This window comes from Bombina bombina, chromosome 3 (assembly GCF_027579735.1).
Source record: "Bombina bombina isolate aBomBom1 chromosome 3, aBomBom1.pri, whole genome shotgun sequence".
NCBI lineage: Eukaryota > Metazoa > Chordata > Amphibia > Anura > Bombinatoridae > Bombina > Bombina bombina.
Genome location: NC_069501.1, coordinates 1275751174 through 1275823262, shown reverse-complemented (window position 1 = coordinate 1275823262; position 72089 = coordinate 1275751174).

Below are 72089 nucleotides of genomic sequence, written 5' to 3'. Positions count from 1 at the left end.
CTCGCTCCAAACCTGTTACGGCGAGCTGAAGAGGGACCTGGCCGCCATGGCAGACAAGCTCACAGCAATGCTACCCCGCCGGCCTCTAATTCGAGAGACATCGGAGCTGGTAACATATCCTCCTCTGCGAAGCACTATGGGGGCTACACCAAATCTTGCTGACGGGTTCACTTCCGACCCTGACTTGGAAATACCGCATAGTGGTTTACAGACGGTCTTGTCAGATCTGAGTCATCAGAAGCAACTCACGGAGACCGCATCCAGCCAGATCGACATGGGGCTTCAGCTTAGCCTCACGGAGCACTGTGTACAGCTAAACAGCACCGCAGAGGCTCTGTACACCCAGTCATCTACCGGGAGATCCTGTGACTCTGTGCAGGTAAACAAAGGCTACCGGTCTACACAATTTGCCCAAGGGAGGTTATTTGTCATCTGTAGTAGGAAGGACACAACTTTTGTCGGCATCTGTGAGGCGCTTTCTCGGAGCGCTATCAACACCACCGGTTTCCCATTAGGAGCTCCGAGCAGATATTTGAGATGGTTGTGGGACCCAGGACAGTCTGTCTTAGCAAACCCTCTAAGTCTGTGGTACCGCTTTGGTGCGGGTTAACCCACGGGTACTCCCTAAGGATACAGATGAATCTCCTACATTGCTGGGGCTATATTTGCCCCCACATTCGCCCGTCATTATTTCTACTATCTACCCACCCAAACCTATACTGCCAGCGCCCCAAAATATAATTTATACCTGCAACAGTGACCTGTTACCTATTTATTTGGGACAACTGCTTAGTGGTGGCGTGGATTATTCTAAAACCCTCCCTCGCTATTCATGTGAAGACACCCAAATACTTCCCGGTTCTCTTGCCTGCAGGATTTTCTGTGACTGATGTATAATGTGTTCATGGTTACATTTAATATGCTATAGTTAAGTACTGTTATGTATTGCATGCCAGACTCTTCTCACATTCCTCCCGCACTATTGGATATAATCAGGACTATCAAAGCTTCCATAAGTGTGTTTTACAATCTGAGTCATAATGTGGTAACACTTCACATGTTGGCAGCTTGTCTCTATCCTATTTATGTTGCTCTTCTAACTCTATTATATTGGAGAGCTTTATAAACACGTATGGTTGCATCATCCTGTTTGTTAATTAAAGTGACACCACGGATACATGAGGGTAATATGTACACGTATGTTAACTTGGAGTGGAACCCTTCTATAGCCTAGGAATTATTTTTGGATGTTTTCCCTATACTAATATAATGCCCTAGTATCCACCTTTACTGCTGGGTAGTGTAGAACAACTACTTTGATATTCCATCTTTGTATGACCTCTGGAACTTAGACTTGTTAACAGCAGCAAATAAATAATACTAAATGAATCCCCAGTAAAGCATCCTCTATATATCCTTATTTCACTTACTGCCTATTCATAATATTTTCGCTGAGACCATATATGTTTAAATGCTATGTGTTCTTCTATTTAGCAAATTTTTTCTGAGTTTATAACCAACTGGCACATCCAACAAGAAGCCTGTAAGTCTGAGTTAAGTTTCCATGATATAGCTTAATGCTACATACACTGTCACTGTAGGAACTTATATAGTATATATAGTTTGTTTACACCTATATCTTTCACTAATCTAATTTCAAACCAGTCCTACCTGTACTGCCCTGACTATAGGGCTCTAGAGCAGGGTTTGGCTATCTCTATATTGCTTAGTAGTAATTCTTCTGAATTAAACTAACCCATTTATAGTCTACTTCCCATCCAGTCTCACTTAGTCTCCCCCTCTCCTTCCAGACAGACTTTAAGGGTCCAGTAGCTGTCTTATCCATCCCACGTCCCACCCTAGAATATATAATTCCACCTCTCAGTTGCTATAGATACTGTCGGGCTGTGCTAACTGGGAAGGCATGGCTTGGCATAACTTATCTATTTAACAGAAGAGGAAACCAACCCATACTTAATTATATTATAAGCTCCACCGCATTGATTAGAAGGCTCCGCCCCTCCATTCCCCCCTCTTCTATCTGAGCGGCTTTTTGCCCGCTGATATCCCCTTCCCCCCTATATATGTCGGCCCAAGAGTGGCCAACACACATACTAACTCTCCACAGACTGAAGCTCTGACTCAGATATGCCATGAAGCGTCTTCCATTGTGTTGTGGAGATCACTTGCCAATAAAATAATATAAAATGAAGTTCTATTTCATTTCACCTGCACTTTTGTCTAGCACCATGTTTAACTATGAATATACGTAACTCTCTTATTATATGTCAATACTGTTTTGTCACCAAACTTAGATTATAGACAATGTAAGACCCTCTTTGATGTAATACTGTTCTAAAGGTGAATCTTGTTTGTTAATACTTATTTCAACTTCAATAAAAAATTTATTTGCAAAAAAAAATAGGATAAAATAACCCATGGGGGGTCAATACAAACAGTCAGCACATGGTACTTCAAGCTAATATGTTTCGGCGTAATGCTGTAATCATAGCTGATTGTATGCACCTGTGCTGTTCTATTTAAAAAGCAGAAAACATTTTCATTGGTTAATTGGAATTTTTTCCAATGTGTGAGTTGGTAAACATAAAACTTTAACCATTTTCATACCGGGCAAAATATATATATACACATACACAGTTGCAAAGTATTAAACTAAAGTGGATAAGATAACCTTACTCTTTTTATAGGCAAACATATACTATATGCTATTGTACCAAAATAATCTGAGCCTTCTTACTAACATCAAGAGTTGGTTGCCTTCAATATCCTACAACTTGTAAATAATATAAGGGAAATGAAGAGAACAAGGAATGTAACAACTGTATTTAGAAATAATAAAAGCCATAAACACTTGTCTCTATACATATTAAGCTAGAAAACGAAATGTCCCTATAGTATTAACTTAGATGCTATAGCCTGGAAGCATACATATATAATTACTGTCCAGCATCATGGTCTATGTAAAAATTAGTGTGTTAGAGCATTATCAGTTATAAGTGAAATCACAGAGGCAAAAGGGTACAATCAGAAAAAATAACAAAAAATAAGAAAAAATAATAGAGAATATGTAGTTTGAAAATTGAAAGTTAGAAACTGAAAATAAGAATAAAAACTTAGGATTTAAATGGGAAAAAGAGATAAGACTACAGATGGAGTGAGCACTTTTAAGTTATGGAATAATATAAAGCCATTAGTATAAGTATATACAGCTATGGCCTCAATAAGTGCCCTTTATACCAATAATCAGATATTCCATCATAGGTGACATATATATAAGCATTTAATATTATCCACATCTATCTGATCAACCTCTTACTTCCAATAATTGATTAGGTCGTATTCAGAATTAAGACCCTTGGGGACTCGAGTCTGTAACTTGAATATTCAAAACATCTCTCGTTTGCTTAAAATCTGACCTCTATCACCTCCACGTAAGGGAGTTTTAACCCATTCAAGGCTTGCCACCTCAAGGTGGCGCTACTATTGTTATGAACAAATTTGAAGTTTTTTACAAGGGGAGTTGTTGCTTCTCTGATTTTAATAGTAGACAGGTGGTTGCATATTCTGGCATTCATTTCAGTACTAGTGAGTCCCACATATTGTAAATGGCACTCAATGCTCTTAAAGGGACACTGAACCAAAAATTTTTCTTTTGTAATTCAGAAAGAGCATACAATTTTAAGCAACTTTCTAATTTACTCCTATTATCAATTTTTCTTTGTTCTCTTGCTATCATTATTTGAAAAAGAAGGCATCTAAGTGTTTTTTTGGTTTCAGTACTCTGGACAACACTTTTTTATTGGTGGATGAATTTATCCACCAATCAGCAAGGACAACCCAGGTTGTTCACCAAAAATGGGCCGGCATCTAAACTTGCATTCTTGCATTTCAAATAAAGATACTAAGAGAATGAAGAAAATTTGATAATAGGAGTAAATTAGAAAGTTGCTTAAAATTTCATGCTCAATCTGAATCACAAAAGAAAAATTTTGGGTACAGTGTCCCTTTAAGCAAATAAATGACATAGGAGGATGTACAGTTGAGGCAGGCAGAGATTTTAAACATCTCACCCGTGACCTCGGAGTGAAATTCCTCTGAAGTAATGCTAAACTCACATGGTTTGCATCTTGATTTGCCGCACTTGTACATCCCCCTATGTCTGAGCCAGGACCCTTGTTCATTTACTGAACTGCGAGGTAGTTCAGATGGAGATAGAATATTTCCTAAAGTTCTGCTTTTTCTAAAGGAACAACGTAAACCTTGGTCTACACAAATCACCAGCCTGTCATCAGCTGATAACAGTCTAAAGCGTTTACTCACAATATTACAGATGTCTTTATACTCCGTACTGTAATCTGTGACAAAGGTTACCCTATCAAGAGACAAGATGTCCTGTTGTTTTGCAGTGGATTTAGGGCCTCTGAGTAGCGTTTTTCTATCTATTCTGTCTACAGACACAAGGAAAATGAATATTGTACTCCTGTTGGTCACCACTTCACCCAGACTGGTCACTCCATCCTTAACCTCAGGATTAAAATTCTTAAAGGGAATTTCAAAGACTCTCATGAACGAAAGATGTTTGAGATGAAAATGATCACACATTTCAATACCAGAAATGAAGGACTTAATGTAGACTCTGGCTTTCTCACACACTACCATAACTTTCTATAATCTCTCATCTTATTGTCCTATATTGGTTTCTTTTTCCTTTTGTTTTTCCTCTCATCTTGCCTATTTACTCTCCTCTATTTATTCTTTCTGGTTATTCTCAGCTATTTTCTCCTTCAGACACATTCTCTGCTTTTATGACACCCTTCTCACCCCCTCTCACTCCCTTCCATCTGTTGTATGTGATGTGTATCTATATCAGAATGATTAGTATTGCTTTAGACCTGAGGAAGAGAGGAAAACTCTCGAAAGCTTGTCTTTGAAATATTATGTTAGTCCAATAAAAAAGGTATCACTGCATACTGCAATATTTTGTTTTTTGAGCATCTTATCTACTGGACTAACACGGCTACTCCAATATTCGCTATTTATATATGTATATATATATATATATATATATATAAAAATAAATAAATAAGTAAATATATATATATATATATATATCATATTCACACACATATATATATATATACACACATGTGTGTGTGTGTATATATATATATATATATATATATATATATATATATATATATATATATACACACACATTTATTTTTTATAATTTATTTATTTTACACATCTTAGTTTATTTCATCTGTTTTTTTAAACTTGATAAGGAAGCAACCTTCAATAATTAGGAATGTGACAATAGTCAAGTCAAGAATACTTTATTAGCATGCCATTATTACATGTGTTGCCAAAGTAATATGTTACAGTAAAACAGATCAATAACAATTTATAAAGTATGAGTATAGTGGGTAAATATGGTAACAGTTCATTTAATCTGATTGGGGGTTCTGGTCATGTGACAGTCTGCTACATATTTTGCTTCTATCCTTATAGCTTTGTTTTTTTCTCCTAAGAGTATACATAGGCATCTACTTATCAAGCTGTCAACTTACTTGCATTCGACGGCACTAATACGCTCGCCTAACTTCGCCTAACATCGCTGCCGCGGACCTGAATACGTTCTCCAAAATTATCAAAAAAGCTGTCAAAAAGCTGTGCACCAAGTACGGTGCGATGAGCAGCGGACTGTTGTTAAATAACAGTCATCGATCTCGCTGCTCTTTGGCTTTTTCCCAGCTTTATTGGTACCCTGTCACTAAACACCCACACTATACTATACTGTTTACCCCCTATCCCGCCGCTCCCGGAGCCCACCGCAACTCTAATAAATGTATTAATCCCTAAACCGCCGCTCACGGACCCTGCCGCAATTAAATTAAGTGTTTAACCCCTAAACCGCCGCTCCCGGAGACCACCGCCACTCTAATAAACGTATTAACCCCTATACTGCCGCTCCTGGAGCCCACCGCCACCTACATTATACTTATTAACCCCTAATCTGCTGCCCCTACACCGCCGCCACCTACATTATACTTATTAACCCCTAATCTGCCCTCCCTACACCGTCGCCACCTACATAACACTTATTAACCCCTAATCTGCCGTCCCCAACGTCGCCGCCACTATATTAAATTTATTAACCCCTAAACCTAAGTCTAAAATTTACTAGCACTAAGTCAATTCAGGCCCGGACTGAGCGTTGGGCAAACCCAAAGTTCCAAAAATAAATGTCAGAGAAAATACTAGAATTTGGATACACCCTTAATTGATGCTTGTCTCTAATTGGTTATTTGGAAACATCTTTCTGAACAACCAAATACCTTGGCTGAAATACCAGTTTTATTCCATATGGGGGCAGCAGACATAGAAAAACGGTTTCATTATCAAATACTGCTACAGAAAATACAGATATTCTTATATATTTTTAAATGTATATTTAATATACTCACTATTTCCTGCATCAGCAAACAAATATGTCCAATATGTATGGGACCAGTTAATACTTTTTAATCTGAGTATTTTCATACTAAACATGCTATACTACTTAAAATATTTAAAAAAAAATTATAATTTCAAAGTTACATTTTTATGAGTGGACTAGTAGTATAACCAATAAAATATATATGTATATCTGACTTTATTTGTATATCAGATGTCTGAAAAACAAAAGAATGTTATTTATTTTGAAATAAGTTAGACATTTATAAATACCAAGGCAGTTATTTATTTTTAATTAATTATATCCAACACAGTATGTAACATGTGATGTATCTCTTAGACCATTATATATATTATTCAGGCAGTTTGCGGTACACATTAATTTATCTAAAAAAGGTCATATATATATATATGTGTGTGTGTGTGTGTGTGTGTGTGTGTGTGTGTTATTTGAGTATTTTAAATAGATTTTAAATTATAACAATTTATTTCAAATGTCTCTTTTAAAGTTTCAACATTATACTTTCAACCATACATATGTTTCAAATTAGATTTCTTTGCTATTCCATGGAGACGTAACATCTGGAATTGTGTGTATTTAGTTGGCTCAGAGAAGCTCTTAATTAATCATTTGGTAAATAACATGCCTGTGCTAATTACCACATCCTCACAATTCTGCTTGCTTATCTAACTCCAGTGCAGAATTGTGTATCTGTCACCACAGGGGGCATCCTGAACTAGGTCAGTATCAGGGCAATTGTTTTAATTGAGTTTTTTTAGAAATACATCAAAGCGTATTCTGCATAGTGAGTGGGGAGAGGGGTCTGAGCTGAATTCTGATGTGTAATCATCAGTTGGTAGTTTATTCTAGATTAGGTTTTTTTATTTTGGAGTGTTTTTTTTTAAATGGGTATTAGAATAGGAATAATTTTTATTATTTTTGATAATTTGTTTGTTATTTCTGTAATGTATTTTTTTCATTTTGGCGTGGGTTTTTATTTTTAGATTAGGGCTTGGGCATTTCACAATAGAGCTGAATGCCCTTTTAATGGCAAAGCAATAGAGCTAAATGCCCTTTTAAGGGCAATGCCCATACAAATGCCCTTTTCAAGGCAATGGTAGCTTAAGTTTTAATTTATTTTTATTTTGTGGGTTTGGGGGGTGGGGATTTGAATACTGTTAGAGGGTGTTTGTTTGTTTTTTAAGCAAAAGAGCTAGTTTATGCTAGATTAGGCTTTTTTTAAAAAGGGTATTAGAATAGGAATAATTTTTATTATTTTTAATAATTTTGTTTGTTATTTTTTGTAATGGTAGGTTTTTTTTATTTTTTAGTAATTTTAGTGTTTTTTATTTTTTGTAATGTTACGTTTTAGTGTAAGTTTGTATTTATTTTAACTAGGTAGTTAATAAATAGTTAATAACTATTTACTAACTAGTCTACCTAGTTAAAATAAATACAAACCTGTGAAATAAAAATAAAACCTAAGCTAGCTACAATATAACTATTAGTTATATTGTAGTTAGCGTAGGTTTTATTTTACAGGAAAGTATGTATTTAGTTTTAAAAAGGAATTATTTAGTTAATTAGGCTTTTTTATTTTTGGTTGTTTTTTTAAAGGGTATTAGAAAAGGAATAATTGTTATTATTTTTGATAATTTTGTTTGTTATTTTTTGTAATGGTAGGTTTTTTTATTTTTAGTAATTTTAGTGTTTAGTGTTTTAGTTGGTTTAATTTTGCTGTATTTTAATTATGTTAAAGTAAGTTTAATTTAGCTGTATTTTAATTATGTTAAAGTTAGGGGATGTTAGGTTAAGGGTTAGGGTTATGCTTAGGGTTATGTTAGGGTTAGGGTTAGGTTTAGGGGTTAATATAGTTTAATTGAGCTTGTTGCAATGTGGGGGGCTGGCGGTTTAGGGTTTAATAGATTGATTTAGTGGTAGTGATGTGGGAGGCCAGAGGTTTAGGGGTTAATAACTTTATTTAGTTGCGGAGATGTCGGGGAGCAGCGGAATAGGGGTTAAAAATTTAGTATAGTGGCAGCAACATCGGGAGTGGCAGATTAGGGGTTAATAACATTATGTAGGTGGCGTTGATGTCGGGGGCAGCAGATTAGGGTTGTTTAGACGTGGGGCTTATGTTAGGGTTTTAGGTTTTAACATTACTTTTATTTTCCCCATCAATGGGGCTGTGTTACGGAGCTTTTCATTCCGTGATCGCAGGTGTTAGGTTTTAATTTTGCATGCTTTCTCCATTGATGTCTATGGGGAAATTGTGCATGAGCACGTCAAAGCAGCGCTTGTTTTCGGTGCGGTATGGAGCTCAACGCATCCATATCACCCGCACAAGCCGGATTTTTAAAAACTTGTAATAGCAGCGCTATAGGGGGTGAAATAACGCCGCTTTTGTTGCGGTCGTTAAAAAATCCCTATATCGCTCAAAAAATCAAGCAGTTGGTTTAGACCACTAGTTTACAGACCCATCCTCAGACCTCCACAACAGGCCACGTTTTGAGGACATCTGAACTGGAGCACAGATGAAATAATCATCTTATTAGTAAACGGTTATTTTACTGGCCCGCATCCGAGGTGATCCTGAAAACCTGCCTGTTGTGGAAGCTTGAGGACAGGTGTTAAAACAAATGATTTAGACAATCAGAAGCATTGTGACAAGGTTACAGGTGTCTCTGGTCTCTCTAGGGAGCGTGGCACAAAGGTTAGATGTGTATAATGTCCCTTTTAGTGGTGCCTGTCAAACCCAACAAAATAATATCTTTTAGCAGCAGAAATAAACAGCATTGCTGGCTCATTCAGGGTGCAGGAGACCACACACAGCTGATAAAGCACTTACCTGCACCGTCTTATTAACCATCTGTCTCTTATACACAGAGAGATCTTACAGCAGTATTTGTAGCAGTCAGTAGCACAGGGGCATATTCCCTATGTGTCACTAAAAAGCCATTAACCCCCAGTGCTAGCTCATTCAGCAGGCAGGAGACCACACACAGCTGATAAAGCACTTACCTGCACCGTCTTATTAACCTTCTGTCTCTTATACACAGAGAGATCTTACAGCAGTATTTGTAGCAGTCAGTAGCACAGGGGCATATTCCCTATGTGTCACTAACAAACAATTAACCCCCAGTGCTAGCTCATTAGCACATTTACATAAAGCTGTTTTTTAATCTCTGTCTGAGCATCTGCAGGGGCGGGGGGCTGCAAATCTTCACTTATTTCCAGGGATCTCGTGTATTTGCAAAACTTTTTTACAGTTTCCTAGGTGTTTAGGTCATTTTCCCTTTTTTTTATATCATGTAAAATCTTCATTTTAAGCATATTGTGCTAGATTACAAGTGGAGCGCTAATTTAATGTGTGTCTGTGAACAGGCAAGTTTATCCGTTTATGAGCGCACGTTAAATAACCAGCCATTACAAGTGGCTGGCTAATGCCACCACAAGCTCACGGAAGCACTTTGTGCTCAAGTTCATTAACCAGAGATCAGATTAATGGTTAATGAAAAAAAATGTCCCCCTCAAAATAAAGTGTACGGTTCCTTTTTAAAACAAAAAAAAATAAACAAAGCAGTTATACAAGGTTAAAGTGAGCAGATGTGGGTTAGAAAAAAAAAAACAGCACTGAAAAGTGCCTTTACATTGCGGTCTACAGAGACTTTCACTGTTAATATATATGTATTAGTGTGACCACATATCCAAACTGCCATTCAGGGACGCACCCCCCAGGCCCCCCCCTGGGCCGCGCCCCCTGCCCCCCCCCAAAAAAAAAGTAATGAAATAAACATATTCAATATTTTATTAAATGCCCAACACATTTAACCTAAAACAGAAAAGAAGTCATCTTCCCATGTCAAAAGAAACTGTGTTAAAATATTGTCCTATATGAAAATGCAAGTAAAAGCTTAAGGAAATATACAGGATTATGGAACTGTAGCAATAAGAGTTGAATGAATTCCAAAACACCTTTGCAATTTGCAGCAACAATAAACGTGCAGAGGCCAAGGGGGAAGGTCTTTGATTCTACTGCTATGAAATTCTAGTCACTTGTTTATTATACTGTCACAAATGATGGGGTGTCTCCCTCAGAGGTTTATCCATGGACTTTTGCATATGGCAGATTTTGCTTTTTCAGCATTCCTGTCAACCAGGGAGCAGCTACAAATGATAACCCATTATAATATGGTGAGCTCATCAAGGAATTCTTAGTCTCACTTCTACTAATGCGTTAATAATGTTGACAAATCATGTTCAGGGGGAAACAGACAGACTAATACAGTAACTGTTAAGGATTGAAAAATCCCCTTGTAGCATCAATTTAAACAGGGAAATAAAGCATTGTCAGACCATCGCATACAGACAGCCACAGGGGAGGGAGCATGTGTTCCTCCTACAGCTTATCAAACGGTTCTCTCCAACCGAGTGCAGCAAAGCTGTAAATTCTGCCCTATGATCATGTCGTTACTTACCTAATGCTTGTCCAATGAAGTTGTCAGGCACAGCAACAGCACAGCATTCACTCTCTCCAGTCCACCGGTCTCAACTCCAACTCCACTAACGTCCTCCACGGGCCATGTCCAGTTAGTAGTCCACGCAGCCAGCGACATATCATATTGCATTATATAGAGGCTAGAGCTAGACTAGACTAGACGGTAACCAGAGGGGGTGGCGGGTGTGGGCCGGCCCAGCCGGGGGAATCTTGACTTGCATATATTAAAATAAATTCATATCCGGCGCCTCTGGTCTGGTCTGCAGTCTGGCCCCCTGCCCCCTGGGATGATGTTGTCTAGAGACTGGAGTCTAGGAGGAGTCTCAACACTCTCACTATCTATCTGCACTGCGGGAAGCCGGCAACAAGCCGCCCTAGAGACTAGTCTTAGTCAGGGAAAGTGAGTCAATCAATCCGCGTGACCTGTCAATGCTGTCAGTTAGTTTCAGTCAGTCCGGGACAATGAATGGAGGTACCCGGGACAGACCTTTAAAATGCGGGACTGTCCTGGACAATACGGGACACGTGGTCACCTTAATATGTATATGCTTATATCAATATAATTTTATGTGTTAATATGTTTGGTTCTGGGCCATGTCTATCAGCCTCAGAAGGAGACTTCTATTGGGGCCTATAGACACACACTCTTGAATGCACAAAGCTTCCATGCGCTAGCGAAAGCACAATTTAGCGCTCCACTCGTAATCTAGGCCATAGGGTCAGATTAAAAAGTGGAGCGGTATTTAATGCTAGAAGTAAGCTTTAAGTGAGCGTTGGGTAGCGCTTGTATTACAAGTTAAAAGTAATCTGTTTTACACTCACGCATAACCTGATGCGCGTAAAGAGCCGCGGTTAGAATATTGCGCGTGCGATAACGTATTTCCCCATAGAAGCCAATGGAGCAAAAGTAGTGGGAAAAAAACAACTTGTGCGCAAACTTGATCACATATTCTCAAGTGCGCTAACCCGATATGAAAATATGAATATTTCCCATTCCAATGTTCTTCACTTAACAGAATATGTTCTATGTATTTATAAATACATATTTCTACATATATCTGATGGTATTTTGGTACAATAAATATCTATACATACATATATATATATATACTGTATATATATATATATATATATATATATATATATATATATATATATATATATATATATATATATATATATATATATATATATATATATATATGAGAGAGATGATTATATATAGGTATAGATATATATATATAGGTATGTATAGGAATATCTAATTACAAATACATACAACATATTCTAGTAATGTATAAGTTAACACTAAGCGCCTAATGCTATGGGACCCTTTGCTTTAATAAATTGACCCCTAGCGGTCAAACAAATGGATAATCAGATAAGAAGTAATTAAAGCGCCAAAGAACAAATGGCCGGGTCCAAGATTTATAAAAATAATATGTCAATTTATTCAAACAATATCATATAAAAAATTAACATTCCATTAAACCAATAAAATAATAATCAAGGATCCAAGATTTTACAATAAGTTAAAACCAATTATCAGATAAAAACAATTCTTTACTTAAACAGTCTTTCCATATAACAGTGAAGGTTCAATCGTGTGGAATATCTGGCTGTGTGAATTGTTTAGTAAAGGTATTTATGCTTGAGAGACAATTATTGTGTAGTGATCTGTCTGCTGTTGAATGAATGTATTTCACAACATATGGTAAATGGATTTGTGCAATATGAATGTGTTTATGTTGGCAGTTTGTGTCTTCAAATAAACTATATGTGAGTAAAAAAGTGCCAGAAGGTACCAAAAAGTAGTTGTGTCTTCAAATGAAGTGTTAAAAAATTCTTGGAAAAATTGTTAAAAAACAAACCTTTCAAACGATAATCAAAGAACAGTGTGAACAACCTCAATACAACAATTGTAAATTAACGATCTTCAAATTTTGTGCAATAATCATCAAAGGATATAACAATCAATAGTGAAAAAATAAAACTTGCAAGTTAAAAGAAAAAGGAAAAAATAGTCCTGAATGAGTGTGAGCAATCATACAACCATAAGAGATGTCAGATTGAGATATAAGTGTATACTTGTTTTTCCTCCCAAATGAAGTGCAGTGATTTTCTCCCAGTGTTTCTCTCGCCAGTGTAAAGTGCAATCTATCTCCTAAGTGGTGACCCAAACGGTCAATTCAATTTTCTGCAGTTTTTTGTCCTTTCTGCCAAAAACAAAAACAATAATAGTGCAGATGTTTTAAACCAAATAATCCTACCAGAGTGTCACTTACCAGTCGACGCGTTTCGGTCATACACTGACCTTTATCAAGACTGGTTTTACCTTATGTTTGGGGTCTTTATATACCCTGTTTGGTTAATGTTTTTTCGTATTTTCTTAGTACCGGAAGTGGGTTTCACTGCTTCCGGTTTTGCGTAGCGCTAATGTTTCTTTTTTTGTTTCATTATGACATTTCTGTTGACATTTCATTTCATCTGGTGAAGTCTTGTGCTATTTATCCTTAGTTTTATATAATTTGGGGCTATTATTTTGTATTTGCTTTTGGTTCGAACTTCCGTTTTTCTTATTGACCAATAAGAAAATAAGAAAAACGGAAGTTCGAACCAAAAGCAAATACAAAATAATAGCCCCAAATTATATAAAACTAAGGATAAATACCACAAGACTTCACCAGATGAAATGAAATGTCAACAGAAATGTCATAATGAAACAAAAAAAGAAACATTAGCGCTACGCAAAACCGGAAGTAGTGAAACCCACTTCCGGTACTAAGAAAATACGAAAAAACATTAACCAAACAGGGTATATAAAGACCCCAAATATAAGGTAAAACCAGTCTTGATAAAGGTCAGTGTATGACCGAAACGCATCGACTGGTAAGTGACACTCTGGTAGGATTATTTGGTTTAAAACATCTGCACTATTATTGTTTTTGTTTTTGGCAGAAAGGACAAAAAACTGCAGAAAATTGAATTGACCGTTTGGGTCACCACTTAGGAGATAGATTGCACTTTACACTGGCGAGAGAAACACTGGGAGAAAATCACTGCACTTCATTTGGGAGGAAAAACAAATATACACTTATATCTCAATCTGACATCTCTTATGGTTGTGTGATTGCTCACACTCATTCAGGACTATTTTTTCCTTTTTCTTTTAACTTGCAAGTTTTATTTTTTCACTATTCATTGTTATATCCTTTGATGATTATTGCACAAAATTTGAAGATCGTTAATTTACAATTGTTGTATTGAGGTTGTTCACACTGTTCTTTGATTATCGTTTGAAAGGTTTGTTTTTTAACAATTTTTCCAAGAATTTTTTAACACTTCATTTGAAGACACAACTACTTTTTGGTACCTTCTGGCACTTTTTTACTCACATATAGTTTATTTGAAGACACAAACTGCCAACATAAACACATTCATATTGCACAAATCCATTTACCATATGTTGTGAAATACATTCATTCAACAGCAGACAGATCACTACACAATAATTGTCTCTCAAGCATAAATACCTTTACTAAACAATTCACACAGCCAGATATTCCACACGATTGAACCTTCACTGTTATATGGAAAGACTGTTTAAGTAAAGAATTGTTTTTATCTGATAATTGGTTTTAACTTATTGTAAAATCTTGGATCCTTGATTATTATTTTATTGGTTTAATGGAATGTTAATTTTTTATATGATATTGTTTGAATAAATTGACATATTATTTTTATAAATCTTGGACCCGGCCATTTGTTCTTTGGCGCTTTAATTACTTCTTATCTGATCATACAACATATTCTGCTATGTGCAGAATATTAGAATGCAAAATATTTACAGTAAATACATAGTTAAAAACTTTATTAAATATAAATATTGCATAAATATGTTTTTGCATGGTTTTATCTAGGCTAAAGGGCTCTGCGCTTTGTATTTATATGTTAATATGTGTATATATATATATGTCTATCAATACATATATACACATATAAATAGATATGTACACACATACACTTACGTATATATATTTAGACGTGTATATATGTATGTATCTCTATGTTAAAGGTTATTGGCTGCCTCATATCTTTGAGCCCTTATAACTTTTTGTGCAATATTTTTTTAAAAAACATTTTTATGAGATGTGTTTTTCTGAGTGTAACTAAACTTTGTAATTTATTTCTGATGTGTTTTTCTGACAATTTTTTGTCTCACAAAACAGTTAACCACAGCTCTGAAGACGCGGTAATCATTCTAGCGTAAATCGTGTCTGTGCTCAAGCGATTGTGTTTACTTTCAACTAGTAAAATGAGTGATAAACCCACGTGCACAAACACCCACGATAAACCCCTATTCGCTCGCGCGTAACTGTTAACGTGCCACATATTTTGACATATCTGACCGTTTAATCTATTTGCAGAAAGTTGTTGACATGAAACCAGAAATTTTTCTTTCATGATTCATAAAGAGAGTACTATTTTAAACACCTTTCGCATTTACTTCTTGTAGCTAATGTGCTTCATTCTCTTGGGATCCTTTGTTAAAAAACATAGCTAGGTGAGCTCAGGAACTGGGCACTAGCTGCTGATTGGTGGCTGCATATATAGGCCTATTGTGATTGGCTTACCAGTACTAAGCCCACTCCTAGTAGTGTATTGCTGCTCCTTCAAGAAAGGATAACAAGAGAATGAATCTGAACTGATAATAGAAGTAAATTAAAACATTGTTTACGCTGTTCTTTCTGAATTACGAAAGGAACCGTTTGGGTTTCATGTCCCTTTAATATAGACTGTTTGAATGAATATGACTTGTATGCAGAATTTTGTTGTGCCAAACTGTATCAAATTGTACAATTAAAGGCCTAGATTTAGAGTTGGGCGGTAGCCGTCAATGACTGACTCCAAATACCAGAGGGCGTTAAAAACCAGCGTTAGGAGCCTCTAACGCTGGTTTTTAACGCCCTCTGGTATTTGGAGTCAGTCATTAAAGGGTCTAACGCTCACTTTCCAGCCGCGACTTTTCCATACCGCAGATCCCCTTACGTCAATTGCGTATCCTATCTTTTCAATGGGATCTTTCTAACTCCGGTATTTAGAGTCGTGTCTGAAGTGAGCGTTAGAAATCTAACGACAAAACTCCAGCCGCAGAAAAAAGTCAGTAGTTAAGAGCTTTCTGGGCTAACGCCGGTTTATAAAGCTCTTAACTACTGTGCTCTAAAGTACACTAACACCCATAAACTACCTATGTACCCCTAAACCGAGGTCCCCCCACATCGCTGCCACTCTATTAACATTAACCCCTAATCTGCCGACCGCCACCTACGTTATCCTTATGTACCCCTAATCTGCTGCCCCTAACACTGCCGACCCCTATATTATATTTATTAACCCCTAATCTGCCCCCCTCAACGTCGCCTCCACCTGCCTACACTTATTAACCCCTAATCTGCCGAGCGGACCGCAGCGCTACTATAATAAAGTTATTAACCCCTAATCCGCCTCACTCCCGCCTCAATAACCCTATAATAAATAGTATTAACTCCTAATCTGCTCTCCCTAACATTGCCGACACCTAACTTCAAACATTAACCCCTTATCTGCCGACCGGACCTCACCGCTATTCTAATAAATTTTTTAACCCCTAAAGCTAATTCTAACCCTAACCCTAACACCCCCCTAAGTTAAATATAATTTTATTCTAACAAAATAAATTAACTCTTATTAAATAAATTATTCCTATTTAAAGCTAAATACTTACCTGTAAAATAAATCCTAATATAGCTACAATATAAATTATAATTACATTGTAGCTATTTTAGGATTAATATTTATTTTACAGGCAACTTTGTATTTATTTTAACCAGATACAATAGCTATTAAATAGTTAATAACTATTTAATAGTTACCTAGTTAAAATAATCACAAAATCACCTGTAAAATAAATCCTAACCTAAGTTACAATTAAACCTAACACTACACTATCAATAAATTAATTAAATAAAATACCTAAAATTATCTACAATTAAACCTAACACTACACTATCAATAAATTAATTAAATACAATATCTACAAATAAATACAATGAAATAAACTAACTAAAGTACAAAAAATAAAAAAGAACTAAGTTACAAAAAATAAAAAAATATTTACAAACATTAGAAAAATATTACAACAATTTTAAACTAATTACACCTACTCTAAGCCCCCTAATAAAATAACAAAGACCCCCAAAATAAAAAAAATGCCCTACCCTATTCTAAATTACAAAAGTTCAAAGCTCTTTTACCTTACCAGCCCTGAACAGGGCCCTTTGCGGGGCATGCCCCAAAGAATTCAGCTCTTTTGCCTGTAAAAAAAAACATACAATACCCCCCCCAACATTACAACCCACCACCCACATACTCCTAATCTAACCCAAACCCCCCTTAAATAAACCTAACACTAAGCCCCTGAAGATCTTCCTACCTTGTCTTCACCATGCCAGGTTCACCGATCGGTCCAGAGTCTTGATCCAAGCCCAAGCGGGGGGCTGAAGAGTGACGTCCATCCTCGGGCTGAAGTCTGGATCCAAGCGGCGGCTGAAGAAATCCATCATCGGGTTGAAGTCGGAAGTCCATCATCGCGATGAAGTCTTCTATCAAGCCGCATCTTCAATCTTCTTTCTTCTGGAGCGGAGCGGAGCGGAGCCATCTTCTTTCCAACCGACGCGGATCCAACCTCTTCAACCGACGCCTACTCGCCGAATGAAGGTTCCTTTAAGGGACGTCATCCAAGATGGCGTCCCTCGAATTCCGATTGGCTGATAGGATTCTATCAGCCAATCGGAATTAAGGTAGGAAAATTCTGATTGGCTGATGGAATCAGCCAATCAGAATCAAGTTCAATCCGATTGGCTGATCCGATTAGAGTAGGTGTAATTAGTTTAAACTTGTTGTAATTTTTTTCTAATGTTTGTAAATATTTTTTTTATTTTTTGTAACTTAGTTCTTTTTTATTTTTTGTAACTTAGTTCTTTTTTATTTTTTGTACTTTAGTTAGTTTATTTAATTGTATTTATTTGTAGGAATTGTATTTAATTTATTTATTGATAGTGTAGTGTTAGGTTTAATTGTAGATAATTGTAGGTATTTTATTTAATTAATTTATTTATAGTGTAGTGTTAGGTTTAATTGTAACTTAGGTTAGGATTTATTTTACAGGTAATTTTTTTATTATTTTAACTAGGTAACTATTAAATAGTTATTAACTATTTAATAGCTATTGTACCTGGTTAAAATAATTACAAAATTGCCTGTAAAATAAATATTAATCCTAAAATAGCTACAATGTAATTATAATTTATATTGTAGCTATATTAGGGTTTATTTTACAGGTAAGTATTTAGCTTTAAATAGGAATAATTTATTTAATATGAGTTAATTTATTTCGTTAGAATAAAATTATATTTAATTTAGGGGGGTGTTAGGGTTAGGGTTAGAATTAGCTTTAGGGGTTAAAAAATGTATTAGAGTAGCGGTGAGCTCCGATCGGCAGATTAGGGGTTAATACTTGAAGTTAGGTGTCGGCAATGTTAGGGAGGGCAGATTAGGGGTTAATACTATTTCTTATAGGGTTATTGAGGCGGGAGTGAGGCGGATTAGGGGTTAATACATTTATTATAGTAGCGCTCAGGTCCGGTCGGCAGATTAGGGGTTAATAAATGTAGTTAGGTGGAGGCGACGTTGGGGGCGGCAGATTAGGGGTTAATAAATATAATATAGGGGTCGGCGGTGTTAGGGGCAGCAGATTAGGGGTACATAGGGATAATGTAAGTAGCGGCTGTTTACGGAGCGGCAGATTAGGGGTTAAAAAAAATATGCAGGTGTCAGCGATAGCGGGGGCGGCAGATTAGAGGTTAATAAGTGTAAGGTTAGGGGTGTTTAGACTCGGGGTACATGTTAGAGTGTTAGGTGCAGACGTAGGAAGTGTTTCCCCATAGGAAACAATGGGGCTGCGTTAGGAGCTGAACGCAGCTTTTTTGCAGGTGTTAGGTTTTTTTTCAGCTCAAACTGCCCCATTGTTTCCTATGGGGGAATCGTGCACGAGCACGTTTTTGAGGCTGGCCGCGTCCGTAAGCACCGCTGGTATCTAGAGTTGCAGTGGCGTTAAATTATGCTCTATGCTCCCTTTTTGGAGCCTAACACACTGAAAACCCTGCCATTCTGTGAACTCTAAATACCAGCGGTATTTAAAAGGTGCGGCCAGAAAAAAGCATGCGTAGCTAACGCACCCCCTTGGCCGCAAAACTCCAAATCTAGGCGAAAGTGTTTTCCCCCAGTAACTACTGTATATTATGTTGATATCCTACATGAAATGTATTGATTTCTTAGTCTCCCTTAATTTTATCAGACAAGATTGTTAACCCTAGGGGGGGGGTTAAAATATCCTGAACATAAACAATACAGAGAGTAGCTTGTTGTGCACAGTTTATAAATAGTGGAATATGATTACTGTAAAAAAATACAAATGTGTTTGATTCTTTATCATTGTACATAAATTGTGACAAACAAATACAAATCTAAATTAACAAATATACATTTTGTTTTTGGAATTACATTTCCAGCATGTTAAAAACAACACTGCAAAAGAGAAATGCTAGTTCCCATTATGCTAGAGGACTTTTGATGTCACAGCAGTCATTTTAAATGTGGAGAAATGACTGACACTATCAATATTGCTTAGTACATTGTTGTAAAAAAACAAGGCAGAATAGGCACTTTAGGCAGTCTACAGCATGCTGTACGGTAAATGACAACATAAAAAACATATTATGGGGGGCGTGTCCAAGCCACAGCCATGTTCAGATGTGTTTCTTAACTGCTCCGTTGTTAATCTGAACAATCTAATAGTTATCCTCAACTTTCAAAACTATAACTCCAATATCTGCGCTACACATCTACTGAAGAAGAGGGTTGATCTCACATGATGCTATTTTTTTTTATATATCTACAAACTAGAGGATCCTAATCGGCTGAGACTTCAATCTGCGGCCTATGTCACCATTGTACCATCCCCCCGGTCCCATACTTAGCCAGGTAGAGCGGTTTCATTAAGAAATTAACATAAACTCAGGAAGGGTGGAAAATAATATGCCACAAAATATAGGAAAATACAAGAGTATATTAACCTACGATGGAGGTTGAGATTAATGTCTTACTACAATTACTTGCTCATAAGATGGAACAACATCACACCTCCCTCTTGGTGGTGCTAATATATGAGAGAGATTGGCTCAGAGTTGAGCCCAACTGCTGTGCCAAAGAAGTCAGTAGCAGTCTACAACAGTGATTATCTTTGTAACCCAGATGTGACTGATCACATGGAAAGTCCACCTAGAGACGTTGAAAAGACTGCGACCTGCTCTACGCAACCAAACACCATGCTAGATTCACGCTTACCCTATAGCGTTTCACCCAGCAGTGTCGACCTGATACCGGACCCCCTGGAGATGCGGCCGGTCGAGAGGAGGTTCTGGTTAGGCCTCAGCCTGAAACATACTGAAATTCTCTTGCTGAGTACTGCTGAGGTCCTGTCAGTGAGCGGGTTGCCAAAGTTCCTAGATGTTCCATCATTAGAATACTGTCAATGGAACTTTCAACGCCTTGGAAGTGAGTCTCTGAGGATCAAATATTCATACCCCTACCACCACAAAGCGATTGGCATCGGATGAAACAGCACAGTAATCTATGGTAGCCTAGACCAATACTAATAGATATACAGGGTCTGACCTATACCAAAACTCCTGCTATAGACCTTAATCTACCTTACTACTGTATCACAGTTATTGATGATAACCTTGTGGTTTGATATGTTCGTCTGTGATGTGATGTATATTATGTTTTATAGCAGCTCAAGGTCTGGTGAGATCACTACATCTTATATTATATATATTATATAAATCAAGGGATCTCTTTGTTGTAAACACTTTTCTTAAGTAACTTTTCTTAAGTAACTTGTAAGTAACTATAACTTTATTTCATTCCCAGATATACTACGCTCCTTTTAGCAACTCACTTTGCATATGAGTATCATTTAGGATATTTAATTTGCCAAATATTAGAATGTCTTTATCTCATCTAAAGTTTAACCAGATTTTAGATAACCCAGTGGTATATAAAATAATATGCAGAAACAATCCAAAGTGAGACCAGCAACCCCAGAACCATATCCGGCTAGGTGCTTGTAGAAAAAAGCTGGCGAGTTCCATCCACACAATAATCTAAAAGAATGATCCTCAGCACCTTTCAATGAATAAAATGTCCTTTATTGAATACACATAAACGGATAGTTATGCGACGTTTCGGGAACGCAGTCCCTTAATCATGCATACTGAACAGTGCACCTGTACCTTAACTTAAAGGTGTGTCTAACCAATCACAAGTTTGTATTTTAAACACTCCCTGTATCTAGACATTTTATGCTGTGGCAATGGACATACTGCCCTTTAATGTTTACAATGGGAATGAATATTAGGATATCACAATCTACCTATACATCGATACATGAAGCACCTAGCCTGGTGAAAATGAACACTCAATGGCATAATTATATGTTTAAAAAATGACAATAAAATACATTCTTTTATATAAAATAATTTTGTTACCGAAAACATAAAACACTCGGTGCATGCGCTAAAGGTCATGTGAATCTGACATCTACTCACTGTCTATGGCACATATTGTTAGATTTGTATGAGCTTGAGAACATGAACCTTAGAACACATGGATTGTATAAACCTTGATATGTTCATAGCAGAATGCTGCTACCTGTCTGTATTAGACAATTATCTTTTGTTCTTAAATGATACTATAATTTACTTCTCTACTCTCATACCTGGGACCCATGTAGCAGGTATTAACATTCTCTATTTGACACTTAATATCGTACCTATCTGATAGTTCACTTTAGAACAGGGACACTGAGCTGCTTATACCTTGCTTAAGTAACCTTGAAATATTAGTTAGGTCAAGCAATTAGCTTCATTTTTCTAACTCGTACGTAGTCTTACAACCACATCGTGCTATAGTATAGGTTACACTCACAATGCTACATGCACCTTTAGATCTGCATTTACAAATGTATCCAAGCTTTCTATTTCTATGTATATGCAAAGCTAGAGATAATACTATATTATACCTGGCTTTATTTAGTTATCTCACATTTCTAACATCTCTTATTTAGTTTATCATACTCACTGTTAAGAAAATAACACACTTTCTGGTTGCAATATAATGTTAGACGCAAAGGTACCCTTATAAGGGAACGGATTAGGCCTTACCATATAAATCTGATCATAATGTCTTATCCTAGAGAAAGTCCTTGCTATAATGCCCAAATATGTTAGAATGTATTGCGCTGACCATATTTAACCTTTTTTTTCTTGTCTTATTGGGATGTCATATGTGTCATATTATTATCTATTTCTCCTTACCTTTTATTATATAGCTCAACTAACATCAGGGATCCCTTTAGACTCTCCATACAATACAGTATCCATCCTTATTCTTTAATGGCTTCCTTTCTTCTATATCCCTTTGCCCCCCAACCTTCACATAGGTAACCCATTTCAGATACTCCTACCTTTCTGTAAACCTTTATCTACAACCCCTACTCTCAATTAAATAATGTTAATAGGCTAGAATCTCCTTTACACCAATACCCCTCCCCCTTTAGAGCGGCTCTTGTTCGCTGATTCCCTTAACCAGAGGTTATAATAACTTCCATCCACTCACTCTCGTAGGTATATTGGTCACTTAATATCCCTTACATCTCTCTTACTATGAGTAGCCATTATAACCTTGCCGTGGTCAAAACCTATGAGTACCCAGTATCTTATATATAAAAAAAGAGGCCTCATAATACAGTCACATGAAACATGGTCCAAGTCCTGGAACCCTATTTTACTCTCCTAATATGTAACTCTTCTCCACAGACAAGCTATTATGCCTTGGGCATTTCAACATGTGCATGGGTCTTATTTTATCTTTATTTTTCTTATAATTTAAGACATCAGAGGTATTTTGTGTATAAGTTGTGATTGTAACTTCTCTTTCCGTTTGTATACCTAACCAGGGATAGGCACAGACAAAGGCTGTGGCGGACATTTTCCAAAGTACAGACCTCCTCTCCTTTAAATCCTTCACGGACTCACAAACCTGTGCTTAGTATTTTGCTGCACTGCTAGGAAGCAGTTGTCTCCTTTACCTAAGCTCCTCTCGGATTACAAACTCTTGGTATCAAATATAACAAAGATTTTTTGTTCTCTCCTTTCCAGATTACCTCTCAAGGTCTCTTTCTGCAAATGTATCTATTCCTGTTATAAGTAGCAACTTTGAAAAGTAACTGTGTTAGAAGCTCACGCTGCACCTCTCTGCCTTACCGAATCTCCTCTGGGATATCCTGCACCAACTCAGCTCCTCATTTTAAGGTACAATAACATTGCATTTCTACTGAACTGTATATTATATCTTTTTGCTTACACAACAAGGAAAATATTACTTTTGTTTCAAGCCGCTCGGAACTCTGTGACGTCACACGCCACCAGGAGTAACTGATCAGCTGCAAGGAAAACTCCTCCCAGTTTGTACTTTATGTTGTGTATTGCGGTTAGCTACTCAGTACAATATTATTCCTCAACTCTGCACCTAAAGTCGAACTTATGCTACTCTGAATTTGCAAGTTAAAACTTATATCCTGTTTTATTGCTAAAAGTTTTGCATTAAGGAATTTATACTGATTCCTAACTAACTTCATTCTCCTGAATTGCACCTGTCTAACATTGTACAGAGTGGTTGCATAAACTCCTTCTGTGACAAAACTTATAATATATGTTATATATATTCACTACCTTCTTTGATAACACTTTCCCACTTACAGTGTTTATTTGGTCTGATAGTGATACATTCTATACTATTACAATAGGCTGCAGTTGAGATCCACATAACCACACCTAGTACACAATTTGTTGTGTTACTGACATAATACTAAGCCCCTAATGGATCCAGCAGAATTACCCCAAATAGTATACAACCTCTAACAGAAGGTGGATCAGATGGGACAGGCTATCAGGGATCTTCAAATTGAAAATCAGGCCTTGAGAGACATCATTAAAGTTTCACTGTCAGCCAAAGTCACTCAACCAGAAAGCACCCCTGAACCCCAGGTTTTTTTGCCTGAGACTTTCACCAGAAACAGACATACGTACAGGCAATTTAAGAATGCTTGCCTATTATTATTCTCTTTAAAGCCTAAAACATATCCCACTGAAAGAGTGAAAGTACTCACGACCATCTCATTCCTCGGTCTGAACCTAGAATATGGGCTGATCGTTTCTGTGAGTCTGATGACCCGATTCTAGGATCACTAGATGATTTTCTTTCCACTATGGATGAACTCTATATGGATAGTGATATACAACTTTCTGCTGAATCAAAAATGAGAAGTTTAAGACAGGGAAAGAGGCCTGTAGAGGAGTATATAACTTAATTTAAGTTATATGCTTCTGACACCTCATAGAGTTCCGTTTCCCTACAAAACCAGTTTCGCCTAGGTTTGGCAGAGGGTGTAAAGGATGAATTGCTCAGATTGAACTACCAAGAAGCCTTGGGGCCTTAATGAAAGTGTCCACCCAAATTGACCGGAGATTAAGGGAAAGGAGGGCAGAACGATACCGATCAGACACCCAGAACAAGGAACCAACCACATATGCCACACAGTCCTCATCCAAAACAGAACAGGCAGTGCCTATGGAGATTGGTATTTTGAGGGGTCCACTTACTCCTGAGGAGAAGTCCCGCAGAAAGTATAAGAATCTGTGCATGTACTGTGCCAACCCTGCCCTTGCAGTAACGTAATGCCCCATACTACAAAGGGACAAGAAGAGTAAGTCCATATACATTCATTCCTCTCAACCTAATAATAGCAATGCATCTTACTGTAGACTATCTCTCTTTTTGCAGTGGGACCATAAAAGACTCAAAACCAATGATATAATCGACTCAGGTGCATTTGGGAACTTCATTGATTCCACAACTGTACAAAATAATAAAATTCCTTTGGTGTTAAAAAAGGTTCCTGTGTCTATTCGTGTAATTGACGGCTCCACTACTCGTAATGGGCCAATCACACATCACACCATACCCATACTTGTAACTTCAGAGAAGAAACACACTGAATATCTTACTTTCAACGTACTACCATCTCCTCACTTCTCTGTTGTCCTAGGCATAAATTGGTTACACTTACACAACCCAACTATTGATTGGTCAATAGCTCAAGTAAGTTTCAAATCTACTTATTGTAAGAATACTTGTTATCCTCAACATTTACTTCTCCATTCTTCCATTAACAAGGAGTTTTACCTACTCCATATAAAGATTTCACAGATGTCTTCAGCAAAACAGAGGCCGAAAGTTTACCTCCCCACTGTGCCTATGATTGTCCCATTGAGCTGCTTCCGGGGGCAACCATACCTGTTGGACATATATACCCTTTAAGCCAGCCCGAGCTCGAACACTTGAAAACTTATCTCCAGGATAACTTACGGAAAGGCTTCATCAGAGCTTCAACTTCCCCCGCAGGGGCAGGAATGTTCTTTGTCATGAACAAAGATTCAACTTTGCGTCCAATAATAGATTTTAGGGAGTTAAATAAACGAACAGTAAAGAACCGATACCCATTACCTCTAATACCAGAATTAATTGAAAGGTTATCAGAAGCATCTATCTTAAGGGGTGCATACAATCTCATCCGCATAAAAGAGGGTGACGAATGGCTAACAGCTTTCAGAACCCGATACGGTCTTTTTGAATATCTAGTGATGCCATTTGGTTTATGCAACGCCCCAGCCACGTTTCAACATTTTATCAATGACATCTTCAGGGATCTGCTCGATGTCTGCATGGTTGTGTACCTCAATGATATCCTTATATACTCCCAGACTGTAGAAGAACACATAAAACACTTTTGCTGGGTGTTGTCAAGACTAAGGGTACACAAATTATATGCCAAACCTGAAAAATGTCTTTTTCACAGCACTAATATCTCTTTCCTTGGTTATTCAATTTCACCTGCAGGTATCCAGATGCAAAATGAAAAGGTTGAGATGTTAAGGGACTGGCCAACACCAAAGAATAAAAAGGATCTTCAGCGGTTTTTAGGTTTTGCGAATTATTACCGCAAATTCATCAGAATCTTCTCCAGGATTTCAAAACCACTCACATAGATAACAAGTGTTACCAAATCGTTCATTTGGTCTTCTGAAGCTGAAAACGCTTTTAACCACCTAACAATCTGCTTTACAACTGCTCCTATATTAAAACATCCAGATGCCAGTCTGCAATACGTACTAGAAGTTGACTCATCAGATCAAGCAATAGGGGCTTTTTTATCACAAAGGAAGACTTTGTCTGACCTTATTTCTCCAAAATCATGACTTCAGCTGAAATGAATTACGGTATTGGTGACAAGGAACTTCTGGCTATACGGAGATTGTTGGAATTCTGAAGACACCTGCTGGAAGGCGCAAACCACCCGATCATCATCTATACGGACCACAAAAATCTACAATACCTACAAAACAATAAAACCTTATCCTCTAGACAAGTCCGCTGGAGCATGTATTTTGCCAGATTCGACTTCCTAATTATATATCGTCCAGCCAATAAAAATGGTAAAGCTGATGCTCTATCCCATCAGATGCCTACTACAATGGTATCATCTACCAATACTTCTATCATTCCTACAGAAAGGTTTATTGGCATAACATCTGACCTACTCCTAGACATAAAAAATTCTTTACAACAGACTAATCAACTACCATCTTCACACTTAACCAATCATGAGGGTATATATTACTACAACAACAGGATCTTCATACCAGATAACCTCGGAGCCAAGATATTGGAACTTCATCACGACTCTCCTATGGCAGGACACCCCGAAGTAAAGAGAACCCTAGACCTTCTCTCTAGATCCTATTGGTGGCCCAACATGAGAAGGACCATTGAGGAATACGTACATTCTTGTATTACTTGCCAAACCTCAAAGACTGAAAAAAAACCTCCTTACGGACTTCTTATGTCATTACCTATTGCAGGCAGACCTTGGCAACAACTAGGTTTAGATTTCATCGTGGATTTGCCCACCTCCAAGGGTCACAATACCATCTTAGTTTTCATAGACACATTTATTAAAATGGCACCTTTTATACCCTACCATAAATTGCCGACCTCATCAGAAACTGCCAATTTGTTCTTTGACAGCATCGTCAAATTACATGGTGTACCCCCAGTTATCATCACCAATAGGGGTACGCAATTTACCTCTCGTTTTTGGAAGAGGCTCTGTGAATTCCTCAAAATCAATCATCGTTACAGTACATCTTTTCACCCACAGACAAACGGACAATCCGAAAGATTGAATTAGTGGTTAGATGAATACCTCAGATGCTTCTGCTCTTACCAACAGGACAACTGGCTGAAAGTCTTACCAATGGCGGAATACGCCTACAACAGTCTAACCAATTTATCTACTAAAATATCACCGTTTTTTGCGAATTATGGATACCATCCATCCTTTACCTCAATTTCTATATCCCCATCTAATTCCCCCTTGGTTGACGAATTGAACAACTCATTGTTGGATATTTTCAGGTTCCTCAAGGAAAACATTCAGAAAGCTCAAGCATCTCAAAAACAATTTTTTGATTTGAGAAGAAAAAAAGCTCCCATTTATCTTGTAGGTGACATGGTTTGGTTGTCGACGAGGAACTTAAAATTGCATGTTCCAAGTAGAAAACTTGCATGCAGATTCATCGGACCTTTTCGAATATCACGAGTTGTCAATGAAAATGCAGTCACCTTGGCTTTGCCTGCCTCTTTGACTATTCATCCGACTTTTCATGTCTCCCTAGTGAAACCATGCAATTCTACTAGATCAACTCAATCAGTTATACCACCTCCTATTCCCATCTCTGATGCCGATGTCTATGAGGTTCAGTCGCTCCTAGACTCCAGATATCTCAAACGTGAGCTACAGTATTTAGTACGTTGGAAAAATTGCACTGCTGAGGAGGATATCTGGGAGCCTGCTGATAGCATCAATGCTATGAGGCTTATTTCTCAGTTTCATAGGCATTATCCAGATCGCCCCAGACCTCAAGCTGTGGATCAGCTTGTTTGAGGAGGGGGTCATGTCAGGATCCCTTTCAAACCTTGTCTCTGTGCCTTTAATTTAGGCCAGCCTCCTCTCCTTTAAATCCTTCATGGACTCACAAACCTGTGCTTAGTATTTTGCTGCACTGCTAGGAAGCAGTTGTCTCCTTTACCTAAGCTCCTCTCGGATTACAAACTCTCGGTATCAAATATAACAAAGATCTTTTGTTCTCTCCTTTCCAGATTACCTCTCAAGGTCTCTTTCTGCAAATGTATCTATTCCTGTTATAAGTAGCAACTTTGAAAAGTAACTGTGTTAAAAGCTCACACTGCACCTCTCTGCCTTACCGAATCTCCTCTGGGATATCCTGCACCAACTCAGCTCCTCATCTTAAGGTACAATAACATTGCATTTCTACTGAACTGTATATTATATCTTTTTGCTTACACAACAAGGAAAATATTACTTTTGTTTCAAGCCGATCGGAACTCTGTGATGTCACACGCCACCAGGAGTAACTGATCAGCTGCAAGGAAAACTCCTCCCAGTTTGTACTTTATGTTGTGTATTGCGGTTAGCTACTCACTACAATATTATTCCTCCACTCTGCACCTAAAGTCGAACTTATGCTACTCTGAATTTGCAAGTTAAAACTTATATCCTGTTTTATTGCTAAAAGTTTTGCATCAAGGAATTTATACTGATTCCTAACTAACTTCATTCTCCTGAATTGCACCTGTCTAACATTGTACAGAGTGGTTGCATAAACTCCTTCTGTGACAAAACTTATAATATATATTATATATATTCACTACCTTCTTTGATAACACTTTCCCACTTATAGGGGACTATCTATCAAGCTCTGAATGGAGCTTGAGGCCCCGTGTTTCTGGCAAGCCTGCAGGCTCACCAGAAACAGCAGTTATGAAGCAGCGGTTCAAGGTTGCTCCATAACGTGTCCGCCTGCTCTGAGCAGGCAGACAAACATCACCAGAATCCAACTCGATCAAGTGCGATCGGGTTGATTGACATCTCCCTGCTGGCGGCCCATTGGCCGTGAATCTGCAGGGGGAGGTGTTACACCAGCAGCTCTTGCGAGCTGCTGGTGCAATGCTGAATATGGAGAGCGTATTGCTCTCCGTATTCAGCGAGATCTGGCGGACCTGATCCACACTGTCGGATCAGGTCCGCCAGACTTTGTTAAATAGAGGCCATAGTGTTTATCTGGTCTGATAGTGATACATTCTATACTATTACAATAGGCTGCAGTTAAGATCCACATAACCACACCTATTACACAATTCGTTGTATTACTGACACACGGACACCTTGCCTATCCATGTACCTAACTGCCTCAATAAAAATGTTAGGTTAAAAAATTAAAAAAAAACATATTATGAAAGAAGACCACATGCTATAGACAGTTTTTCTGCTACCATGAAAACTGTAATGAAATATTCCTATGTATAGTGTTGTATGATACAAAAGAGAATAATCACTTTTCACGTTAACCAATGTTGTATGTTACATGATAAAAATTTACCTGAGATTAGTGTTACGGTTACCCTTAGTCTCGCTGAGAGATGGACCGCTTAGTAGCCTGGATCCCTATTGCTAAAGAGGGGAGAAGCTGCTTTCCATAGTATTCTATATGAGTCTCGCAAATATAGAATAATCTCCCTTAGCTGCAGTACCGCTAGGATACCCTTCTGCCCACAAAAACGAGTCAACGCTGCGATTGAGGGTCAAACAAGAACTCAGGACTGGGATGCCCAGCCTGCTTTTTATTAAGGTTACATGCACACAGGGCACTCCCAGGGGGAGAGGGGGGGAAGCACAAAATCCCCCATCACACATTTAGATAGAGAGCACTGTCCTTTGACAGGCCACAATAGGATTACAGTACTTAAGATAACAAGTTTACAAGTTCATCTTATCAATTAGCAGTCTGGCTCCAGAGGTGATTAGACAATAGTTTCTAAAAGCTGAAAAAAAAGAGTTAACTCTTTATGAAATGATACTTGTTACGGTTTTCTTGGAGCCCTTCTTAGGCGCTGGCTTGCTGGTTCAGGCATTGCTGCTGGGAAATAAGCTCTTCACAACAAAATAACTAATGCTTCTGTAACAGTGCTCCCTTTCTGTGGAACACTCTGGCAGACACGGTCTGACCCCTTTTCGGGGCAGACTAAGGCTGTCCAGACCGCTGATTATGCGGGGCTGAGGTCGGTTTGTCTGGACAACCCGTCGGCGTTGCCATTCTGTTTCCCAGGTCTGTAAGTAATGGTGAAATTGAAGGGTTGCAACGATAAGCTCCAACGTAATAGCCTGCCGTTATCTCCAGAGACCCGGTTCAGCCACACCAACGGGTTATGGTCGGTGACCAGAGTGAACTCCTGACCATATAAATAGGGAGTCAATTTCTTTAATGCCCACACCAAAGCCAAACACTCCTTTTCGACCGCTGCATAGCTGACTTCGCGGGGCAGGAGCTTCCGGCTGATGTAGGCAACTGGATGCTCCCCTCCATCTTCGCCTACTTGGCTGAGGACGGCTCCCAGCCCGAACATGGAAGCATCTGTATGGACGATAAAACGTTTGTTAAGGGCTGGGGCCGCCAAGACAGGAGCGTTAATTAGAGCATTTTTGAGAGCCTGGAAAGCCGTTTCACAGTGGGGAGACCACAGGACCTGTCGAGGTAAGTTCTTCTTGGTCAAGTCAGTCAGGGGTTTGGCAAGTGTGCTGTAGTCTGGTACGAACCGTCTATAGTACCCTGCCGTGCCCAGGAAGGCTAGGACCTGAGTCTTAGTGATGGGGGTGGGCCAATTGGCGACAGCTTCTATTTTGGCCGGCTCTGGTCGCTGCTTTCCACACCCCACCCGGTGACCCAGGTACTGTACCTCGGCCATCCCAAAGTGGCATTTTTCTGGCTTCAGAGTCAGGCCAGCAGCCCGGATCTGATCCAGAACCATTCCCACATGAGCTAAGTGGTCCTCCCAGGACTCACTGTGGATCGCTATGTCGTCCAGGTAGGCGCAAGCAAAACTCTGGAAGCCATCCAGGAGCCTATCCACCAAGCGCTGGAATGTAGCTGGGGCATTCTTCATCCCAAACGGCATTACCCTAAACTGATATAAGCCGAATGGGGTGACGAATGCCGACTTGGGGATAGCCTCCGGGGCCAGGGGAATCTGCCAGTAACCTTTGCAGAGGTCAATAGTGGTCAGGTAATTTCCCCTGGCTATACGATCGAGTAGCTCGTCTACCCTGGGCATAGGGTAAGCGTCTGTCACGGTATTTTCATTGAGCCTCCGATAGTCTACGCAGAACCGGGTGGTCCCATCTTTCTTGGGCACCAAGACAACTGGGGAGGCCCAGGGACTATCGGAGGGCTCAATTACCCTGAGCTGGAGCATCTCATCGATCTCCTTCTTCATTCCTGTCCTAACTGCTTCGGGGATTCGGTACGGAGCCTGGCGCAAGGGAGCTTGTCCCGGAGTATCTACCTGGTGGGTGGTTAAAGTAGTGTACCCTGGCTTCGGGGAGAAGGTGAGGTGTTTAGACTGGAGGAGTTGGTTGAGCTGCTCCCTTTCAGTGGGGCTAAGTCGGTCCCCTATCTGAACCTGCCCCACTATACCTGTGGGGATGCTCTTTTCTAATAGGTCTGGAATGGGTAAACTGTCGGGGTCTTCCTGAGGGGAACAACATACGGCCGTCACGTTCTCTGGCCGCTCAAAATATTCCTTGAGCATGTTTACATGGAATGTCTTTCTAAGATTGTTGTCGTGGCAGCTAGCTATCACATAAGTGGTGTCTCCCCTTTTCTCTACGATCTGGTAGGGACCCTGCCAGGACGCCTGCAATTTGTCTGTCTTCACCGGCTTAAGTACTAACACCTTTTGTCCTATGGTGAAGATTCTCTTTCGGGCCCCCCGATCGTACCATACTTTCTGTCTTCTCTGGGCCAACTGGAGATTAGCCCGCACGGATTTGGCTAATTGCTCCATTCGGTCCCTGAGTTCCAGCACGTATGGCACAATGGGGACACCGTCAGCCTCCATCTCTCCCTCCCAGTGCTCCCGGATCAGGTTTAGGGGTCCCCGTACCTTTCTTCCGTAGAGCAACTCGAAGGGAGAGAACCCTGTCGTTTCCTGGGGCACCTCCCGATAAGCAAATAGGAGGTGCGGCAGGAAGCGTTCCCAGTCTCGGTATTCCTGAGTGAACGTCTTGAGCATTTGCTTGAGGGTCCCATTGAACCTCTCACACAGCCCGTTCGTCTGGGGGTGGTATGGGGAGCTCAGGAGGGACTTAATTTTGCAAACCTGCCAGAGTTGTTGGGTCAATTCAGCCGTAAATTGGGTGCCTCGGTCGGATAGGATTTCTTTTGGAAATCCTACCCGGGAGAACACCTGTACTAGTGCATTCGCTACCGTATCCGCTTGTATGTTGGATAGGGCGACAGCCTCTGGGTACCTGGTAGCGTAGTCCACTACGGTAAGAATGTATCGCTTACCGGAGGGACTAGGGGTAGCCAGTGGTCCCACTAGGTCAATAGCAACCCGGCTGAAGGGTTCCTCTACAATGGGCATATTTACTAGCTGGGCTTTAGGGTGATCGCCTCGCCTTCCTACTCGTTGACACACATCGCAGGTGTTACAGTAAGTTCTAACGTCAGCGTGCACCCCTGGCCAAAAGAACGTGTGAGTAATGCGGTGTAGGGTACGGGTAACGGCTAGGTGGCCTGCTAAGGGGATGTCGTGGCCTATTTTGAGGATTTCTTGACGGTATTTGTGGGGCACTACCAGCTGTCGCCTACGCTGTCCCCTTTTCTCTGTCCAGCGGTATAGTTTCCCTTTTTCCCATAAGAATGTTTCGTTATCTGCCCCGCCCCCTCCGGTCTCTGCTCGTTCCCGGTACTTTTGTAAGGTCGGGTCAGTCTTAGACTCTGCCTCGAAAGCATCTGGGGTGTCCCAGGGTATGGGGCCTAACCTGTCAGGCAAGGTCGGGGTAGGTCTTACCTGTGTCTCCCGCACTGGTGAGAGCTCTCGCTCCGTCCGGGCTTGGGCCCGTGTAGTCACTGGGTCCGCCTCGTTGTTGCATACTGGAGCATAGGCAGAAGTCATGGGGCCCAAATCGTTGCCCAGTAGTACTTCGGCAGGTAAATTATCCATTAGGCCCACGTTCACAGCCCCCTTTCCCGCTCCCCAATCAAGATGCACTTTAGCTGTTGGAATTTTGTACACATCCCCCCCCCCCGCCACTCTAACGGCCACAGTCTGTCCGGATCGCTTGTGCTCTGGCACCAAATGACTCTGTACCAGCGTGAGAGTAGCCCCTGTGTCTCGCAATCCCTCGGTAGATCGCCCCTCGAGCCATACCCTCTGCCGATGGTGCTGGCGGTTATCTGAGGCAGCATATACAGGGTCTGCCTCGTGAAGCGGCCCCACATATCCCTCCATAGGGGCCTCTTGGTTAACACAGAGGGCCCGGGCCGGACGATAGGACCCAGAGGGGTAATTGTAATTCCTGGGTGTCTGGTGCGTATTAAGGGGGCAGCTAGCCATGAAATGCCCTGGTTGCTTGCATCGGTGGCAAGTCGGTCTGGGACGCTCAGAGCTGTTATTGGGTGGTCCTGAGTGTCGGACGGGCCTTGTGGGCACCGGGGCTCGGAATTCAGTACGAGGGGGTGCACGGTAAACCTCTCTGGGTTCGACCCGTGCTGGAGCTCGGTAGTTCATGGGTTCGTGAAGACGGGAGTCATAATGTTCATCGGCCAATTTGGCTGCTTCTTCTAAGGTAGAAGGCCGCCTGTCTCGCAGCCATTCCTTCCCTTGCTGTTCCATGCCATTATAAAAATGTTCTAAGAGAAACAATTGTAAAATTTCCTCCCCAGTCACCGCTTTACTTCCGCTCAGCCAGTGATTTGCCGCTCTCCGCATTCGGAGCGCCCATTCCATATGGGTATCGTTAGGCTTCTTTTCCGTGCCCCGAAACTGTCGGCGATACGTGTCCGGAGTTACAGCGTACCGTCGCAACAGTGTCTCCTTAACTAGCTCATACTGTGTCACTTCCTCAGCACCCAGAGTACGAAAGGCTTCCAGGGCTCGCCCGGATAGTTTCCCAGACAATATCGTGGGCCACTCTCTGTTGGGAATCTGGTGCAGGGCACATTGCCTTTCGAAGTCCGCCAAATATTCATCAATCCCTGTCTCGCTCTCTAGGAAGGGTAGAAATGCCGCATAGGGTATCTTGGGCCTCCCAGCATTTTCGACAGGGATGATTACCTGCGGGGCTTCAGCATTGCGGTGTGCATTCGCTAGGTTGAGTTCGTGGGCTCGAGTCTCTCGTATATCCTCGTCCGCCTCTGCCATCAACTGCTGTACCAATTCCATGGAGGGGTTCGGCCCGTATAATGAGAGCCTTTCCCGAACAATCCTGGTTTTTTCGTCACTAATCGTGGTCGGTGTTTCCGCCATTGTGAAGCTCTGATCCAGTTCGGTCAATTCTGCGATCAGCTCTCTCCTCGGCCGGTTGCTGGCGTACCCCCCTCTGCTTTCAAGTAAATCCTTTTGGGTTGTACGCTTCAATTTTTCGTAAGCGCTCTCCATCCGTTCTGTACCTCTCCTAGGAAATCCAGGAAAATCCCGCCGCTGCCGCCAAATGTTACGGTTACCCTTAGTCTCGCTGAGAGATGGACCGCTTAGTAGCCTGGATCCCTATTGCTAAAGAGGGGAGAAGCTGCTTTCCATAGTATTCTATATGAGTCTCGCAAATATAGAATAATCTCCCTTAGCTGCAGTACCGCTAGGATACCCTTCTGCCCACAAAAACGAGTCAACGCTGCGATTGAGGGTCAAACAAGAACTCAGGACTGGGATGCCCAGCCTGCTTTTTATTAAGGTTACATGCACACAGGGCACTCCCAGGGGGAGAGGGGGGGAAGCACAAAATCCCCCATCACACATTTAGATAGAGAGCACTGTCCTTTGACAGGCCACAATAGGATTACAGTACTTAAGATAACAAGTTTACAAGTTCATCTTATCAATTAGCAGTCTGGCTCCAGAGGTGATTAGACAATAGTTTCTAAAAGCTGAAAAAAAAGAGTTAACTCTTTATGAAATGATACTTGTTACGGTTTTCTTGGAGCCCTTCTTAGGTGCTGGCTTGCTGGTTCAGGCATTGCTGCTGGGAAATAAGCTCTTCACAACAAAATAACTAATGCTTCTGTAACAATTAGGTTTGCCAACCCTCCCTTATTTCCCGTGTTCTCCTGTAAATAATGGGAAAAAATCTGTATCTCCCGCCTTCTGTGTTTTGCCCTGTATTTCCCAATTTTCTCCTGCCAAGTTGGATTTTTTTTTTTTTTTATTAAGGTGTAAATTATAACTGTTGACTGTGTCAGACCGTTACCTTTCACATGCAGTGTCACACATTCGTTGTCCATTCAGAAAATTGACTAAGTGTAAAAGGCCAATCAGAATCAGGGGTGTGGGCGGTGCTTCCGGAAGCCTTGGTAAACGCATGGTAATATGCCGATGGGAGGCTGCTTTGGTCTTGAAGTTAGGGAAGTCAACATGTCAGTGTATTTAGTTTTCAGACACACATTGTAGGCAGCAGTCCTACACATACTTGGCCTCACAAAATCAGTTCCGCTATGAAGAGAGAGAAAGTGACAAGCACCATGAAGACCCTGCGAATCGCTAACAACAGCCATGTGAAGGGTGTAGGTCTGTGTGGTTCAGTCGCAATAGTAACTGGTAAGTTAGATTCTGAATATGAGAAATTACCATTTTGGTCATTGGTTGACTACTTAAAGGGCCACTGTAAGTAAATATTTTCTATGCCTGTTACTAACAAACTACACCAAATATGCTTTTTATCAATAGCATTTCATTAACATATCTCTACCGTATATCAGAAATCTTGTCTGCAAATTTAATTGTTTTCCAAACCCACTCCATGGGTATCCTTTGCTCTGTACCAATCCGTTTACAATACCTAGGTTTCAAAATGGCGCTTTAAACACAAAGTTATTGATTTAAGTATTTTGAACACACAGTGCTGAAAATAGTGGGCAGGATAACATGACATCATCGGACGAATGAAAGATATAACTTTTAGAACATTATGAAACTTCGTTTTGGAGAAAATATAGGTCAGTAGGTTTTAATTAATGTTTATTAACTTTAATATGTTAGTTGTTTAGCTTAAAAATTATAACCGCAAGTAATCCTTTAAACTTGAGAAAACATGGGACGCATATCTAGTTGCCATTTACTCACTTGGTCACAGAGATAAGGTATCTCTAATATCGTTCACAAAAGGGGCAGCAGCTACTTATTTAACATGCTCTTTCTCTGGCACGATATTTAAAGCATCGACTGAAGAACGAGAATCTGCCTTTCTGGCCTTGTCGGCCTGGCATTCCAGCAGTCTGTCAATATATTTTAATAAAAGGGGATTGCCCATGAAGTGCTGTAGATTGGCAATGTGTCTGACATAGGATATAATGCGGTGCGGTACATCAGCAAAACATCGCCACTCATATGCATTTTTTGTGGGGAATATTTTTGAAGTGTTCTTACTCAGCACAGACATTGTACTTGCTGAAACCAAACACTGTTTCTTTGTAGGAGCACTTCAAATAATGTCTGTGTGACCTTACTGCTATTACATCTATGATACCTGTTTCACTATGTAAAGTCTCAACACTAAAAAGGTGGTGAGACAAACATGGATCACAACCTACTTGTAAACTATACCTCAGAGATTGGAATATAATGCACTGCTGGTGACGTATCCCATTCAAAGTAGAGGTTACACCGCTTGGAACGACCGGCTAATGCCCAAAGTACGCCTACACCTACGTCATACTTTAGTTATTCTCCCCCTGGAAAGCCCAGCTAACATGCTAATACCGCCAATACCTAAGTCATGTTTTAGCTACACTTCCCTGAAATGCCCAACTAGCTTCCACAGACCGCCTATACCTACGTAATATCTTCCCTATTGTGCTCCTGGAACGCCCACCTAACTACCACAGAACGCTTACACCTGCATAATGTCTGCAATCTACCTGACTAATAAAGTATACAAAAAATTCCCCTATTATACCTAAGGGGTTAATAATTTATTTCCTTCTTAATACAGGGAGAGTCCACAGCTGCATTCATTACTTGTGGGAATACAGAACCTGGCCACCAGGAGGAGGCAAAGACACCCCAACCAAAGGCTTAAATGCCTCCTGCACTTCCCTCATCCCCCAGTCATTCTTTGCCCTTCGACACAGGAGGATGGCAGAGAAGTGTCAGAAGATCCAGAGTAGTCTCTTATGGAGCGTAGTACTCTTAGCTAAGGGACTGGAGTTTTAAGTAGTATCAACCTTTGTACCCAAAAATGTTAATGCTCCACAGATTGAAACATTTAGAGATTTGGTATGTCGTGATGTAACAGCTTTACATATTTTCCCTACACAGCAGAATTTAACATACAAAGAACATTTGGCTGTCCATGAAATGAAACAATGGGACCAAGTTGTGATCAGAGGATCAGATAAGGGTGGCAATATAGTGATATGGCCGTTAGAAATGTATTTGAAAGAAGCTGCAAAACAACTGAAAGATAAATCCTGTTACACTAAACTTCTTTTTAATCCTATGGAAGGATATATGAAAATTTACACTAACTTAATAAATAGAGCCTATAATGAAGGAATCATCACAGTTAAGGAAAAGAAGTTTCTTACAGTTGATAATCCAAAAATAGCCACTTTCTATATGCTACCTAAGATTCACAAAAACGCTGAAGTGCCACCAGGACGCCCGATAGTGTCTGGAATTGGCTGTCTGACAGAGAAGGTGAGTGAATATATAGATCACAGACTACGCCATTACGTAGAGGAATTGCCATCTTACGTTAAAGACAAAATGCAAGTCTTACAAAGGCTAGAACATCTTACACTTAATGAATCTACCTGGTTGGTAACTACGGATGTGGAATCCTTATATACATCGATAAACCATAAACAGGGTTTACAAGCTATTAAATAATTCATGGATAAAAATTCTGAGGAAGATGATGAACATGACAATTTTGTTCTCAAACTACTAGAAATGGTCCTGAGTTATAATTTATTTACATTCGACAGTCAATTCTTCCTATAAACCCGAGGGACAGCCATGGGCACCACTTGTGCACCTACGTATGCCAACCTGTTCCTCGGGTGGTGGGAAACTGAATTTGTATTCACTGAAGAAAATCATAAGTACACAGATCTAATACCGTTATGGATTAGATTTATAGATGATATTTTCTTCATTTGGGAGGGTACTCCTTTAGAATTACTATACTTCCTCACCCATTTGAACAATAATCAACTAAATATCAAATTAAAACACGAGGAGAGTCTGGTTCAAATAAACTTCCTGGATATTACTATACACAAAAATACAGATGGAGTTAATAGCACTGATCTGTTTAGGAAACCAACAGCTACCAACAGTCTGTTACATAGTACCAGTGCGCACGCCCCAGGCACAATGAGAAGTTTGCCCACAGGAGAATTCTTGAGACTTCGCTGAAACTGCTCAGAAGTCCATACTTTTGAGATGAGAGCATTAGAATTGGAGGATAGATTATTTAAAAGAGGATACAGTAAGAGATCCATTAAAAAGGCTAAACAGAGGGCCCGACTAACACCGCATCTAAATTTACTCCACAAAAGGAATAATAAAACAAGCTCTCAAACTCCTAGGCTTATTATGACTCACAATGCGCAAACTCCTCATAACATAAACATAATTAAAAAACACTGGAACATCTTAATGACAGATCCTTTACTCAAAACCACATTCGGAACAAAACCATCATTCGGATTCAGGAGAACTAAGAATATTAAAGATATTGTAACCAGCAGTCACTTCCAAATGAAAATGACCATTTCAGCATTTAACCCAGGAGCCCACAAATGTGGTAATTGTAGTACATGTACATTTATGAAAAGTGCTTCTACAATCCAAGACAGATTTGGGAAAAATCACAAAATAAAACGATACATAAGCTGTAACACAGAAAGCGGGATTTATGTACTTCAATGTACATGTAATCTGTATTATGTTCGAATGACGACAAGGAAATTGAGGGTCAGACTCTTGGAACACCTAAGGAACATAAAAAATGCTGCCAAGGACAAAGAGTAATTGAAAACCTTAACTAGTGTAGCTATACATTTCCTAAGATACCACAACTCCAACCAAAGAGATCTATTATGCTGGGGCATTGAGAAAGTCAGCTTAGGGTTTTCGAGGAGGCAACCTCGAAACTGCACTATTAAAATCTGAAAGCCGATGAATTTATTTTTTGAACTTGGTCCAACCATGGGGCCTTAATGAACATAATAATCTTTATGTCTATTTGTAATTTATGACATACTGATTTAAAGGCTTCAAACAGTAGGATAAAAGACTAATTATAAGACACATGTTGGAAATAAGAGTTATGAGAAATATGGTGAAAATATTATTTGCATATCTATGTAACTAGCCCTGATTCTGTTCACAGTGCATTTTCTCCCAACATAAGATGTGAAATAGTTGTTCCTCACCAGTACAAGTAACTAACGGCTAGATTTAGAGTTTTGCGTTAGCCGTCAAAAGCAGCGTTAAGGGGTCCTAACGCTGCTTTTGGCCGCCCGCTGGTATTTAGAGTCAGGCAGGAAAGGGTCTACCGCTCACTTTCTTTCCGTGACTCCAGGCTACCGCAGATCCCCTTACGTCAATTGCGTATCTTATCTTTTATATGGGATTTGCCTAATGCTGGTATTTGGAGTCTTGGAACAAGTAAGCGGTAAACCCTCTACCGACAAGACTCCAGCCGCAAAAAAAGTAAGTAGTTAAGAGCTTTATGGGCTAACGCCGAAACATAAAGCTCTTAACTACTGTGCTACAAAGTACACTAACACCCATAAACTACCTATGTACCCCTAAACCGAGCCCCCCCCCAACCCTCTAATAAAATTTTTTAACCCCTAATCTGCCAACCGGACACCGCCGCCACCTACATTATAGCTATGAACCCCTAATGTACTGCCCCTAACATCGACGACACCTATATTATATTTATTACCCCCTAATCTCCCCCCCCAACGTCGCCGCTACCTAACTACAATTAACCCCTAATCTGCTGACCGGACCTCGCCGCCACTATAATAAATGTATTAACCCCTAAACCGCCGCACTCCTGCCTCGCAAACACTATAATAAAGTTTATTAACCCCTAATCTGCCCTCCCTAACATCGCCGCCACCTACCTACAATTATTAACCCCTAATCTCCTGCCCACAACGTCGCCGCTACTATAATGAAGTTATTTACCCCTAAACCTAAGTCTAACCCTAACAACCCCCTAAGTTAAATATAATTTTAATTAAACAAAATAATATTCCTATAAATAAAAAAATTATTCCTATTTAAAACTAAATACTTAACTAGAAAATAAACCCTAATATAGCTACAATATAACTAATAATTATATTGTAGCTATTTTAGGACTTATATTTATTTTACAGGCAACTTTGTATTTATTTTAACTAGGTACAATAGCTATTAAATAGTTAATAACTATTTAATAGCTACCTAGTTAAAATAAGTACAAAATTACCTGTAAAATAAATCCTACAAGTTACAAATACACCTAACACTACACTATCATTAAATTAATTAAATAAATTAACTACAATTAGCTAAACTAAAATACAATTAAATAAACTATTCTATAATACAAAACCCCCCCACTAAATTACAAAAAATAAAAAAAAATTACAAGAAGTTTAAACTAATTACACCTAATCTAAGCCCCCTAATAAAATAAAAAATCCCCCCAAAATAAAAAAATGCCCTACCCTATTCGAAATTACAAAAGTTATCAGCTCTTTTACCAGCCCTTAAAAGGGCTTTTTGTGGGGCATTGCCCCAAAGTAATCAGCTCTTTTATCTGTAAAATAAAATTCAACCCCCCCCAACATTAAAACCCACCACCTACATACCCCTACTCTAACCCACCCAAACCCCCCTTAAAAAAACCTAACGCTAACCCCCTGAAGATCTCCCTACCTTGAGTCGTCTTCACCCAACCGGTCCGAAATCTTCATCCAAGGTGCGCAGAGGAAATCCTTCATCCGGTAGAAGTCTTCATCCAGGCGGCGTCTTCAATCTTCATCCATCCGGAGCGGAGCCATCTTCAAAGGAGCCGACGCTCCAAGATGGTGTCCCTTCAATTACGATTGGCTGATAGGATTCTATCAGCCAATCGGAATTAAGGCAGGAAAATCTGGTTGGCTGATGCAATCAGCCAATCAGATTGAAGTTCAATCCGATTGGCTGATCCAATCAGCCAATCGTATTGAGCTTGCATTCTATTGGCTGATTGGAACTATCAGCCAATCTAAATTGAAGGTACGCCATCTTGGATGATGTCCCTTAAAGGAACCTTCATTCATTGTTCAGTCGTCGGTTGAAGAGGATGACTCCGCGTCGGCTCCTTTGAAGATGGCTCCACTCCGGATGGATGAAGATTGAAGATGCCGTCTGGATGAAGACTTCTACCGGATGAAGGATCTCCTCTGCGCACCTTAGATGAAGATTTCGGCCCGGTTAGGTGAAGACGACTCAAGGTAGGATGATCTTCAGGGGGTTAGCGTTAGGTTTTTTTAAGGGGGGTTTGGGTGGGTTAGAGTAGGGGTGTGTGGGTGGTGGGTTTTAATGTTGGAGGGGTTGTATTTTTATTTACAGGTAAAAGAGCTGATTACTTTGGGGCAATGTAATTTTGTAATTTTGAATTTTGAATAGGGTAGGGCTTTTTTTATTTTGGGGGATTTTTTATTTTATTAGGGGGCTTAGATTAGGTGTAATTAGTTTAAACTTCTTGTAATTGTTTTTTATTTTTTGTAATTTAGTGTTTGTTTTTTTATTATAGAATAGTTTATTTAATTGTATTTTAGTTTAGCTAATTGTGGTTAATTTATTTAATTAATTTAATGATAGTGTAGTGTTAGGTGTATTTGTAACTTAGGTTAGGATTTATTTTACAGGTATTTTTTTAGTTATTTTAACTAGGTAGCTATTAAATAGTTATTAACTATTTAATAGCTATTGTACCTAGTTAAAATAAATACAAAGTTGCCTGTAAAATAAATATAAATCCTAAAATAGCTACAATGTAATTATTAGTTATATTGTAGCTATATTATGGTTTATTTTATAGGTAAGTATTCAGTTTTAAATATGAATAATTTATTTAATTATAGGAACATTATTTAGTTTAATTTAAATTATATTTAAGTTAGGGGGGTGTTAGGGTTAGGGTTAGACTTAGGTTTAGGGATTAATAACTTTATTATAGTAGCGGCGACGTTCGGGGCAGGAGATTAGGGGTTAATAATTGTAGGTAGGTTGCGGCGATGTTAGGGAGGGCAGATTAGGGGTTAATAAAATGTATTATAGTGTTTGCAAGGCGGGAGTGCGGCGGTTTAGGGGTTAATACATTTATTATAGTGGCAGCGAGGTCCTGTCAGCAGATTAGGGGTAAATAAGTGTAGGTAAGGTAGCGGCGACGTTGGAGGGGGCAGATTAGGGGGTAATAAATATAATATAGGTGTCGGCGATGTTAGGGACAGCAGATTAGGGGTTCATAGGTATAATGTAGGTTGCGGAGGTGTCCGGAGCGGCAGATTAGGGGTTAATAATATAATGCAGGTGTCAGCGATAGCGGGAGCGGCAGATTAGGGGTTAATAAGTGTATGGTTAGGGGTGTTTAGACTTGGGGTTCATGTTAGGGTGTTAGGTGCAGACTTAGAGAGTGTTTCCCCATAGGAAACAATGGGGCTGCGCTAGGAGCTGAACGCTGCTTTTTTGCAGGTGTTAGTTTTTTTTTAGCCAGCTCAGCCCCATTGTATCCTATGGGGATATCGTGCACGAGCACGTTTTTCCAGCTTACTGCTACCGTAGGCAACGCTGGTATTGAGGGTTGAAGTGGAGCTAAATTATGCTCAACGCTCCCTTTTCTGAGCCTAACGCAGCCACTCAGCTAACTCTAAATACCAGCGTTGTCTTAAGGGTGCACTGGAAAAAAAAGCGTTAGCTACGCGGGTCACTACCGAAAAAAACTCTAAATCTAACCGAAAGTGTATTAAAATTTAGGTTACAATATAAGGTGAATCATATCATGCTATTGATATTGTGACACTTACCTGGGAGATTATCTGATACTCATCAATACTATGATTGAGTAATATAAATACTATTCTAAAGATTTTTCCTCTTGAATTCCATATATAATTATGATAAGGGTCTAATGAGATACGTTCAGGAGTAATGACACATAATCCTTAATCCTTAGCATAATGTGAAGAAAAACATATATTTTGGTTTTAATCAGAGGAAGATTACATCAACATAGTGGATGAGTTCAAATCAATACCAACTGGGAGATTAACCATAGCCCCCCCTGTTTTTGGGTGGTATATTTTCATAAGTATTCACTTTAATAATTATTATACACGTCATATTACACATTATAGGTGTTAGATTAGGGGTTGGGATAATCCCCTTTACACACATTTCACATCATCACTGAAATCCATGAATATAGTTTTATACTATTCTATGCACATATTTATTTAATAGGTTTATTTTATGTATATTCACATAAGAATTGACACACAAAATTTCACAAACTTCACACAAGTATCACGAGAGTTTGTCACTTGTTTGCTTATTTTCATATTTCTCACATCTAGACACATTCATATTAGTTTCTGTTCACTTTGAGGGCTATTTGCCCGTTGTTCACAATCTTAAAAAGTATGATTTTTGGACCGCATAGGTCCTACTTACATCCAGCTTACACTTACTTTCCCTTTATAAGGTATTAGATACTAGAGATTTTGCTCTCCTACTTTATATATTTTTACTGCCATCCTCTTAAAGGGACACTAAACCCCAAAAAATTCTTTCATGATTCAAGTAGAGAATACAATTTTAAACAATATTCCAATTTACTTCTATTTTCTAATTTGCTGAATTCTTTAGATATGCTTTGTTGAAGAAATAGCAATGCATATGGATGAGCCAATCAAACGAGGCATCTATGTGCAGCAACCAATCAGCAGCTACTGAGCCTATCTAGATATGCTTTTCAGCAATGTTTATCAAGAGAATGAAGCAAATTAGCTAATAGAAGTAAATTAGAAAGTTGTTTAAAATGAAATGCTCTTTTTAAATCATGAAAGAAAAAATATGGGTTTAATGTTCCTTTAATGTATTGGGACTTCTATTAAGTTCAATAATCAATAGGACCTATATGAATATCCATAATGTATGATACGATGTAACTATCAAGAGTCTTGTAATGTATCACAACATAAGTCAAATACATTATTTCAACCCGTTTTAAACACTGACCTTTTATATATTTTTCTTGTACTATGTGAGTCATATACTCCATTTGAACTAGCTATTTGATGCCATGAATATAGAATACGATCGAACCATCAATAGTCATGTAATGTATCAGAATACATTTGAATATAATATCTCAATTCGGCATATAATTCCATAATGATACAATTAAATTACAGATTCTGATCCTTTATAATTTATGTGTACGAAGGGAGTAACTTACTCTATTTTATTTCAAATAGCGACTAGATGCGATGAATATAGAATGTACAGTTCAAATTCACTACTCGCTAGAACAGCTGTCTGTCAAGGATTCTGTCTACGACAGAAGCTTCAATCACAGTGGAGCGGGGGCGGGGCTTCCAGTTTACAGGGTTTAAATCCTCACAAAGTTGGCGGCTCGCTGCCTTTGATAAAGTCCAGTAGGGCGAAACTCATCAGGGGAGAGTGGTGAACTTGTTCACACTCTATTTATGTGTATATTTTAACCTGCCCTGTACCCTGATCCATGTGTTGCTCTTGTTACTAACTTATTATAGTTAATTATGTGCATAGTCTGGGTTGTGCCAGACTTAGTTTAGCTGCTAGAATTACCTGAACGACTGCGGTCCAAACCTAACCTATGGGTAGTGATGGCTATTCTGACCACTTTACTATTGCAGCGCAGGCTGCACTATATCACTAGCAGTGGAAACGCCATGTTTATGTTAATTGTGCTGATGAAAAATTAATCATATCAGCTGAGATATTCACAATAACGTAGCTATTGCGCTCATGTTAATCATCCACATTATTATCATTTGATATCAGCTCTGCTATTGAGCATAATTATATCGCTCTTGACTTAGGCTGTAGTATCCACTAAGGGAATGCGAGCTATTCGCAGGAAGCACATCAGTATTGACTCTTTATTTTGTTACTCTAGTTGAATATATAGGATACTCTAACCTTATGTGAATTTACTTATTACAAGCGGCTATTCAGAACATATGCTGCAGACATATGATACACGGTGATACACTGAAGGTATAAGGAATCCTACTTTATGTTTAATTATTCATCACCAGCGGTTACTCATAAGAAATACTGCTTGCATTAAATACTATCCAAACGCTCATAATAATCATGATACTCCTACTCATTAACTGGGTAACATCACCGGTATTTGTAGGTCATGGTCTGATACAAATGTATTAATCGTGGTGCGGTATTCAGGAGAAGTACTCAAATTATATGATTGATAGTGATCTGGGTAAAACTGAGTCCTAAACAGTGATACACCTTATAAATATCTGACCATATCATAAGTCATATCAATTACTCATATGCAGCCTAAGTTATATTAAATGAATACAGCCGCTGTACTCACGCTCAATTTGTATTAGGTGACCAGATCATACGGGTCTTAATGATATTGTAAAGATGATGCCATCAGGAACTAGATGACATTATACAGTGTTTGATATGAATCACATGGAGGGATCTGACCACCACTAATGCTTAATTCTGATTATTAAAGTCTATAATAATAAAAAATGTGTCTAATTTTATGAACCCATAACTGGAATGGATACTGAATTAATTAAACACGTTCATTGACACACTTTCATATAAACATTGTGGTTGGATATTATATCTGGTACGATAATCAGTACAATTGAATTGTTTTATACAACAACTAATGAGTCTAGATGTATCTTTATTTTGGAGAGGAGATTTTATAATTATATATCAATCATAATTGTACAGTAAACAAAAGAACGTAATATACAAGGCGCTGCTTATAATATATGTAAAATTCCTAATAAAGCATATAAATATGTTAAAAGTCAGTTACACATTGTGCCCCTGTTGTTATACAGAAGTACAAATATTTCATGCAGTTTGAAAAGTTTAAAAGTTCTTACAGTTCCTCCAAAGCCAATTAGACGGCTGACAAAAATCAATGTTCCTCTGAAGTTTTAAAGTGGGCCGCTCCTTAGATAAGTCCCATCACAAACATAATGCAAAAATCTGGAGAAATGATAAAAGGAAGAAAAGCGCCCAAACGCATCTAAGTGCAGACTGATAATAAAAAAAATTTATTACACCATATAAAAACATAAGAATCACACTCACAATGTTAAAAAATATAACATGCAATGTATTGTATCACCCGCTCTGTTCCAGGTCTGTTCCGCTCCGATATCACTGTTATCCAAATGTGCGGTGTCATATTTTTGAGTATATTAGAGTTGATATCTGGCTGATAATGTTACAGAGAATCTAGTTAGGGTTTTAGCCCCCTAAGCACGACGGAACACTGTAGCTTAGCATTTGAGAGCAACTTCAATTGGTTATTATTTAGATCACAGTAACTGTTAATATATACAGGCCAAATTATTATATTTTGTGATCTATAATACAACCTATTACATTGATCCAGGTACTGGAGTGTATTTTAATTGTATGTTAATCAACCAAACAAATTTGTTTTTTTATGCTTTAAAATTAATAAAGGTTATATTTTAAAATCCTGTTGGGAATTTCTGTTCCTTAGTTAGGGCCTAGAGTGCTTTAATTGCATACTTTGGGAATATTTCATATCCTTTATATCAATCTTCCTTTGTGTTCGTAATATCTTCCCTATTGTGCTCCTGGAACGCCCACCTAACTACCACAGAACGCTTACACCTGCATAATGTCTGCAATCTACCTGACTAATAAAGTATACAACATATTCCCCTATTATACCTAAGGGGTTAATAATTTATTTCCTTCTTAATACAGGGAGAGTCCACAGCTGCATTCATTACTTGTGGGAATACAGAACTTGGCCACCAGGAGGAGGCAAATACACCCCAGCCAAAGGCTTAAATACCTCCCGCACTTCCTTCATCCCCCAGTCATTCTTTGCCTTTCGACACAGGAGGATGGCAGAGAAGTGTCAGAAGATTCAGAGTAGTCTCTTATGGAGTGTAGTACTCTTTGCTATGGGACTGGAGTTTAAGTAGTCTTGTCAGCCTTAGTGAGAGCATTGACGAAAGTTAGAGTCTGGAGAGGCAGGGAGAGTCTTTCTGCAAAACCATACAGACTCATTCTAACAGCTCCTTTAGCAATCAGCATTGACGCGTTTTGTTGCCTGCTTTTTTCACTAAAGTCCATGTCAGAAGCGCTGCTACAATCTATGAAACTTGAAGGATCTTGTCACTGTTCCATGGCATAGATTCCGGTAAGATTGTTTCATTTTTTACACATATTGCAAACACGAGAAGACAGGGTCACAGAGTAACTCCTTTTATCTATATGGAATTAAGGGTTAATATCTCCTGAGGGGGGATATGAACAGTTGAGTTTAATCATATATGCTTTATGTGATTTTATGCTGCTTTATGTGTAAGATGTTTATGGGCTCATAGGCTGAGATGGAACATACAGGTTTCACTTTCATTTTGAAGGTTGCGCAACTTAAAAGCTTGGCACGCTTTTTCTCATAGCAGGGACATTCCTGCATTGCACAACCATGTGATATAAATGTGCCATTTGTTTAATTAAAAATAAAGTTTGTTTTTTCTGTAGTCCTCCGTATATCGTACTTTAGCTAGAAGGATTCTGATTCTTTAGAGGGTGCTCTAAGGTTGACATTTTTGATACCACTGAGCCACCCACCTCTGAGGAGTCATCGTCCAGTGAGGTGCACACCCTACATGCATCTTTTTATACACATGCAGCTTCCCATTGCACTGCTAATCCTCCATCTGGAGGGGGCCTTTTATCACCAGATGTTACTGCGCAGTTTCATAAGGCGGTGTCTGCGGCCATTAATGCTTTCCCTTGCACTGCTAAGCGCAAGCAAAAGGTTAAATCTTACACTCCTACCGGGGTGGCATCATGTAATTTGTTGGATAAATATTATCGGAGGATAATGTTCTCTCTGAAACTTCAGAGTATGAACTTTCAGGGTTGGAGTCTGCTGTCTATAATCCTCCGCCTGTGGAGGATACAGTTTTTAGATTTAGGACAGAATGTTTACACTTTCTAACTAAGGGAGGTTTTGACTACATTAGAGGTTCCAAAGGCCGAGCTGCCAGCCAAACCATTGGGTCCTAAATTTGATGGCTGGCAATCATTATTAAGGATGAGTGAAACAGGATTAGATTCCCCGTCGGCTGCCTTTTAAGTATCCTGGTTCCTGGCTCTCTATGAGGGTGGGTTTTTCTCTTTCCCATCCCTACTTGGTTGGCACTATTTTTACGCTTGCCAAACGTAATACTAGCCCATGTGAGGATAGTTAGTCGTTCATAGAGCCGCCGGATATAAGGATGGAAACTTTGTTAAAGAGGATGTTTCAACCTATGGAATAATTGCTTTTACTGGTGGTGCTTGTCACCGCAATTGCTAGAGCGACTACCATTTGGTGCGTCTACTTAGTGAAAATGATCGAGGTGGATGGTTCCCTCTACTTTTTCAGGAAACAATTACGGCCTTTGGGTTACTAATTATTTTATCTGTTATTACGCAGATTAATTAGCCTATGGCTAAGACATCAGGTTTTCTGTTCTGGTCCGTAACGCACTCTGACAGAATAACTGCTAAGTCTAGTCTCTTTCTCTCTCTTTTAAGGTAAAGAGTTTGTTTGACTATCTCCTCGGTTTCAGGGGCCAAGGGTGCCTTCATATCGTAAAATAAGGAGAATAAATCTAAGGGACAAAGTTCGTAATTCTGTTCTTTTAGTTCTGATAAAAGCCCAGCATCAGAGGCCTCCTCTAAGTCAGAGCAAACCAAGAGTTCTTGGAAGCCGACTGAGTCCTTGAATAGATCCATGCAGAGCAAGAGGCCCACCAAGACTAATTCTGCATGAAGAGGCGGCCCCCGGTCCTATTTTGGATTGTGTAGGGGGCATACAGAGGTCATAGTTCAGGGTTACAAGATAGGTTTTAAATCTCATCCACCCAGTGCCAGATTCATCCTCTCAACCTGTCTTCAAGACTAGGAAAGATGGAAGCCTTTCCTCCTTTGGAGTCATTGTCCCAATGCCTATCACAGAGAGAGGTTTGGGATACTATTCAAACATTCTGATGGTCCCAAAGAAGGAGGGAACTTTCTGTCCAGTTCTGGACTTTAAGTGATTAAACAAATTTCTAAATGTCCCCTCATCAAAATGGAGACAATTAGGTCCATCCTTCCCTTAATTCAGGAATGGCTGTTTATGACCACTATAGATCTGAAGGAGGTATTCCTTCACCTTCCAATCCACAGGGAACACTTCCAGTTCCTCAGGTTTGCGTTCCTGGTCCAGCACTTCCAGTTCATTGCACTTCTGTTTGATCCAGTTACTGGTTCAAGAATTTTTACGAGGGATCTAGACGCTCTTCTAGCAGTCGCCAGAACCCGGGGTGTAGCAGTAGCTCCCTACTTGGACGATAAAACTGATATAAGCACCATCATTTCAACTGGCGGAAGATCATTCAGAATCTCTCCTCTTTTTTGATCCCTCGGAGGAAAGATAAATAGAGAAATTAGTTCTCTTATTCAAAGCAACAGGGTGAAATTTCTGGGCACGATAATCGATTCCATAGACCCTCATATGTGTGCCGTTTTTATTCCCTTTCTTTTTTAGAGGATTATTGTATTCTCTAATATTTTTCTCTCTCCTTTTTAGTAAGATATATTTATTTATGTGTTTATATGTGTATATAATCATATACATATTCATTTATGTGTTTATATGTGTATATATAAGCATATACATATATTTATTTGTGTTTATGTGTGTATATATAAGCATATACATGTTTATTTATGTGTTTATATAAGCATATACATGTTTGTTTATGTGTATAAATAAGCATATACATATTTATTTATGTGTTTATATGTCTATATAAAAGCATATACATGTTTGTGTTTATATGTGTATATATAAGCATATACATATATTTATTTATGTGTTTATATGTGTATATATAAGCATATACATATTTATGTGTTTATATGTGTATATATAAGCATATACATGTTTATTTATGTGTTTATATGTGTATATATAAGCACATACATGTTTATGTATGTATTTATGTGTTTATATGTGTATATATAAGCATATACATGTTTATTTATGTGTTTATATGTGTATATATAAGCATATACATGTTTATTTATGTGTTTATATGTGTATATATAAGCATATACATGTTTGTGTTTATATGTGTATATATAAGCATATACATATATTTATTTATGTGTTTATATGTGTGTATATATAAGCATATACATATGTATGTGTTTATATGTGTATATATAAGCATATACATGTTTGTTTATGTGTTTATATGTGTGTATATAAGCATATACATGTTTTTATGTGTATATATAAGCATATACATGTTTATTTATGTGTTTATATGTGTATATATAAGCATATACATATTTATTTATGTGTTTATATGTGTATATATAAGCATATACATATGTATGTATGTGTTTATATGTGTATATATAAGCATATACATATTTATTTATGTGTGTATATGTGTATATATAAGCATATACATATATTTATTTTTGTGTTTATATGTGTATATATAAGCATATACATGTTTATTTATGTGTTTATATGTGTATATATAAGCATATACATATTTATTTATGTGGTTATATGTGTATATATAAGCATATACATATATTTATTTTTGTGTTTATATGTGTATATATAAGCATATACATGTTTATTTATGTGTTTATATGTGTATATATAAGCATATACATATTTATTTATGTGTTTATATGTGTATATATAAGCATATACATGTTTATTTATGTGTTTATATGTGTATATATAAGCATATACATATTTATTTATGTGGTTATATGTGTATATATAAGCATATACATATTTATTTATGTGGTTATATGTGTATATATAAGCATATACATATTTATTTATGTGTTTATATGTGTATATATAAGCATATACATATTTATTTATGTGTTTATATGTGTATATATAAGCATATACATATATTTATTTATGTGTTTATATGTATATATATAAGCATATACATGTTTATTTATGTGTTTATATGTGTATATATAAGCATATACATATTTATTTATGTGGTTATATGTGTATATATAAGCATATACATATTTATTTATGTGGTTATATGTGTATATATAAGCATATACATATTTATTTATGTGTTTATATGTGTATATATAAGCATATACATGTTTATTTATGTGTTTATATGTGTATATATAAGCATATACATGTTTATTTATGTGTTTATATGTGTATATATAAGCATATACATGTTTATTTATGTGTTTATATGTGTATATATAAGCATATACATATTTATTTATGTGGTTATATGTGTATATATAAGCATATACATATTTATTTATGTGGTTATATGTGTTTATATAAGCATATACATATTTATTTATGTGGTTATATGTGTATATATAAGCATATACATATTTATTTATGTGTTTATATGTGTATATATAAGCATATACATATTTATTTATGTGGTTATATGTGTATATATAAGCATATACATATTTATTTATGTGTTTATATGTGTATATATAAGCATATACATATATTTGTGTTTATATGTGTATATATAAGCATATACCTATTTATTTACAGAGAACACACAGTCCCCATAGACCGCTATGTAAAGGCAATTTTCAGTTTTTTTGTCTAACACCTCACACCCGCCAACCCCTCATATCTGCTTCTTGCTGTTATTTTTTTATTATTAAGAACCACACTGCACTGTATTTTAGGGGTAATTGGGGGACATTTTGAAAATTAACCAAAGATCTGAGCTTTGGTAAATTTTCGGAGCGCTAATCCGGGCTTGAGTTAGAGAAAAACAAAGCTTGTCACAGTCATTATGTTAATAAAACAGAATTGCTTTGCAGCTAGGGTTGCCACCTGTCCCTTAAAATACAGAACACTTATAAGTTACACATGCTGCAGGGTGTGCAGGGAGGAATATAAATAGTGCTGTCCAGAAACACAATACATGTTCTTCCCTGCACACCCTACAGAATGTGTAACTCATAATTATCCAGGAAAACATGGCTGAGGTGTCAACCCTATTTGCAGCTGTTATCTGTTGAAGCAAATTTGAGACAGATGTGTATCATGGTTAGCCTTGAGAAGTCAGCAGGTGCATATCCACCTCTAAGAATTAGCAAATTCACATTTTTCAGAGCTAATTTACTTGACAAATGCACAAAATAAATAATGAAAAGTATATTGCAAAGTTATTTTACTACAAATAACTACATTGTGTTAACATTCTAACGTGCTCACTGTCCCTTTAGTAGCCCTGTTTCTACAGCTGTATCTAAGAGAATTAGTGGCCGCTCAGAAGACAAACTCTTTCGGGGCTCAGGGACTCACTTGAAATCACAGGTAAGTCCAAAGGCGCAGGAGGTCTCAGAGGACATACAGGATGATATATACAGGATAGAGATCACTGATTGCAATGCTGCATTACTACTGCACAGAAGAGATCACTAATTGTATTACTTACAGTGAGTCAATTCTTACTATCTTGTGAAATTAATGCACCTGATCATGTTTAGATAAATAAGGTATTGAGGGGGATTTGAATGATTTGAAAGGGGTTTATTTTTAACTACAACACATATGTTGCACAGTTCTGTTTTATTAGAGTGATGTCTGGTAAATAGGAACTATCATACAGGTTTATTGCATGTTATTATTGGGAATTTCCTGTTATTAATGAGAATTAGTATTTTTTGTTTTGTGATTTGATCAGCATAAAGAGACACTGAAGTCAGACTATATATACAAGAAGCCAGACCGTACATGCAAGTCAGACAATACATACAAGAATCCAGATTGTACATACAAGTTAGACCATGCATACAAGAAGCCAGACCGTACATACAAGAAGCCAGACAGTACATACAAGTCAGAATGTACATACAAGAAGCCAGACCATACATACAAGTCAGAAAGTACATACAAGAAGCCAGACCATACATACAAGTCAGACCATACATACAAGAAGCCAGACCGCACATACAAGTCAGACCATACATACAAGAAGCCAGACCGCACATACAAGTCAGACCATACATACAAGAAGCCAGACCGTACATACAAGTCAGGCCTTACATACAAGAAGCCAGACAGTACATACAAGTCAGAATGTACATACAAGAAGCCAGACCATACATACAAGTCAGAAAGTACATACAAGAAGCCAGACCATACATACAAGTCAGACCATACATACAAGAAGCCAGACCGCACATACAAGTCAGACCATACATACAAGAAGCCAGACCGCACATACAAGTCAGACCATACATACAAGAAGCCAGACCGTACATACAAGTCAGACAATACATACAAGAAACTAGACCATACATACAAGTCAGACTGTACATACAAGAAGCTAGACCGTACATACAAGAAGCCAGACCATATATACAAGTCAGACCATACATACAAGAAACCAGACCGTACATACAAGTCAGACCATACATACAAAGAAGCTAGACCGTACATACAAGTCAGACCATACATACAAGAAGCCAGACCGTACATACAAGTCAGACCATACATACAAGAAGCCAGACCATACATACAAGTCAGACCATACATACAAGAAGCCAGACCGTACATACAAGTCAGACTGTACATACAAGTCAGACCATACATACAAGAAGCCAGACCGTACATACAAGTCAGACCATACATACAAGAAGCCAGACCGTACATACAAGTCAGACCATACATACAAGAAGCAAGACCATACATACAAGAAACCAGACCGTACATACAAGAAACCAGACCGTACATACAAGAAGCATATATTACTAATGTGACCACAAGAAACAGCAATATGTGCTTCTAATGAATAGAAATACTTTTGAAAATATTGTTTTATTTTATGTTAGAATCTGCCTAGTTTTCCAGAGGCGGCAGATATGTGTACGCTAATTACAGAAGACAAGATTAAAAACCTAAGTTAGAAAAATAAATCACCTGTATACTGATACAAAAGTGTGTGATGCCCTCTGACCTATACTGGTTAACTGTCTGTGTGCAGGACTTAATGAAAATACACACAATATACAGAGTTCCCTCTAAGCTCAGCAGTGAAACAGTTAATAAGTGAACCACACCTTGCAGTCTGAATTGTGCAGAGTGTGCTAATCGCTTTAATTAACTGTTTCACTGCTTAGACGGAACACTGCACACAAAAAATAAACACTCTCCAGCCTTGTTTGGAAGTAAATATTATTTCTTTGCTTGTGGTGATTGCTGACTGCACAGCCATTTATCATACACTGTACATCTCTTTTAGTATAATATATTTAATACATTTTCTGTCTGAGAAGCGGTACTTTATTTTTCCCCATGAGCTAGGGTCTCTCACATAACTCTGGGCGTTTGTCCCTTTAAAGGGATCAAAATAAATACATAGCAGAGGAAACTGAAAATATTTGCTGCATAAAATGGGACATAATAGGACAAAAGAGGTTGAGTTTACTGAATTAGATAATTCCCAAAAATGTAAGAACATCTATGTAAGAATCCTGAACTGAAGAATTGGACTGTACTGTGCGTTTTTATTGTGAAAAATGATTCAGACATTTGCAAAATCCAGGTCTGGGGCTTTGATTTTACAAAATGTCTAATTATTCTGTGATAAATTCTAACAGAGAAAGGATTAAAGTCTTTAAAGGGATATTAAACACTTTGAGATGTTAATAAAAAAGATAAATTATAAATATAAAAATACTCTGCAAAATACTTTCATTAGTTATTTCATTCCCTTTCTGTTCTGAAATTGTGAGCTTTTCAGTTCCTGTTAGAAATGGAAGAGCAGAGCACTGTTATATTCTACACAGCCATTGGCTGCACACTCTAGTGACCTATTTATAACTGTCTCTAATTGGTTACAGCAGAGAAGAAAACCTAAGTTACAACATGGCAGCTCCCATCGTTTTATAGACATTACTTTGTCAATATTTAAACAGATAATGAGACTTTAAAAAAAAACATCTGCTTGTTATTCTCAGACTAATCATTTCTTTGAATGCATTTATTTAGGTTCAGATTACAAGTGGAGCACTAAATATCGCTAATACCAGTGCACGTTAATGTGCGCTGGTATTACAAGTTAACAGCAATGCGAATGCAAGCTTGCGTTCCTATTGCTGGGAAGCTTTGCAATCACAAGAGCACCTTGCGCAATGAAGGGGTAAGCAGTGCAGCGAGGGCAGCATATTTATCTATATATATATATGTGGTACACACAGTTCCCATAGACCGCAATTAAAGGCACTTTCACTGCTGGGTTTTTTCTTACATCCCACACCCACCAACTATAGTCACCAAAAACTGCCTAGTGCAGCTGCTTTTAATAACAAATAAGTTACATTTTTTCTAAATAAAAAACTATAACTCCCTCTATTTTAGGGCATTTGGGGCACTTTTAGAAAACTAACCAGAGATCAGGAGGCTGATTTATCAATGTGCGAGCAAGCATTATCCGCTGTAGCAGATCATGTCCGCCGCACATCGATAAATGACAACAGCATACGCTGTTGGCATTTATCATTGCACAAGCATTTCTAGGGAAATGCTTGTGCAATGCTGATCCCTGCACATTTGCTGCCCCTAGCAGGGGGTGTCAATCATCCCAATCGTATCTGATCAGGATGATTGCTGTCCGCCATCTCAGAGGTGGCGCATGAGTTAAGGAGCAGCGGTCTTACGATCGCTGCTTTCTAACTCTTGTTTCCGGTTAGTCTGATGGCTCGAGCAGAAACTGCTGCATTGGCAGCTACATAAATCGGCTCCCAGATCTCTGGTTCATTTTCTGAGTGCTAATTGCTACCGAGAGCTCATTTTAGCAATTATCAGCCACGTGTAATGGCTGGTTAATTATCGCACAAATGGCAAATTTACCCGTTTACGGGTGTGTAATAATTTAGCGCTCCACTTGTAATCTTGCCCTTAGTGTTTAATGTCCCTTTGACCCTCATCTATAGAGTATGTTATTAGGCTATACAATGCTATAAGGGTGCGTACAGAATGTACAAGTATATAAAAAATACCCGGCTGTAAGTCTGATCACAAACTCAAATCAATACACAATATACAAATACGTTACTATAAAACTAGACATTAGCAATATGTAATTAGTTACAGATCTGATATGCAAATACTCACACAATATACAAATACGTTACTATAAAACTAGACATTAGCAATATGTAATTAGCTAAAGATCTGATATGCAAATACTCACACAATATACAAATACGTTACTATAAAACTAGAAATTAGCAATACGTAATTAGCTAAAGATCTGATATGCAAATACTCACACAATATACAAATACGTTACTATAAAACTAGAAATTAGCAATACGTAATTAGCTAAAGATCTGATATGCAAATACTCACACAATATACAAATAAGTTACTATAAAACTAGAAATTAGCAATATGTAATTAGCTAAAGATCTGATATGCAAATACTCGCACAATATACAAATAAGTTACTATAAAACTAGAAATTAGCAATACGTAATTAGATAAAAATCTGATATGCAAATACTCGCACAATATACAAATAAGTTACTATAAAACTAGAAATTAGCAATACGTAATTAGATAAAAATCTGATATGCAAATACTCACACAATATACAAATAAGTTACTATAAACTAGAAATTAGCAATACGTAATTAGCTAAAGATCTGATATGCAAATACTCACACAATATACAAATAAGTTACTATAAAACTAGAAATTTGCAATATGCAATTAGTTACAGATCTGATATGCAAATACTCACACAATATACAAATACGTTACTATAAAACTAGAAATTAGCAATATGTAATTAGCTAAAGATCTGATATGCAAATACTCACACAATATACAAATAAGTTACTATAAAACTAGACATTAGCAATATGTAATTAGCTAAAGATCTGATATGCAAATACTCACACAATATACAAATACGTTACTATAAAACTAGAAATTAGCAATATGTAATTAGTTATAGATCTGATATGCAAATACTCACACAATATACAAATAAGTTACTATAAAACTAGACATTAGCAATATGTAATTAGCTAAAGATCTGCTATGCAAATACTCACACAATATACAAATACGTTACTATAAAACTAGACATTAGCAATATGTAATTAGCTAAAGATCTGATATGCAAATACTCACACAATATACAAATACGTTACTATAAAACTAGAAATTAGCAATATGTAATTAGTTATAGATCTGATATGCAAATACTCACACAATATACAAATACGTTACTATAAAACTAGAAATTAGCAATATGTAATTAGTTACAGATCTGATATGCAAATACTCACACAATATACAAATAAGTTACTATAAAACTAGACATTAGCAATATGTAATTAGTTACAGATCTGATATGCAAATACTCGCACAATATACAAGTAAGTTACTATAAAACTAGACATTAGCAATATGTAATTAGCTAAAGATCTGATATGCAAATACTCACACAATATACAAATACGTTACTATAAAACTAGACATTAGCAATATGTAATTAGCTAAAGATCTGATATGCAAATACTCGCACAATATACAAATAAGTTACTATAAAACTAGACATTAGCAATATGTAATTAGTTACAGATCTGATATGCAAATACTCACACAATATACAAATAAGTTACTATAAAACTAGACATTAGCAATATGTAATTAGCTAAAGATCTGATATGCAAATACTCGCACAATATACAAATACGTTACTATAAAACTAGAAATTAGCAATATGTAATTAGTTACAGATCTGATATGCAAATACTCGCACAATATACAAATAAGTTACTATAAAACTAGACATTAGCAATATGTAATTAGTTACAGATCTTACATGCAAATACTCACACAATATACAAATAAGTTACTATAAAACTAGAAATTTGCAATATGTAATTAGCTAAAGATCTGATATGCAAATACTCACACAATATACAAATAAGTTACTATAAACTAGAAATTAGCAATACGTAATTAGCTAAAGATCTGATATGCAAATACTCACACAATATACAAATAAGTTACTATAAAACTAGAAATTTGCAATATACAATTAGTTACAGATCTGATATGCAAATACTCACACAATATACAAATAAGTTACTATAAAACTAGACATTAGCAATATGTAATTAGTTACAGATCTGATATGCAAATACTCACACAATATACAAATAAGTTACTATAAAACTAGACATTAGCAATATGTAATTAGCTAAAGATCTGATATGCAAATACTCGCACAATATACAAATACGTTACTATAAAACTAGAAATTAGCAATATGTAATTAGTTACAGATCTGATATGCAAATACTCGCACAATATACAAATAAGTTACTATAAAACTAGACATTAGCAATATGTAATTAGTTACAGATCTGATATGCAAATACTCACACAATATACAAATAAGTTACTATAAAACTAGACATTAGCAATATGTAATTAGCTAAAGATCTGATATGCAAATACTCACACAATATACAAATAAGTTACTATAAAACTAGAAATTTGCAATATGTAATTAGCTAAAGATCTGATATGCAAATACTCACACAATATACAAATAAGTTACTATAAAACTAGAAATTAGCAATATGTAATTAGTTACAGATCTGATATGCAAATACTCACACAATATACAAATAAGTTACTATAAAACTAGAAATTAGCAATATGTAATTAGCTAAAGATCTGATATGCAAATACTCGCACAATATACAAGTAAGTTACTATAAAACTAGACATTAGCAATATGTAATTAGCTAAAGATCTGATATGCAAATACTCACACAATATACAAATACGTTACTATAAAACTAGAAATTTGCAATATGTAATTAGTTACAGATCTGATATGCAAATACTCACACAATATACAAATACGTTACTATAAAACTAGACATTAGCAATATGTAATTAGTTACAGATCTGATATGCAAATACTCACACAATATACAAATAAGTTATTATAAAACTAGACATTAGCAATATGTAATTAGTTACAGATCTGATATGCAAATACTCACACAATATACAAATAAGTTACTATAAAACTAGAAATTAGCAATATGTAATTAGCTAAAGATCTGATATGCAAATACTCACACAATATACAAATAAGTTACTATAAAACTAGAAATTAGCAATATGTAATTAGTTATAGATCTGATATGCAAATACTCACACAATATACAAATAAGTTACTATAAAACTAGAAATTAGCAATATGTAATTAGTTACAGATCTGATATGCAAATACTCATACAATATACAAGTAAGTTACTATAAAACTAGAAATTAGCAATATGTAATTAGTTATAGATCTGATATGCAAATACTCACACAATATACAAATACGTTACTATAAAACTAGACATTAGCAATATGTAATTAGCTAAAGATCTGATATGCAAATACTCACACAATATACAAATACGTTACTATAAAACTAGACATTAGCAATATGTAATTAGCTAAAGATCTGATATGCAAATACTCGCACAATATACAAGTAAGTTACTATAAAACTAGACATTAGCAATATGTAATTAGCTAAAGATCTGATATGCAAATACTCACACAATATACAAATAAGTTACTATAAAACTAGACATTAGCAATATGTAATTAGCTAAAGATCTGATATGCAAATACTCACACAATATACAAATACGTTACTATAAAACTAGAAATTAGCAATATGTAATTAGCTAAAGATCTGATATGCAAATACTCACACAATATACAAATACGTTACTATAAAACTAGAAATTAGCAATATGTAATTAGTTACAGATCTGATATGCAAATACTCGCACAATATACAAATAAGTTACTATAAAACTAGACATTAGCAATATGTAATTAGTTACAGATCTGATATGCAAATACTCATACAATATACAAGTAAGTTACTATAAAACTAGACATTAGCAATATGTAATTAGCTAAAGATCTGATATGCAAATACTCACACAATATACAAATACGTTACTATAAAACTAGACATTAGCAATATGTAATTAGTTAAAGATCTGCTATGCAAATACTCACACAATATACAAATACGTTACTATAATACTAGAAATTAGCAATATGTAATTAGCTAAAGATCTTACATGCAAATACACAATATACAAATAAGTTACTATAAAACTAGAAATTAGCAATATGTAATTAGCTAAAGATCTGATATGCAAATACTCACACAATATACAAATACGTTACTATAAAACTAGACATTAGAAATATGTAATTAGCTAAAGATCTGATATGCAAATACTCACACAATATACAAATACGTTACTATAAAACTAGACATTAGCAATATGTAATTAGCTAAAGATCTGATATGCAAATACTCACACAATATACAAATACGTTACTATAAAACTAGACATTAGCAATATGTAATTAGTTACAGATCTGATATGCAAATACTCACACAATATACAAATACGTTACTATAAAACTAGACATTAGCAATATGTAATTAGTTACAGATCTGATATGCAAATACTCACACAATATACAAATACGTTACTATAAAACTAGAAATTAGCAATATGTAATTACTTACAGATCTGATATGCAAATACTCACACAATATACAAATACATTACTATAAAACTAGACATTAGCAATATGTAATTAGTTACAGATCTGATATGCAAATACTCACACAATATACAAATACATTACTATAAAACTAGACATTAGCAATATGTAATTAGCTAAAGATCTGATATGCAAATACTCACAAAATATACAAATAAGTTACTATAAAACTAGAAATTAGCAATATGTAATTAGCTAAAGATCTGATATGCAAATACTCACACAATATACAAATACGTTACTATAAAACTAGACATTAGCAATATGTAATTAGCTAAAGATCTGATATGCAAATACTCACACAATATACAAATACGTTACTATAAAACTAGACATTAGCAATATGTAATTAGCTAAAGATCTGATATGCAAATACTCACAAAATATACAAATAAGTTACTATAAAACTAGAAATTAGCAATATGTAATTAGCTAAAGATCTGATATGCAAATACTCACACAATATACAAATACGTTACTATAAAACTAGACATTAGCAATATGTAATTAGCTAAAGATCTGATATGCAAATACTCACACAATATACAAATACGTTACTATAAAACTAGACATTAGCAATATGTAATTAGCTAAAGATCTGATATGCAAATACTCACACAATATACAAATACGTTACTATAAAACTAGACATTAGCAATATGTAATTAGCTAAAGATCTGATATGCAAATACTCGCACAATATACAAGTAAGTTACTATAAAACTAGACATTAGCAATATGTAATTAGTTACAGATCTGATATGCAAATACTCACAAAATATACAAATAAGTTACTATAAAACTAGAAATTAGCAATATGTAATTAGCTAAAGATCTGATATGCAAATACTCACACAATATACAAATACGTTACTAGAAAACTAGACATTAGCAATATGTAATTAGCTAAAGATCTGATATGCAAATACTCACACAATATACAAATACGTTACTATAAAACTAGACATTAGCAATATGTAATTAGCTAAAGATCTGATATGCAAATACTCACACAATATACAAATACGTTACTATAAAACTAGAAATTAGCAATATGTAATTAGCTAAAGATCTGCTATGCAAATACTCACACAATATACAAATACGTTACTATAAAACTAGACATTAGCAATATGTAATTAGCTAAAGATCTGATATGCAAATACTCACACAATATACAAATACGTTACTATAAAACTAGACATTAGCAATATGTAATTAGCTAAAGATCTGCTATGCAAATACTCACAAAATAAGAACATACAAATAGACAACAAAAATATGCAACATACATAAAGTTCCATGAACAATGGATCACACAGCAAAAGCCCAGGGACCACAGTGCTGGCAACAGTTCAGATATAGGGCCACATTATCGGGCCTATTTATCAAGCTACGTATGGAGCTTGAAGGTCCGTGAAGACTCGCCAGAAACAACAGTTATAAAGCAGGGGTCTGAAGACCGCTGCTCCATAACCTGTCCACCTACTCTGAGGAGGCGGACAGACATTGCGCAAAATCAACTTGAACAAATACGACTGGGTTGATTGACACCCCTTGCTAGCGGCCAATTGGCCGCAAATCTGCAGGGGTGACGTTGCACCAGCAGTTCATAAGAGCTGCTCGTGCAAAGCTGAATGCGGAGAGCGTATTGCTCTCTGCATTCAGCGAGGTCTGTCAGACATGATCCACTGATTGGATCATGTCGGACAGGAGGTTGATAAATCGGCCCCAATGAGTGGAATATTTGCGCTCCACTCATAATACCAGCGCACGCAAATGTGCACTGTTAATTGAATTTAAGCACAATGCAAACACAACCTCACGTTCGCATTGCATGGAAGCTTTGCACTCATGATAGAGTGCTTCCATAGGCTCCCATGGGAGCCTTGTTCTCATGACAATAGTCACGGCAGAGAACCTAGCGCAGCAAAGGGGGTAGGTCCCTCAGCGATAAACAGCAGAGTATACATATATATTTATGTGTTTACATATACACGCATTAATACATAAATATAAATGTATATAAGCATATACATATACAGTTTATTTACAGGTATCACACAGTCCCCATAGACAGCAATGTAACGGCACACCCCACATCCGCTTACTTTAACTCCTTAAAACTGCCTCGGGCAGTTATTTAAAAAAATAAATAAAGATGCTACCATTTTACATTTAAATAAGGAACCTCACGCTTTATTTTAGGGGCAATTGGTGGACACATTTTTACAGGCACATTTTAAATTAGTGCTCCCCTTGTAATATAGCCCATAACCAGCATAGACAAATTCATGGTAAAATCAAATAAATGTACCAATTAACAAGCAAAGGTCAAACCAAGAGCAAATACTTTAAAATTCCAAGTCATAAACAAAGGGGTAGATTTAACAACGGCCGAATAGAACGTGAGTCTATATTGTCTCAACGCACTGTGAAGAAGATGGTTCAAGTGGCCAAAATATCTCCAAAATATCACAGCTGGATAATTGCAGAAGTTAGTTGTGTCTTGGGGTCAGAAAGTCTCCAAAACTACAATCCGACTTAACCTACTTTAACACAAGTCGTTTGGAAGGGTTTCAAGAAAAAGAAAGAAGTAGCTCATGCCACGGTTAAATATGGTGGTGGTTGTTTAATGTTTTGGGGCTGTTTTTCTGCTAGATGACCTGGACATTTTGTTAGGATACATGGCATCATGGACATCAACAGATATTAAATGATCAAACAATTCCTTATGCTGCTCAAGGCCTGACGCCGCCACTCTCCTTCCACAGACAGACTGCATGTGTTGCAAATGTTTTGGGCGGTACCGGATACTGTGACGTGGTGCACGCCAGCAGCGGAGCACACCGCAATGATGATCCAACAAACCACGGTAAGCAGCACTCAAGGGAAATGTTAAAATCCAATGTTTTATTAGTATAGTTAAAATGACACATTCCAAGGGTTGGGGGACAGAAAACAAGACATCCTTACGTGTTTCGTGCCTGTCGTCACTTAGTCATAGGATAATGTGAGCACCCACAAGTTTGCCCTCTTATTGGCGTTTCTTCCAATCATCTAAAGGTTCACAAGCTGAACCCTATTAAAGTCACTTAGACCATCAAGAGAGGAAACAGTGTTGCTTTACAAAAAACATAATAATGTAGCAAATTAAAAACAGTAACAGAGACAAATATCTCAATCACAATATGAATTATCGATCTTATTGAAAAATAAAGCATAGAAAGGAAATAAGATTAGACAATAGTATTGTTCAAATATTAGAAAAAATATATAAAATATATATAAAATATATATATATATATAAAATGGGTATAAAAAATGAAAAGATAATTATTTTTAACATCTCTACGATCATTTTTATAGTTGGAACTGAACAAATAAACACAAATCATCCATATATATATATAATTACGTATGCATCACAAACCACTCTTCTTTGAGAATATCAAGTAAATCTAAATACTGCAAATCATATGCATGTGTGAAGTATGTGGTCTATGCAATTCAATTAAGGAAGCTTATAGGTAATTACAAGATGGTATTACCTATAGGAGTTTATCGTGCAATCCCGTATATGACTTTAGCTTAAAGACGAGGACATTACTCCAACACGCGGGCTCTGAATGTTTTGACAGAGGAAGAAATGAACTCCCTTATTCCTGAGCACCCAGTTGTACCCATTTTTCATCTCTTACCTAAGATTCACAAGGATCCTGAAAGACCACCAGGAAGACCCATTATTTCCGGAATTGGCTCACTTTTTGAGTCACTTTCTCGTAGCTTGAGGTCAAGAATTGGAGAACACAAAAGAGACATTAAAAATTATAACAAAGATTTGAGAGTGGCTAGGCACTTTAACTGTTATCACTTTTTAAATGAACATAAAATAGGGGTTAAAATAATTGATTTGGCAAAATTGCCACCTAGAGGTGGGAATAGGAATAAAATCCTGATGAAAAAGGAATTATATTGGATATTCATGTTAAAGACAAAGATGCCCCAGGGTATGAATAAAGAGTGGGATATGAGCTACTTTGTGGACTAATACTATTTATATATATTTTAAAAAAAAGTAAAAATAAAAATGATAAATGGATTTAGTCTGTGTCTGGTGTTCATACTGAATTGTTATATGTGATATTTGGAAGCGGAACATATAATATATACTTAGGTTGTATGTTTTTGCATACATGTAGATATATCAGATAGATATATATATATATATAATGGACTTTATTGGCTCCCTAATATTATATGTTTTCTTTTTGTTCTTTATGTTTATGGATTAAAAAGATACTATGAATTGCATAGACCACATACTTCACACATGCATATGATTTGCAGTATTTAGATTTACTTGATATTCTCAAAGAAGAGTGGTTTGTGATGCATACGTAATTATATATATATATGGATTATTTGTGTTTACTTGTTCAGTTCCAACTATAAAAATGTTCATAGAGATGTTAAAAAATAATCTTTTCATTTTTTATATCCATTTTTTAATATATATTTTATATATTTTTTATATTTTTTTCTAATATTTGAACAATACTATTGTCTAATCTTATTTCCTTTCTATGCTTTATTTTTTCAATAAGATCACTAATTCATATTGTGATTGAGATATTTGTCTCTGTTACTGTTTTTAATTTGCTACATTGTTATGTTTTTTGTAAACCAACACTGTTTCCTCTCTTGATGGTCTAAATCCTGGTTTCTCAACAGCCGGGCCGTGGCCCAGTACCGGGCCGTGATAGCCCTGCTGGTGGGCCCCGACCTGTCATGCACCCACTGCACACCAGGGGCAGACTGAGACCAATCAAGGCCCCAGAAACACTCTCTCACACTGACCAATATATATATATTAAATTTTATGCAAATGAACATGGTAGCCTCCCTGACCTGCCTTCAACAGGCCCCTCAACCTCCAGAGCCAGGACCCCCAACATTAAGGTCCAGAGAAAGGGCACCCAACCTCCAGGGCCAGACCCCACACTCAATGGCCCTCATAGAGACAGACCCCGCCAGGGCCCCCACTAAACTCACACTTATTTGCTTAGTTACTGATAGGGCAACTGAAAACTCCAGCTTAAGGAATGCACCAGGATCCGCAGAGATGCCATTTGTGGGCCCCTCTACTTGCTGGTAGCTCGGCCCAGGTCCTATTTGCCTGGCTGATCAGCCCACCCCTGCTGCTCACTATATATATATCGGGTCCTGAACATGTCTAGCTAAAATGTACCGGGCCTTGAGCTCACTTTGGTTGAGAACCACTGGTCTAAATGACTTTAATAGTGTTCAGCTTGTGAACCTTTAGATGATTGGATGAAAAGCAAACTTGTGAGTGCTCACATTATCCTATGACTAAGTGCCGACAGGCACGAAACACGTAAGGATGTCTTGTTTTCTGTCCCCCAACCCTTGGAATGTGTCATTTTAACTATACTAATAAAACATTTGATTTTAACATTTCCCCTTGAGTGCTGCTTACCCTGGTTTGTTAGATATTAAATGATCACCTGACTGCCTCTGCCAGAAAGCTTAAAATGGGTCGTGGTTGGACCATCCAGAAGGACAATGATCCAAAACATACATCAAAATCAACCCAGAAATGGTTTACTGACCACAAAATCCAGGTCCTGCCATAGCCATCCCAGTCCCCTGACTTGAACCCCATAGAAAACCTGTGAGGTGAACTGAAGAGGATAGCTCACCAATGTCAACTTTGAATTTTTAAGGATCTGGAGAGATTTTGTATGGGGGAATTGTCACAGATCCCTTGCCATCTATTCTCCAACGTCAATAAGCCTTACAGGAGAAGATTCAGTGCTGTTATCTTGGCAAAGGGAGGTAGCACAAAGTATTAACTAAAATGGTGTCAATAATTGTGGCACACATATATTTAACAAAGATTTATTTTTTTTGGATAAACTTGTGTTGTGTTTGCAATTGTTTCCTATCCATGAGAGAAGAGTATTTTTTGCACTTTTTGAACAAAAGATCAAAAGATTAAACATTAAAGTCACTTTTTCACAGTCTTCTTTGCTCATATTTACAAAGTTTGCCAATATTAGTGGAGGGCACTGTATATACATGTTTATGTCTGTGTTTATAAGTGTTTATATGTATATACATAGTACGTAAACACATATATACATATATACAAATATATTCAAATATATATATAAATCTTTTAGCCATTCGCAGTCAAATACATTTAACCCCTTTGCTACTGCACATTTCAAAGAAAAACTTACTCAAAATACTGGTGATTTTTTTTTAGCATTTTTGCTATCACTCCATTGAAAACAAAAAAGATCCCAGTAATTTGTCCAATCTTTCAATTGTCGTATATCACTTCTCATTTTGTCTACCCCCCCTGGAATGTCCACTCTGTTACATATTTTTGTATCATCTGCAAAAAGACGAGCACAAAAAGTTGACCAACTGTGTTGACTTATTCCCTCATAGGGGTCTATATGCTATAGCGTATCATGTCCACCGCACATCGATTAATGCTGACAGCATACGCTGTCGGCATTTATCATTGCACCAGTAGTTCTTGTGGACTGCCCCCTGCAGATTCATGGCCAATCGGCCGCTAGCAGAGGATGTCAATCAACCCAATCGTATTTGATAGGACTGATTGCTGTCTGCCACCTCAGAGGTGGTGGACAAGTTAAGGAGCAGTGGTCTTAGGACCGTGCTTCTTAACTTCAGCTTCAGTCAGAACTGAAGCGGAGAGGGTTGGAAGCAGCATCCGCTGCTTCATAAATACACCCCATAGACTTCAATGAGTGCAAAAAGTTGAAAACACCCATAATTGCGCACAAACCTAGTTGCGTTTAACAAAGTGCGCTAACCTGACATATTTCACATTCCAATGTTCTTCACATAGCAGAATATGTTCTATATAATATATAAATATATATATATTGTTAATTTGTAATTAGGAGTTGCGTCTAAGTATAGGAAAAAGCTTGGAAACCAAAACACTATGAGTGAGCCAAGTGAAGGCTGCTTTTTAACGCCCGCTGGTATTACGAGTCTGGCAGGTACAGGTGTACCGCTCACTTTTTTTCTGCGATTTTCGCATACAGCAAATCCCCTTATGTCAATTGCGTATCCTATCTTTTTAATGGGATTTTCCTAACGCTGGTATTACGATTGCTTGAAAAAGTGAGCGGTACAGCCTCTCCTGTCCAGACTCCTACCGCATTTAAAAGTCAGTAAAGAGTTTTATGGGCTAACGCCATAACATAAAACTCTTAAAGTGCTAAAAGTACACTAACACCCACAAACTACCTATTAACCCCTAAACCAAGCCCCCCCCCGCACATCTCAAACACTTAAATAAATATATTAACCCCTAAACCGCCGCACTCCCACCTTGCAAACACTAGTTACATTTTATTAACCCCTAATCTGCCGGCCCTAAAATCGCCGCCACCTACCTACATTTATTAACCCCTAATCTGCCGCCCCCAACGTCGCCGCTACTATATTAAATTTAAATCACCCTAAATCTAAATATAAACCTAAGTCTTACACCCCGTAACTTAAATTTAATTTAAATACATCTAAATAAATTTACTATAATTAATTAAATTATTCCTATTTAAAACTAAATACTTACCTGTAAAATAAACCCTAAGCTAGCTACAATATAACTAATAGTTACATTGTAGCCATTTTAGGATTTATATTTATTTTACAGGCAACTTTGTATTTATTTTAACTAGGTACAATAGTTATTAAATAGTTATTAACTATTTAATAGCTACCTAGTTAAAATAAAAACAAATTTACCTGTACAATAAATCCTAAACTAAATTACAATTACACCTAACACTACACTATAATTAAATTAATTACCTAAACTACCTCCAATTAAATACAATTAAAATAAATAAACTAAAGTACAAAAAACAACAAACACTAAATTACAGAAAATAAAAAATAATTACAAGTTTTTTAAGCTAATTACACCTACTCTAATCCCCCTAATAAAATAAAAAATTACAAATAGCCCTTAAAAGGGCCTTTTGCGGGGCATTGCCCCAAAGTAATCAGCTCTTTTACCTGTAAAAAAAAATACAATACCCCCCCAACATTAAAACCCACCACCCACACACCCAACCCTACTCTAAAACCCACCCAATCCCCCCTTAATAAAACCTAACACTACCCCCTTGAAGATCTCCCTACCTTGAGATGTCTTCACCCAGCCGGGCACAAGTGGACCTCCAGAGGGGCAGAAGTCTTCATCCAATCTGGCCAGAAGAGGACATCCAGACCGGCAGAAGTCTTCATCCAGACGGCATCTTCTATCTTCTTCCATCCGGAGTGGGGCGGGTCCATCTTGAAGACATCCGATGCGGAGCATCCTCTTCCATCTGACGGCGACTGAAGAATGAAGGTTCCTTTAAGTGTCGTCATCCAAGATGGCGTCCCTTCAATTCTGATTGGCTGATAGAATCCTACCAGCCAATCGGAATTAAGGAAGGAAAAATCCTATTGGCTGATGCAATCGGCCAATAGAATTGAGCTCACATTCTATTGGCTGATTGGAACAGCCAATAGAATGCAAGCTCAATCCTATTGGATGATTGGATCAGCCAATAGGATTGAACTTCAATTCTATTGGCTGAGAAAAAAAGGCTCGTTAGCACCGCACACCATTACCAACAAAAACTTATAATTGAGCCGTATTTTATTAAAAACATTTCTAATAAAAATTTCATACATAAACTTGTACTATAGAAAATTCATATTTGTGTAAATCAAGCTACTGTGGCAGGGTAACTAAACAACTATATAGTTATAAGAAGCTTTTTGAAGTTACACTATATCTGTGTGTTAAAAGGTGGTTTTTCTGCAAATTGGTCCCCTCAAGAGGCTAGATACTGAGCTACTAGTAGTATTATACAGCAATAGTTTATTTAGAAATTGTCTCTCTCTCTCTCTCCCCCCTCCCCCACCGCCGTGCCTAGGTTGGTCCGGACTCTATCTATCCCTCCCTATTTAAATCTCAGGGTTAGGGAGTCTTAGAGCCGGGGCAGATTCTGCATCTTTCTGATGATGCACTTTGTTTGGGGTAGCCTTTTAGTTTGCTCTTTTGATAAAAGCATACATGTTTTTTCTTTTCCAGTCGGACTTTCGGTTCTGGGTGGAATGTATATATTTCTGGCTTTCCGTTATTGGTTCTATGGTGAGGATGAGTGGAAGAGGGTATCCTGTCAGAGATTAGATGTATAATAACTGTAATAACTTACAGTTTAGAGGTTATCGCGGATGTTCTGCTAAATACCTGGCTAAGCTGGTTAAGAATAGGAAAAAGTAAAATTATATATTAGCTATTAAAGACAGAGAGCAAAGACCTACAGATCCGGCAGATATCAGTAAGACTTTTTATACATTTTACCAGAAATTATATACAAACACTAATAGTTATAACCAAAATCAGGAAAAATGTCTGGGCACAGATTAGAACACCATCAGTTACAGAAGATCTTCTTGCTATGCTTAATGCGCCAATCACTGAGGAAGAGATTGGAAAAGCGATAGAAAAAGCAAAGTTAAGTAAGGCTGCAGGCCCAGATTGCCTCCGTGCAGAATATTTTAAAATACTGGCGGATGAAATTAAACCTATTCTTGAAAAACTTTTTAAGTATTATTTTTCATTAAGCAATTCTCCCTCAGCCTACTTTTCTGCAGCTAATATTTCTTTAATTCCTAAGAAAGATAAAAACTTGGAAGATCCCGCCGCATATAGGCCAATATCTGTGCTTAATGTAGACTATAAGCTATTAACTTCTATTATAGCGTCTAGATTCATGATCTGCCTTGAAAAGATAATTCATCCTGATCAGACGGGATTTATGGCCTCTAGGAATTTATCTAAAAACATGCGAAAAATCAAAACTCTCTTAGATTACATGTGGAACATAAATATAAGTTGGTAAACAACTTAAACATGATACAGCACTGTTGACCCTTGATGCCAAAAAGGCGTTTGACTCGAGGTATTGAATGGCAATACCTTTTTAAAGCTTTGGATAAATTTGGATTTAAGGAGCAATTTGTTTGTTTTGTACGTAATTTATATTGTAGCTTGATCTCTTTCCTGTTGGTCAACGGATCTCTAACACCTGGCATAAGATTAAAAAAAGGTACTAGACAAGGTTGTCCTTTGTCTCCATTACTTTTTAACTCAGAACCCTTAGCCATTTGTCTAAGAGACAAGTTAGAGGGAATCCGTATGGGCAAGCAAGCCCTCAAAATCCTGCTGTATGCTGATGATCTTTTAATCTGTCTCTAAAATACTGCTCTCAGCATACAATTAATTTTAGAGTGTTGGAATTGTTTCAGTTCCTTTTCGGGCTATAAAATGAATTATAACAAAAGTGAATTGATGTGGATCCATAGAACTGGTTATGGTATACCGAGAAACCCGTTTAAGGAAGTTGATTCCCTTAGATATCTTGGTATATATCTACATAGGAATCCACATAACTGGTACAGACTCAATATTCAATCACTATTACAGAAAATTAAATTAGATTTAGAATTGTGGGTCTCTTTCCCTCTGTCAATATCGGCCAGGATTAGTCTTATTAAAACAATTATATTTCCACGGCTTCTATACCTGTTACAGAACTTACCATTATGCTTAAAGAAAGGTGATATTAGGAAGCTAAACTCATGCTTCTCTAAAT